Below are 72,089 nucleotides of genomic sequence, written 5' to 3'. Positions count from 1 at the left end.
CAAAATTGAAAAATGAGGATTTATATAAAAACAGATAAAATGCCTTTTTTTCCAATGGATTATCTCTGATATAAATTATTATCTTTTAAGAGGCTTGTTGAAATAAATTTTTTCACTGTAAAAATTGGTGGAGAAGTAATTTTCTGTATAATTAATTTTTCAGAAAAAAATGATCAGCCAGCTCTCTGTTCAGCCGTGTTATCAGCACTGTGATTACACTGAAGACTCTACCAGGGTTCTAGCAGGTCAGGTGTAAACCTAAGATAGAATGTGCTTTTGCACACAAGAGAGTGTGTTAAGGGGAATCAAGCCAAAACTACATTTTTGCTGTCTCATAAATGGCTAAGAAAGTGGGCCACAGGTAAGACCTTCCCTCCAGGCTGCTTAAATCTCATGTGGCCTTTCTATGAAATCTCACTTCCAGTCCCCAAACCCCATAATATTTGGTATAGAAACAAGCAGAAGTGTAATTCATCAGCTATAGGAATGTGTCAACTAGAAAACAGAGTAACAAACACATTTTGGTAATTTTCTTCTGTCATGTATTTTTTTTCTGCTTCTTTCAACTGTTTCTCCTCCCTGTCTTTCACCCAACTTTTTTCTTCAGTGCTTCTTCAAAACATTTTGCTCTCCTCCCTCCTCTTTCTTCCTCTGATGTCACTCTTTCTTCTTTTGTAACTTTCCAGCTGGGTTATCCTTGCTAAATGGATCATTCCTGAAATATTGTGGAGCCATGGTGACTCCTGCAATTGCATTCTTTAGTTTATTTTGTTATACATCTTTCACTTCAGCTGTGTTTATGTAAGCGATTACAACAGTGGAGCACGCTATGTATAGACTAATTGGAATTTACCATAATAAACACAACTGTTAATCATGACTTTCATTGTGTTTTTTTTTCTCTAATAAACATTTGATATAATCCAGGACAATGACAATAGAATGATAATTAATAACAAACACTTAGTACTTACTAATTGTTTAAAGCTGCTCATTAATTATTTGAAGGATTAAGATTAAAGGAACATGCCATGCATGTAAATTACTGTAAATGAAGAACAAAAATACCTTTCCTTGAAATGAAATCTTCATAAAACTTTGCAGAGTTTTTATAGAGTAGGAAGCTACAGCTGTTTAATGAAAAAAAAAAAAAATCACTTAATTCTCAGTCAGAGCACTCACAATCTGTATGGTGTATGTGTGAAACTACATTAGGTGGGTAAGAAAAATATTCTCTCTTGCACACTCAGACTGCAGGGAAAGAATATCTCTTGATATGCTTTTTGTGTTCTGTCAACAGCAAATGAAGATGTGACCTTATCCCCATGTCTCGTCTAGTCTCTTGGTTCTGTTGTGTTTAGTTAATGGAGAAAAAATAGAAAATATTAATTTATTGCAATAATATAAAATTTTCTAAGAAAGGGAATTAATTTTTATGTTGCTGTTGCCTCAAGCACATCTTAAATTAAGTTATACACATCTCTATGAAACTGATTTTTCCAACCTTACTACTGGAGTTACTTTACACAACTAATGTCTTCTTTTGTTTATGCCTTTGACAGTCCAGTTTTGTAATTCTCTAACTGTGCTTATATATAGTTCTGTCTTTTCACTATGTCAAATCTGAGTATGAAAATTTTCTAGTTGTTAAGTGCTAAGTTTTGGTAGCTAAACGTGATTTTGTCTCATCTCTATTAGAGTCCTCATCAAGAGCCTCATGCCTTTTACCTCCTATGCTGATGAGCAAAATCTTCCCTCAGTTTTTCTAGTTAATAATAGAACTGGAAAAGCATGAAATAAAATGAGTAATGGGGATGTGCTGAAAGCTCAAGAAAGAGGAAGGCTACTAGAAAAACTAAGTATAATAAGTCTGTAGTCTATCCTGTTTTAAACAACAATCATCTTTCATGGTGTTGAAGGGCTGCTTGTCACTGTTGGGGAGCTGAGGGGGCTGTGCAAATGCACAGTTGCTTTCCAGCAATGTCATGGAAAATATATCCAATACAGAGCAGTACTAACTCAGCCACTTTGGGTCCACTGCCTGCTATGTGAAAACCTGTGTCCGGGCTGTTGAATCATAAAAACTAAATTACCTGGCGTTTGTTGGATGTACCAATTCACTGAAGGACCTCTGTACTGTTTATTAAAGGGAATATTCTTCAGCAAATTTAGGAATAAAGTGCCAAACTATGAAAACAATTTTTGAAACCAAAATACTTGAAATATTAATCTAATGGGTGTCAACAGAAGAAATATCTAGTTTTGTTTCTCTTTCTTTTTGTTGTAAATTATTTCATACCTACTGTGTCCCATATTTCCCAATTTCCAGAGGAAACTATCTTAACTCTGTAAAATATATTCTGGAATTAATTTGTATTTGTTCTCTCTGAACTCAGCAGGATCTTTTCAGCTTGTGAAACTTGGATGCACACTTATGCAAGTAGTATAATACGTAGTAAACTTCAAAAATTGTGCTCCAAAAGCATTTTTAAAAGATTTTCCATGGTGAGACTGGGTCATTCTCCATTACCTAGATCTCTAGATCATGCTCTAGAGGAAACAGCACACTTTCAACAGCATTTGAGATTTGTTGTAGAAATTACTTATTCAATTGTATGGCTTATTACTGGCATTTTGAAGTTTTCTTATTTTTTTAAGAATGGAAGAAAGTATACAGTATTAAACCATGACAGAGTTATGTTAATTTGTTAGTTACTATGACAAGATGATCAAAATGCTTGAGGCAGGGTTTTGTTTTGGGATTTTGGTTATTTTTGTATTGTTTTGTTTGTGCAGGTTTTTTTTTTTTGTAGGAAGGGCACTATGGAAATAATATTTTTTTTCTTGTTTGGTGAATCAGTATGTGCTGTAAAAAGGAGAAAAAATATTCCTATGCCATGTCATGCTTGCCATCCTGCTCCTCCTTAGCTTTGTGTCATTAAATTAAAAAAAATAATTAAAAAAACTGGAGTTGTTCTGACCCATGTAGCACTTTCAGTCAGTGATATTTTTTTTTTTTTTTATTTTAAATAATTTTACTGAACAAGCAAAAGAAGATTTGTCTGCATGTCTATGAAAGCAGAGGGTTCCAGTGGGATTGTTCATTCTGTGAGTTTTTGTGACCTCTGGATGAACAGAACGTTGTGTATGAATATGTAGGCAAGCACCAGCAAGGCAGATGTTACACTTACTGACCTTCACTCACTGAAACTGATAATCAGTTTGGCTGTCATTCATTGTCCTTCTGAGGCTTTCTCATAGCAAATGAATGCCAAGGAGACATATTTGATCCTGCAGGTCCTGCCAGAAATTAGGTTTGGACTTGGATATTTTGGAATGAATCCGAGTCAAGTTTGACAACAAAGGGACGGCTGCTGCAGAAACATGTGCAGATGATACACTTCTCAATCTGTTTGTATCCTCCAGAGCAGTGAGACTTAGTAGTCCTTTCCTGCCTTTCATTCAGCTGTGGGTCTGAAGGCAAAACATCCAATAATGTCAAAACATATAATTCATTTATGCAGACAAGCTGGCCACTGAAGTTGCACCTATGTAACCTGGTGAATTGAGCATCAGTGTTCCATTTAATAACAGGTAAATCGTTACTGACCAGCAGCAAAAGTTTTCTGCTTTGAAATTTAGAAATTTAAATAGGATGAGAACACACATAAAATACTAAGATAAATATTTTCTCAAACAGTTAATAATATCTTATATACCTCAATCATCCACTAGCTAAAATATCATTAAAAGGATATTTCCTGTATTTCACAATCAGCTTTTTTTTCTTTAACATTTCATTAATGGTTTTCAAAAGTGCTGCAGCGGTATATGAGGATGAACAACATTCCACCTGCACGTACTGGCTAGAAGGACTGTGGTAACAGAAGCATAATAATATACAAGGGGAGGTAGAAACTGTTTAATTATTGTTTCTTTTTAGCAACTAATTAGTTTTCTGGATTTTGGGTCAGTCATTCACCTTATCAGCATGTAAAGCAGGATAAGTAATCTGAAGTCTAGTTTACTGATATCCTGGTTTCTACAGTCCTTCAGTCTCTTTCATGTGCTACCTGCTCCATCCTGTTTATTTGTTTGGTGTTTGTTGTCTTGTTCTAGATTGTAATCAAATGTGTAAGAGTACATGAAGTTGTAATGACAAACTTTATGGTGTTTTACACAGTATAAAAACATAAGGCTAATCTCATGGGAAAGCAAGAATCCACCATGAATGCTGCAACATTCACAAGCACATTCTGTCATTTGGTGTGTAATGTAAAGCCTTTTTTGTGCACAAGCTATAAAATATGCATCTCAGTGTATCCTATTAATTTTAATACAATGAATATTTCATACAACTATGTACTTACATTTCAAGTACAAATTGCATCTTAGCATTTATTTTTTAATTTTGGAATAGAATTTATTAGGGTGATACTGAGATACAGAACTGTCTCACTAGTCCTCCTTTTTTCCCCCCCTTTTTATAGAAATCTGTTGATTTCAAATTATTTCTTCTGTCTCTGTTTTGCTATACTTATCCTTAAATGTATTGATGGCCATAGCTCATTCCCTTAAATATCTCTTTTCTGAGAAGTCACTCATCAGCCTGGCTCTACTTCCAGTGCAAGGCACCTTCCTATGCCTTTTGTTGCTTTTCGTACTTTTTCCTGAAGCAGCTTGGATGTAGGTGGAGTTACAGTCAATAGTCTTCTATAAAAAAGAAATTGAAAAAAAACCCATGCTGTGATGGCAACAATCAGGATCTTTTGAAGATTAAAATTGAGCAGCCTTGAGGCTCCTGTGGGCAGATCATAGCATATTGCATTCTGGTACTGCTCCTAGATTGAGCTCTCTTGTGGCAGCTCTAAAATTCAGTGTTTCGCCTCATGCAGGCCTCTCCCTCACAGCCATTCAGAAACTCAGCAAAGGGAAGTATGCTGAGACTAGCTTGGAAGTGGAGTGGAAAATGTATGCTTGAAAAAAAGGAAAGAAACCTAATTATTGGTGTACAACAAAGATCATGCTGGTACATACTGGGATTTAGACTACAGGGCTGTAATCACAGCTTGCAGCTGGGGAGCATACAGGACAGCTCATCAGTAAAGTCAGCTTGGCCCTTCTTCAGTTTGCATGTCCTGAGCTCTTCCTCCAGCAAGCTGTACTTGGCCAGGAGGAAGGCTCTGAAGTGCGTTGCAAGCAGTTACTTGCCTGTTTGGACTGTATTGGACAGCAGGTTTGGCAAAGCAAGCCTGGGCAAGCAAACCCCCTTCCTCTGGCCCTGTATTTGCTCAATGGAGATTAACTGGAAAGAGTGATAGCAGCTCAAGACTTAGTGTGACCCCTTGATTATTTTGACCTTCAATTGCCTTTCCATTACCAGCAGATGACCAGCAAATACGGGATTGCCTGGAAGATGCACAATTCTGTTTCTAAAATACTGCAGTGTATTTCCAAGTTATTAGATGTCCTTTATCTCTGTGCTGACCAGTTGACCTCTCAGTGTTAGAAAGTCTTTGGGATGTTGCTTGCCTTGCCATGTGAGGTTTACACCTAAGCACAGAGCCACAGTTGGCAATGACCCGGGCTGTTGAAAGTGCAGCACACTATTTTCATGTTGTAGTTCGATTCTGGGAGCACTCTCCAGTTAAATGAGTTTCAGCACCGTTTGCTAATCCAGGCTATTTTTTATTCCAGAGCTTTTAGCCTCCGTTTCCATGTCACTGCTGAGTGCAGACATGATCTGTGCTGGTTAAAAAGGTATTCAGGAAGTTGAAAGGAAACATCTTTTAGGCAAGGGTGGAATAGCATCTCACTTACTTGTAACTGTGAATATGTTTTTGACTTTGGGATTTTATACAAGGATTTATTTTATTCTATTTTTAAGGAAAACTCACTGAAGATTGCCAAGATCTGTAAAAATTAATCTTAATAGCACTATTATTAATCAATGTATTTACAGTATAAATAAGCTATTTGTAATATCATATGGGTGTAACCAAGTTTTCTTTTCTTTTTAACCTAGCAATCCTATTGAAGAACTTCCATTTCGTACATTATCTTTTGTTGTTTTCCGGTTGTGTTTTCTGACTAGAAAAACCTGCTGTCTTCATGGCAACTAAAATCTTATCAGCAGCACAAAACCAGCCCAGTGATACACAGACTCTGAATCCTGCCCTGCCCGAGACCTTAATCTTGGCTTCAGAATGAATGCTTTTTTAAATACGGAAGACAATTCAATATCTGAAAAATCATCATCTTAGGGCTTTCTGCAACACAGGTTCTTGATTCTGAGGGAAAAGAAAAAAACAGGAAAACACTTCTGACTGTGTGCAACTGAAAATTAGAAACCAGGTAGGGTAATACCAAAAGGGTCTAAAATTGCAGTTTAGAGAATTCATAAAAAAGAGGCAAACATTACTTTTCCAGGTTCTTTGGGTCTATGATTTTCAGGGTGACATTTACTATTGGTCAGAAATGTGTGCTGGGGTTTGCTTTGTTTCGCTTCTTTTGTCTGGGGAAAAGCATTAGGCAGGTTGTACTTTACACAAGAAATGTTATTGTTGGGCTCATGCATGCATGAAGAAATCAGTTAAGAATTGTTTATTGCTTCCAGTTTTAAATGGCACGATATGGAGTTAATAAGCTATGAAGTAGCATAATAATGTATATCAACCAATTAAAGGTTATTTGTTGAGCAAAGTATCATCAGTGGCTGTGAATGGTCTCATTCAACTGGTGTCATTGATGTTGTGCTTAGACCTGTGAGCTTGAGAGCAGTTGATTATGGCTGAGAAAAATGCTAAATAATAGGACTTGAACAATAGGTCAGTGCTCCACAATTGCCAGACCATGAGTACTGATTATTTGTTTTTCTCAGGAGAAAGAGGTTTTTGTGTCCAAGCAGAGATGGCAGAGAAACCTCAACCTTTCTCAAAACTGAATGTTCACAACTGTTTCTGTATGAGGTAGGCTGAGTCTGGGAATTACATAGCTAATTCTGTGGTGATGTACAAGGTGTTATTTCCAAATTCGTGCTTCTGAATGTTAACTGAATTGTGTGTTTGTGTATTCAATATAATTGGGTCTCCTTTAAACTCAGTACCTGCTCTACTTGTGTTCCCCATTGCACCCACCCTACATATCTCTAGTTATGCCAAAAGTGGTATGGATATAGTTTAGCAGAGGAAGTCTCAGATCCTCTGCTGAACAATTATTATTAAATAGATGTTTTTTAAAATTTTAATTATTATTGAATAAATGGTCACAGAAATCACTCTCTGATAAACACATGGCATTAATACAGTGGTGTTGTACAGGACATTGGTGTATCAAAAACCATTGTCATGCTGGGGCCTTAACCAGTGGTGGGAAAGAGGAATTAATTCACTCAAGTCACCAGAGATGGAGTCTCAGAAGTGCAAGTCATTCTGGCCTTGGGACTGTTATTTTGGTTTTCCTATGGTCTGACTGTTCCCTGGAGGCAGACAGTGCACAGGAGGAATTCAGAGTCTGCAGTTTTCTTGTTGGATACTATGCAGATGATGTAACAACTGCATTGCAGTCGAAAGAGATCATATGGTTGGGAACTGCACCCTGGAGTGCCTCTTTCTCTCCTTAATGGGCCAAAGAATCTCTGTAGGATTTACTTTTTCCTTTGTTATCCACAGTATACAGGTTATACTTTAGTTAATCATGTGTTAAAATCAGTCATTGTGTTTTTCATTGCCATCATGGGTGGTGAAGAAGAAAAGGACTCTAAGAGGAAATCTGGCAAGGATATTAGGTTGAATGGATGGGAGGAAGGCTACAGAAGGAACTGTAAACTGAACTGGAATAATTTCAGTTACAGAATATTCACTTGGTGTTACTACCAAAAACATAAATACACTAAGAATGGTAAGTTGGTACATAGGAATAAGAAACAGCGTTTTTTGTTTTAGCAAAAAGTGAGTTCTGAACACAGAAGAAACATATGGGAAGGTGAAACAGCTCTTTTACTGGCAGCTTTGGGATCTCATAGAAAATAATGTTTACAGCAACACAGGACTGTAGTCACCACAACAGACCAATACCATAACAATGTAGATAAAAGCTAATCTTGGAACCTGTAGTGGAGTCTGCTGAAAAAGACAGCACTGCTTACAAAGATCGGAGTTATGTGAACTCAAAGGGACCAATTATTTGTTTCAGCTATGCTGGTCTCTCAGCCTAAAGGCACCTGCTGATCTATTCCTACTCTCATTTCAATCCAGGAAATTCACAGGTGGTTCATGTTAGATTATGGGGACTTTCATAATCATTATCTTGATGTTACTACACTGCTCACTGTATTTTGGTGCTTTGATCAGGGGACTGGTTTTCCTTATAGTCACAGATGGTTGCTGTTTGACAGACTGACAGGAAGACAAAGTAAATAGGCATGAAAATAAAATATTCCTTTGTTTTGGTGAGTCATGCCAATGTCATATGGGCAGATGCTGCTCTGCAATTCTTCTAGCTGTGTTAGGATGTGGAGAGGGTATTGTGTATAACAGTACACAGGAATCATACATCGTTCTTTCCTGGACTATTCTGCTGAGCCTTTGATCAATAGATATGAGCTTACAGTGAAATTTCACTGCTACTTTTTAAGGTGGTAACTGGTTCCATTACTATGAAAATTCAGGGGGTTAGTTTGAAAAAATCCCATCTGGCAAAGATGTGCCTGATCCTGCATATCAATTGAAGTTTTGAGCATAGATCAATAGCAGGATGAAATGCTACGGAATTATTACTTCCCTGTGTTGCCTGCATTCACAATGCAAAAATCTTGGGATCACTACAGATACAGATCCTGATATAGCAATAAATTAGTTACATAGGCAGTATAAACATTTTTGTGACAAATTTCTTTCCTATTAAAAGAGAAACCAATAAATCAATAGTGATTTTGAAATGGATGAAATACTCTGGATGAAAGACTATTCTATGACATTTGTGGCAACTCTTGAAGAAAAGTGACATCTGGGTGGTGAACTCTCTTGGGGTAATTTTGTTGGATTGGAAATCTGATTTTCCATAAAGAAATTGTTACTGACTTATTGATGTGGTATGACATTGCTTCCTTTATGGCAGGTTAGTCAGCAACAGAGAAAGTTAGTCCCACCAGCCCTTAAAATGATCTTTACATGAGAAAAAGAATTAAACAAAGAAGTGGCTGACTGATCCCAGAAAAGGTTGATAGCATGACAAATTTCTCTTTCTCTTTGTGTATTAATTAATGTGAGCCTAAAGCTATGCTTTTTGTCACTACCCTTATTTTAATTGAAAATAATGAAGCTACCAAGAAAGTAGATTCTCTTTTATTGATACATGACCTAGCTAAAGACCAGCTCATTATATTCAGTGCTTTAAATAAATGATTTAGTTAATGTAAATTGTTGAAAAAATGCTCCATTACCAGGGAACTTTTGTATACAGTTCTCTCTTTTCTGTTTCCTGAACATATAGTGTCAGGCTTTGTTTTTGGGTAGACCCAAAGGTTTAATTGTTTGCCACTGCATAGTTGTGATCATTCTCTTATGCTGATGACAGTTGCTCAATCTGCCTTCTGAAGAATCCTACAGGCCCTCTACACTGCAAACCTTACTTAGGGTCGTGGCATAAACTTGCTGATTTAAATATTTGCTAGCTGTGTACCATGGTATCATTTTTTAAAAAAATTGTTTTCAGCATTGGAACTACTTTACTTATATTTCTCTCCCTCACCTTCCATAAACTTTTATAATAAATAAATAAATAAATAAATAATGAATATGAAAGGATAATAAATAGATAAAATAAATAAATAAACTCAAATGGCTAAAGTACTTTCATTATTGAAATTTAGACATTATGACTAATCTGCTAACTTTGGTTACTAATGACAAGAGTAACATCATCCATCTACAGTTCCTCTGTATTGAATTAATTATGGTTTTTTAATTCATCTTAGCTGATTTTTTTTTTTTTTCCACTTTTTCTCCATGTGTCTATCCCTTCAGGTATACCTGTGTTACCCCAGTAGGACAGGCTGCACCCTCCCTGTGCAGGTAGATGGGTAAGGCTTGCTGCCTACAGCCAGGGACATGGCTGCATCTGAACTCAGATGCCAAAGCTTACACAGGTATGTGCTAGGCTCCTGGTTCCTCATGCACTGAACCAGGATCTAGTCTCTCATTCAGCTTGTGCATGTTTTATTGGCTTATGTTTTTATTTTATTTTGTAGCAATCAGAGTAGATATAGAGTGTCTGGTGGCAAAACTGGCTCTTGCCCTGGCAGGAAACTGAGGGGCAGGTCTCCAAACCTGTGAATTAAGAAGTTCTCCCAGGTAAATGGCAGGGAGACTTGATTTGAGAGGTGTCAAGGTTTAGCGCTGAGTCAGCAACTAAATTAATGACAGATACTCTCTATTAACCCTTGTTCCTTCCTAAAAAGGGAAAGGAAAAAGAATAAGGGAGAGAGAATTTTGGATTGGAAACTAAAACATGCAGCTTTAAAAAAAACACAATACAGATGCAAAATAAAATAAAAGATACACAAAACCAACATCGTGCTTCCCTCCAGTAGCACTTACATCACCACTGAGGCTGCAGGGCAGGCCCTGGGAAAGTCCTGAACTGGAATCCTGGAGTCAGCAACAGACTGAAGCTGGAGGCAGTAACACAGGGTTTCAGGAATCAAGAACAGAAGAACACAGTCCTTCCAGGACACCTTCTATAGACAAGGAGAACGTAGCCCTCATGATCGCTCAGATTTATACCGAGTATGATGCTCATGGGTTGGAATATTTTGGTCAAGTTTGGTCACATGTTTAGTCTACTCCTTAGAGTAGGAGGATTGCAGGTGTGATCCCTTTACTCCCTTTTGTTTACAGCACACAAGAATTGTAGCAGAACCAAATAATGACCTTGTTTTCTATAGGATGAAGTATAAGCAAGAGCCTTTCTGCATACCATTCTCTAGCAGTAACTATAAATATTGAGTGTTATAAGTCCTAGAAGAAGACACTGACTGAAAAACATGTTAATTTCAGCAAGTGCTGTTACTTAAAAGAGATTTAAGTGATAAGTAAAATTACTGAAAGAAAATTAGTTCCGTCCTGTCTCTAACCAAGACACAAGGACTGACTGGAAAAAATAATAGAATCATGGAATCATAAAATTGGAAGTGATCTCTAAAGGTCATCTAGCCTAATCCCCTACAATAAGCAGGAACACCTCCAACTAGAACAGATTGCACAGAGCCCCATCAAGCTTGATGGGGTTTGGCAAAGGTAAGAAAGTATTCTGCTAACTCTTCCTCACAGATATTACATTGTAATTCTAGGAAAAAATGCCATCATGGAGGATTGGAACACTGCTAAATGTGCATTTCAAGCACAAAATTAATTAATGCCTCAAGAAACCTAGGGATTTCTTAATTGAGCTACTGGTAGGCTGAAAATGAATTCAATTGCCTATTCCACTACCAAATAATACAGTTCATATTTGACCTTGCTCTGTTGCTTTGGCTGGTTGATCACTGGTCAAGACTTTAATCCCCTAATAGCAAACTGAAGTCATATGAGCACTCAACTGCTGCTCTGATCTGCTGCTGCTCTGTCAATGTGAACAATGTCTTGTTCCATGACCCTTAGGCCAGCCTGTGAAGATGTACTACATGGATGTACATGTACCACCTACCTGAAGTCTGCACAGAATATCAATCACCAGACACTGCCCTTGATTTTACTAGCTGAGCAAAGTGTCCATGTGGAAGAAGAAGGACTGGAGCTGCTGCTTCATGGGATTTAGCATTAATACTTGTGGTTTGAAGATAATCACATATCCTACATGGATTAAATGATTGGCTCAACTCAGTAATGGAGAGGAATAATAGCACAAGAAGAAAGAACAGTTTTGAAGAAAGTAAAAAGATAAACAGAAAAGAAGATCACTCACAGTTTTTTTATGCCTTGTAACAATAAATATAAACATAAGCATGAAGCATTTAGATACAACGTAAGAAAACCCAGAAAGCTGTAAGTTGGTATTTTTACTATAATTGTGACTTCCTCTAGGTCTACCAGACCTACTCTTAAGCAACATAAAGCCTCGAAAGGATTCATGAATCTAGGATTTTAAGTGCTGCTTTCTCTAAAAGCTGAAGAAAATATAAAATCAGAGTAGAAGTCAGAGGCTGAAACAGTAAATTCATCAGGAGGGAGACAGGAAAAAAAAAACAAACCTGAAAACCTGCTCTGGACAAGTACTTAATTTAAAAAAAAGTAAAAAAAATCATATCAGAAAACACAATATCAGTTTCCAAAAACGCAGAAATGCAGTAGAAACATCATTGGCAATACCTTTCTCAAAGAAGGGAAGGTCAGATTTGAAATACTTTCCATCCATTAGTTTAATGCCAAAGGTTGTTTTTCTGAATCTCAGACTTTCCATACCTGTACAGAACATGATATGAAGGCTCAACAGATTGCCTTCAGAAATAGTATTTCCAGGAAAAATTGCATAGTACTATCTAATTAGCCTTTTTGTAGCTGCAAATCTCTTCACAAAAATAGCTCACTGAGTTTGTGTGCATTGAGCAGTTCAAGTGAAAAGCCATCAGTGGAACGGAATTAAAACTGTACAGCCAGGGTCTCTCCTGGTATAAATCATGTGCATTGCTATAATAAACCAACATGTAACAGAAACAATTCTTCACATGGCTGACTTTTTGGCATGGGAGCCTGTCCTACAATCCAAACCTTTCTGCTTCAGATTCCATATTTCTTAGTGTTTAGGAAAACCTAAACTAAGATATGCTGTAATAATTTTGTGATATTTGAGAATAGAATTTTTGTGACCTAGGATCTAAAAAAAAACCCCTAACATAAGTTGGGATTGATCTTATTTTTCTTTCCTAATGGTCTTGGTCATACTAGTAAACGGCATTTTCTTATCTGTAGAATACAGTGGAGGTATTGTAGCATGTCCTGATTTTACCAGTTGAAGCCTCTTTCTTTTTTTATAGTCATAAAATGTATGTCAAGCACTACGAGCAACTCCTTTATGCCTTGCTTGCAGTGCTGCAATTAGGATCATACTGTGTCATATTTGAAGTTCAGTTACTGTTAAATGTGCTACACCTGCATCACACTAACTACTGTATCAGTCTTTTTAGATGACTCCCTTGAAAATTCCTGCCAAACATTTGTATGTCAAAAATCACTTTCAAAATGCTTATGAAGTGAAGAGTTTCCACAACTCTTTACCTACTCAAATACTAAAAAACTGTCAGTCAATGAAATCAGGCTCGACAGTTTATATTCCAAGACTCACTATTCAAAGATTTGCTTGAAAAATTATTCTTATCTGTCAGCATTTGGATGTTGTGTTTAGTCAGTTGCTCACTTTTATGTTGTAAATAAGCACTGGAAATTTCTACAGAAGATCTGCTAGAACCCTTAGTATTATTTTTAAATGGAATGAATCAGGGACATGTACATCAGCACTGCACTTGAATGTTGGCTATCATGTGTGTTGGGAATTCTGTCCTCTTGCCCAGATGAGAAGTTGTTTTCATTCAGAGCTCTGTATGGTTTCTTCTGCATCTTCAGTCCCTAGTGATAGCAAAAATATGACCCAAGTACTGAATACAGGAAATTTATTTACAAAAAGTCAACAATTGATACTATATTTTAGAGAAGGGACTTTCAGAGCTTTTTAGGTTGTTAGAATTTTAACTGTAAGCTTATTCTATAGGTCTCTTACCAAGGATGAGATTTGGTTTATGACTGAAACTCAGTTTTATCTTTTAATTTTCTGGAAAAATACACTGATTTGCTCTGCTATGGATGGGACTTCCATAATATTCATTAATATATAAGTTATTATTATATAAGAATATAAGTTCAATAATATTGAACTCCACCACGAGATGGTGGAGTTCAGGATCCTGTGTGGGAGGAACAGAATATCCAGCAGGACCAGAACCCTGGACTTCCACAGAGCAAACTTCAGCCTCCTCAATCAATTGTTAAGGGAAGTCCCATGGGACAGAGTGCTAGAAGGTAAAGGGGCTCAAGATAGCTGGACAACATTCAAGGACCACTTCTTGCAAGCACAGGATCAGTGTGTCCCAATGGGTAGAAAATCTAGTAAGGGAGCTGGGAGACCAGCATGGTTAAAAAAGGAACTGCTGGGCAAACTCAAGTGGAAAAGGAAAATCTATAGATCATGGAAGGAGGGGCTGGTCACTTGGGAGGAATATAGGACTGTTGTCAGAGAATGTAGGGAGGCAACTAGAAAAGCTAAGGCCTCCTTGGAACTTAACCTTGCAAGTCAGGTTAAGGACAATAGAAAGGGCTTTTTCAAATACATAGCCAACAAAACTAATACCAGAGGCAATATAGGCCCACTGCTGAATGAGGTGGGTGCCCTGGTGACAGAGGATTTAAAGAAGGCAGAGGTGCTGAATGCCTTCTTTGCCTCTGTCTTTACTCCTGCAGGCTTTCCCCATGAGCCTCAGTTTCATATAGCCCCAGTAGAAGTCAAGATAAAGGAGGAGTTTGCCCAGGTAGATGAGGATTGGGTTAGGGATCAGTTGCATAATCTGGACATCCATAAATCGATGGGTCCGGATGAAATGCATACAAGGGTGCTGAGGGAGCTGGCGGAGGTCATTGCTAGGCCACTCTCCATCATCTTCAGTAAGTCTTGGGTAACAGGAGAGGTGTCTGAGAACTGGAGGATAGCAAATGTCACACCAGTCTACAAGAAGGGCAAGAAGGAGGACCCGGGTAACTATAGACCGGTCAGCCTCACCTCCATCCCTGGAAAGGTGATGGAACAACTTGTTCTTGTCACTATCTCTAGACATATCAAGGAGATGGGGGTCATCAAGAGCAGTCAACATGGTTTTACCAAGGGTAAGTCATGTTTGACTAACCTCATAGCCTTCTATGAGGAAATTACTAGGTGGATAGATGATGGTAGAGCGGTAGATGTGGTCTATCTTGATTTCAGTAAAGCATTTGACACCGTCTCCCACAGCATCCTTGTAGATAAGTTGATCAAGTATGGGATTGATGATCAGGCAGTGAGGTGGATCAAGAACTGGTTGAAAGGAAGAAGTCAGGGAGTTGTAGTCAATATGGCAGAATCTGGTTGGAGGCCTGTGACTAGTGGAGTCCCTCAGGGGTCGGTACTGGGACCGGTGTTGTTCAACATCTTCATCAACGACCTGGATGAGGGTACAGAATGTACCCTCAGCAAGTTTGCTGATGACACCAAGCTGGGAGGAGTGGCTGACACACCAGAAGGCTGTGCTGCCATTCAGAGAGACTTAGACAGGCTGGAGAGTTGGGCGGGGAAAAACCTGATGAAGTTTAACAAGGGCAAGTGTAGAGTTTTGCATTTGGGGAAGAAAAATGTCATGCATCAGTACAGGTTGGGGGCTGACCTGCTGGAGAGCAGTGTAGGTGAAAGGGATCTGGGGGTCCTGGTAGACAGGAGGATGACCATGAGCCAGCAATGTGCCCTTGTGGCTAAGAAGGCCAATGGCATCCTGGGGTGTATTAGAAATGGTGTGGTTAGTAGGTCAAGAGAGGTTCTCCTCCCCCTCTATTCTGCATTGGTGAGGCAGCATCTGGAGTATTGTGTCCAGTTCTGGGCTCCTCAGTTCAAGAAGGACAGGGAACTGCTGGAAAGTGTCCAGCCCAGAGCCACAAAGATGATTAAGGGAGTGGAACATCTCCCTTATGAGGAAAGGCTGAGAGAGCTGGGTCTCTTTAGTTTGGAGAAAAGGAGACTGAGGGGTGACCTCATCAATGTTTACAAATACGTAAAGGGTGAGTGTCAAGAAGATGGAGTTAAGCTTTTTTCAGTGATGACCAGTGATAGGACAAGGAGTAATGGATACAAATTGGAGCATAGGAGGTTTAAGGTGAATATCAGAAAAATTTTTTTTACTGTGAGAGTGACAGAGCACTGGAACAGGCTGCCCAGAGAGGTTGTGGAGTCTTCTTCTCTGGAGACATTCAAGACACATTCCTGTGTGATGCACTCTAGGTGACCCTGCTCTGGCGGGGGGGTTGGGCTGGATGATCTTTTGAGGTCCCTTCCGGCCCCTATGATTCTATGAATATGGCTTAGGCCCAAGCTTAAGCCTACAGAACCTATAGGCTATATTTCAGTGTTTATTTATTTAATAGTAGCTGTAGAGCCATAAATATAGTGCTAAGAATCAATATCTGCAATGAACTATTAATTAAAAGTGAGTCTTTCTTTCATTCATAAGGTCAAGGCTGGATCAACACCCTGTTACAATGAACAGCAAAAGTGCAATGAGACTTCACACACCCTGTTGCCAACTTGTATCAAAGCTTTCCACTTCCTTGCTTCATAACACAAGTTCAGTTTCACTGGAGAATTTCCTCAGTGAAAGAGAACCCTTAATCATTTAAAGCTATATTTTTATTTCCTGTGAAATGGGCTCTGCAGTCTCAGGAACATTTGTCAGTCTCCAGGTGATTCAGTGCTGGTGCTGCCTTGCCTGCTGCGAGAAGGAGATGCAACTTCCAGAGATCTGTCTCTGCCAGATGCCCAATAGTTATTAAGCCTTTGTATGCAAAAGATAAGCTTTATCATAGGGCTTCCTTTTAATATAGTGGGTCTATATGGCAGTTATAAGCATGTGTATATGTTTCCAAATATATTCAGTTGTATAAATATTTATGGTAATAACAATATATGTGTAAGAAAAGGACCCTAGCTGATGTTAAATTAGTACATAAGCCATGTATAGAAGTGTCAGTGGGAACATCTTCACTGACTTTCATGAACCTTAATGCAGTCTCTCCCTAAAGAAAGAGATTTTTAGACTCTTTGCTGGGTACAGAGATTTCTGGAAATCAGATACCACTTGGATGGGAGGAGAGACCAAAGTATTTCTTATGGTTTGCTCTTGTTTTTCCGTAGTCTGGTGAGGAGCCTTTTTGCTGTCTGGCCTACTCATTTTAAACACAAAGCCTTTGGATGATATTTCTTTAACTTTGGCCTCCTGTTGCAGCATGTTAGCTATCAGAAATACTCATAAACATTCAGCAGAAAATTTTTTTCCAAGAATGTAGTCTGTATATTTTCACTTATAAGATATGAAAATGTATTGCATTTAAAGTTACATTTAAATGCTCCTCCCTTGACTTCCTAAATGTATGTGACCTTTTATTATTGGCAAGAGAAAGTATGATTTAGTCAGAAACAAATATGTTATAAGAGAGTGGCTGCTTTCAAATCTCTACCTATCTAAAATAATGTTAAAATAGATGGCTGATAAATTTAGACTCTAAAGGAGATGCAAGTAGGATTAGTGGCAATAGCACTTGGGAAATGGTAAAACACATTGATTAATTTAATACTTTAGTTTGACTGTAGTAGAAATTTTTTTTTGGTTAATGCTTTTTTTTTAGAAACTGACACATGGAGCCTGTAACCATGGAACTTACTACAAAGCTTTTGAGGTTCCTAACTACTTCTGCTGAAGTTGCCTGTCAAAAATACAAAGCAAGTCAGATTAGAAGTTAGATTATAAATAAAATTGGACTCCTTGACTACTTGTTGGCTCATCTGCCTTTTCTGACATGATAAATCTGCTTGAGAACACAGGAATAATTTCCACTTTTTAGATGCTTTTCAAAGTTCTATGTGTCAAGTGCATAATGAAAGTATGTGATACTCTTGTGTAGCCCCAAAAATATAGAAAGTATTCCTAATCTAGTAGGAAGATCATTACCAGCCCTAATCTTAAGGTTAAAGCAGGTTTACTTGAGAACATATCTCAGTAGGGTCACAAAAAGTTAGTGGTGTTGAGGAATTTTACCATGAGTAGTGCAGTAGGGAGCAGTGCTGTTCTGACAAATATTTACTGCTTTGTATTTATGGCTACAAGGTTAATTTTTTATTTATCTAGTTATTTATTTATTTTAATGTGCCTTTTTTGATGCTACTATAGTAAGGATTGGATCTGAGCTGTCCCTGATACTGGTGAACAATGCAACTCCAGTTTTAATTCCTCTGGCCATTTGGCATGTGAAATTCCTGGATCAGTTTGAACCCCACTGCTGCTTTTGTAGTTCATGGCCAGTGACAAAAATGGCAACCAGACAGACATCTCAAAACAGTGGTTAATGGTGAAACCTCAATACACTAACAAAGGGTATTTTTCAACAACCAAAACATCTACACTCATTATTACTTTGAGTCTGTCCCCACCCTGCCTTGGAATCTAGGAATCTGGATTTCTTTATAAACTTGTAGGAGTGGTCTTTATCCCAGTGCAATTTCTTTAGAGTAACTGCTTTTTTCTCCAAAGAAGGATCAACTTTTCAAACTGATTTGAAATCCTTTGCCTTCTCATTTGACCCATGTCTTTCCTCTTTGACAACCTGGTCGGGTGAGTTCAGCAAGGGGTCAGCCCTTGTGTTGCCTCTCAAGTGTTGCTAGATGGGTAGTTATCTGAAAGTGTTGCATTCCTTTCTACTCATGGGAACTAGCCCTTTGTTAGGTAAACAGCACATATTTGGGCTATCATCTAATATATATATAACGCTGTTGCACTATTACAAAGTGGCTCTTGAACCAATGTCTTTCTGGTGCTATTTACAAGTGCTGGCAAACCTTGCTATCGTAGTTTTTTACCCCAGTTTTGTATTCTGTCCCAAGAGCTTGCTGCCTCTCAGCAATGTTAACAGCATCAAACATGTATGTTGTCATAGCTCAAATAGTCTGTTCATCATAGTTTCTTCTGACTCTTGTGATAATGTTAAGCTCTGGCAAAGAAGAGTGGGAGTGTGTTAATTTCTGCAGCAGAGTTAGCTAGAATTTATCTCTTAATCCCAAAACATTAGTAGTCTTGTACAGGATGAAAGAAATATTTCTGTGGGCTGTTTCAGATCTAACAGTCAGACTGGTTTCTCTACTAAGAGTGCTGCATTATTCCAGAGCCCTGGAAACTAATTAAAAGTAAACAAACCAGCTTCCTTCTAAAGTCTGCCAGCTTGTATTTTACTTAGTATCCTCTTCTTTTGGCCAGATCCTGGAACTGAGGCAACATTCAAGAACTTTGTCCATGGGAAAACACAGCCTTTTGCAAAACAGTGAATGAAGATAGAAGATACAAACCAATTTATTTTTAATTGAAATTACTAGTGGCAGAACAACTCAAACAAGTGGCTGCTGGGAAAATGTGCACAAGAACAACATTAACCAGAGAAAAAAGAGACTGTGCTTAGGTAGAAGTACATATGGCTGTGATCCTTTAATTGTGTAAGTGTTGCAGGGTACAACTGCAATTGCTCAAACCTTTTCAATGGATATGTTTGCCAGCATTTAGCTCTGGTAACTTTAGCATCACAGTAACATAAACTGTGATGGGCACCCTCAACTTGAAAATTTGTCCCAGCTTACCAAGGTGTGCAAAACCCTACAAGCCCACTCTCCCACTATGGGAGTCCTCAGGGTGTCCCAGCTGGAATGTCAGGGTGGCCAGGAAAAGAAGGAAGAGCACCTTCCTAGAAACCAGCTCACAGTTGCTCATGTCTCCAACACAGTTATCTCTGGTTGGTCCCACCTATTAGTCACAGAGGTATCTTTTTGTCCCATCAAATCTCTGACTGGGGGTCTTTGGTACTTCCTCCTTCCTGGTCATTTGTTGCCTCTGGTGAGCATGCTCCAGAACTGCTACAGGTCCATCATTGTTAATCTATTGACTTTATGGTTAGATAAATGTTAAATCAGTGTTTTGCTAAATATGTTTAAACTAAGTTAATAATTTGGTTATTGCTAGATTACTTCTGCCAGCAATATGGTTAGTTTCTGTATTGCAACAGAAATGTTAAACATAGTTGTGTGGGGCTGGCAATTTGGTTGCTGCCTCATCTTGGCACATTTCCACCTCACCTACTGCTGGTTCATGATTGCTTGATGTCCTAAGAAGAAAAAAAAAACATGGTATTTTGAGGATTTTTTCAGTGTTTTCCCTTTTTTTCACCATTTCTTCTGGTGTTTTTGTTTTGTTTGGTTGGTTTGTGTTTGGGTTTTTTTTTCCTTTTTTTTTTTAACCATATCTTTCCCTTGCCTTTCCACCACCCCCCCACCCCCCCCCCATTATTATTATTTTTTATTGATACTGATTTTTGTGCTCCAGAATTTGAAGGATGTTAGATTTCATGAAGGAAAAGGTGGACTGCTCTAGACTAGCCTGAGAAAAATATGTTACAACGTCTGCCTCTGAAACAGGCAAAGTAATTACTGAAGTGCTTTTTTGGAGCCCCCTTAACCTCCAGCAAAATCCATACCATGCTTGGTCCTCTGTGTGCCTCCTGTAGAAAACAGCTTTTTGCTGGATCCCCTCTCTTTTGTCTTGACTAAGGGATTTCTTGAGAAGCATAGCAAAAAATGAAGCTAACATTCTCCTCTTGCACCTTCTCTCTCTTTCCAGATCACCCTCTGTTTTTTATTTGCAGGCAAAACCAAGAAAGGCACTCCTCATCTGTGACCAAAGGAAACAAGGCTAATTTGCTTGCTAAAGCAATTGTGGATTTAAACAATCAGTAGTTGAGAATGGACTGGAATCAAATCCCTGAACACAGAACCAGGTTAAGTGATTTATGTGATAGCATTACTCCAATAAGGCAATTTAGTTGTGGTACCCCCAATGGAATGTTAAAGAAAATACTGGAATTAATCATAAAACTGAGAAAATTAGAATTTTACTAAGTGCTTAGCCAGCTCAGCTATTGCTTGTGATCCTTTCTTCATGTTGTAGCTCAAATTTCATTAGAACCTGCTTTTCCTTCAACTTAAATAATCCTTTAAAACCCTTATAAAAATGAAAGACACACATGCTTGAACTGTTTTTCTTCTACTAAAGCACACATTGCACAAATGAAACTAACTTTCAGATTATTGTTTGCACAGTACTATATAATATAAATGCATCTGAAATTTATAGTACAGCACAAACTCTTTAATACCCAGCACTTAAACTGTTGTGTTTCCACAGCAAGCTGTAATAACTGAAGATTTAATACAGAACCTGATATCTGGACAGTTATTAACATTGTTTTCTCAGTATTTTACTGCCTGCTTGTAAACACTAGCTTATTGAAATGTAATAGTATGTACATGGTCATATAAACTGTGAAAAAGAACAGGTTGTTTTCTTTGCCAGAGGTACTGCAGATGTAAATGAAAAAGTCTAGACCTTGAGCTTAAACATCCAATCCCAGACAGAAAAAGTAAAACCCTTTGAACCACACTATTTTGACCTTGTGTAGTTATTCGCGGGGGGGGGGAAGCCAGAGGAAGTTGCTGCTCTGGAGATCTGGTTTGTTTCGGTTTGGTTTTTGAACTCTGCTATTCACTTTAAAGAAGTAGGATTCTCTACCTTCCCTGTTTATAATCTGTAAGAAGAAGGAAGGATACTTCAATATATAGTGTTATTTTTACCATCAGGTCTTGTGCCAGCAGAAATGTAGTCTTTAATTCTATCAGATTGCAGAGATTAAAAAATACCCAAAAAATCTCAGTAAATGTACATCACTTGATATATTAATGTTCCAGAATATCTTATTTAAGTACATCTTAAGATTTTTCCTTTTGGTCTTTGTCACCTTTGACAACAATTTTAGGGCAAGTTATTAGCAACTGTACTAAACAAAATCAAACAGAAAAGGAACCTTTTTGCAAAGAAAGGAAAACTCTTGCCTAGATGTTGCAGCCAGTGAAGTATAATATTAACTGTCACGAGAAAACACACGTTGTCCAATAGATTTTAAAATTAGGGTAGGATGTTAATGACCTACCTTCATTCACTTGCTTGAGAAAATCCTAGCTGAACTGTTGGAGATAATCCGTATCAATCTCCATTGTTATTTCCTGCTCTCTAGCTACTGACTGTTCTTTGACTGGATCCTATGTTTTAGAGCCCCTTTATGGGTGCTTTTCTTGCTTTGTCTATAAAGGTAAGTAGTAGAGAAATGGAGCCAGACTCTAACTTGACAAAGAATCCTTCCAGTGTATGGTCTGTATCAACTTTGATTTAAAAAAATAGATTGCTAATTAAATTTGGTCTGCAGCTAACTTTAAACATTGCACAGTTGCTTCATATCTATATAGTTATGTTGGAATCTTAGAAACCTGACTAATGTAATTCATTTTATGGGGCTTTAGATCTAGACGTTAGCATATCACAGATTTGGCCAAGAAGTCATAGTTCATCTCTTATACCTTCTGAAAAGTTTAGACATACAGAGACATTATCAATACTTTGGATGTACTAAACCTTGAAGAAAAAAAAAATAGAGAAAAAAAAAAGGAGGAAAAAATAGACCATTGCCATCATAACAGAGAGAAAGTGATGAGACTTATTAGGCTAGTCACTGCTTTCACAGAACTGTCAGTTCAACTGTGTGCGTGTGTTTACTGTCTTGTAGGTAGAAAAGACATTCCAAGATCTACTGAAGGGTACTAAGGAAGGTGGTACAAACCACTTTTCATCATCTAGCAGCAGTCTTGGATAGCCTGGAAGGTCCCAGTAGACTTGAGGTTGGCAAACGTGATGCCTACCTACAAGAAGAGACAGAAGGAGGATCCGGGGAACTACAGACCTATCAGTCTGACCTCAGTGCCAGGGAAGGTTATACAGCAGATAATCTTGAGTGCCGCCATGCAGCACATGCAGGACAACCAGGTCATCAGGCCCGGTTAGCATGGGTTCATGAAAGGCAGTTCCTGCTTGACTAACACAATCTCCTTCTATGAAAAGGCGACTCACTAGTGAATGAGAGAAAGACTGGTTGTCATCTGCCTAAGCTTTAGTGAAGATTTTGATGAATTTACCCCAGCATTTTCTTGGAGAAACCAGCTGCTCATGTCTTGGACAGGTATATGCTTTGCTGGGTAAAAAACTGTCTGGATAACCAAACACAAGGAGTTGTGATGAATGGAGTTAAATCCAGTTGGCAGCTAGTCACAAGTGATGTTCCCCAGGGCTCACACAAAAAATTAGGTCCTACTGTCTAGATAAAGACAATACTGGAGAGAAATCTTTTTACAATCCCTCTGTACAGGATTAAAGTTTAATAACCTCTCATAATCACCTTCAATGTGAACTTGTTTTTCTTATCAGCATCTTATTTCAAAACATACAGATGTATAAGAAATAAATTAAAATATGGTATGAAAAATATGCAGTGTTATGGCTCATTGTTGCTCAATACACATTCCGAGTATGGAAGATGCCACCATCCCACTCCTGAACTTATGGGGGAGTTTGGGCAGAAAAGTGAAAGAGATGTAATATAGAAACAGAGTAGTCTGTGAAAGTCAGTATCTCCTAGATCACTGCCACATACCATCATTTACACTTCCAACCTGAGAGCTTAAACCCTTGTCCAGGAAGAAAAGATGTGATACGTGCTGCTTTACCACAAGTGTAAAATTTGCACAAATGACAGGACAGTAGCGATCAGCTCACACAGCTTGTTATTGAGCAGTTCATACAAACATTTAAATCCTGGTATGGAAATGGTATATACCTGCTCTATGCAATATAGATGATTATTCAAGATGAAAAGCAATGGAAAGTTGGCCACAGCAGATTTCCCTTTGTTCAAAGTGCAGCCCTTATATCTCTTCCCATTTTTAATTGTCAGCTTCAGCCTTAAGCCTTATCATCAAGCACATAAGCAATCAGCGTGTTTCTTGGCTGACACACTCATCTGTATCTTTTTGAGAGTAATATGACAGTAACCAGCAAAATATGAGACTTAACTCTACAGTAACATGTATGCTGATATAATAAAGTAACTTGCTTCATACGTTTTAGGTTTCCCTTCCTAACATTGTTACTATTATTGTTTTAAAAATTGTTTTAACTATTAAAAAAAGTATTACTCCTCTAACAGTATGCTTTTTTTTATGTTTTAAGGCCAAGACTTTTCTTGACCTTGTTGTTATGTGTAAAAGGAAGTTTAAGCTTGCTAGCTGATGACTCTTCCAACGTCAAGAAAGTTTGACCTGGATGTGAACAGGTTAAACTTAACCCAAGTGTACATATATCAAGATCAGATAAAGGGGTATAAGCCTTGAGCGTAAGACTCCTCAGTCCACTAAGCTACAAATGCTGTGTTCAAACAGGTCCAGAAAAATCATAAAGTCCTCATACACTTATATTAACAGAGATTACTGAGTTATCTTGAAAGCATAAGACACAATGAGGGTCTTAAATTCCGCTTATATTTGTAGTAAGCGTCACCACGTGAGCTAATGTATTGGAGTACAAAGGATACAGAAGCCAAGCTCAACAAAGTCACAACAGTATGTCTGAGTTTTATCCATCTGTACCTCTTACTTTATCTTTCATGCTGCTATTTTCAAGATTGAACAAAGTTTTAAGCCATAAAATTAATTATTCCTCTTATATTTAGCTGCTAAAACACTCCTAAAGATGGGTATCTGAATAAAAATATAGTAAGTTACTAAGGCATCTCTGTGGGTTTGCTCTTTATCTATCTAATAAACAACAAAATCATTCTGTGAAATCAATATTATAAAATATTTTGATATCTCTAATACACTTGTTATTTTATACAATTTTTCAGACTTTTCTTATTGTCTTCCTACCTAATATTTTCTTGAAGGCTGGAAGGACAAGAGAAAACATACTGTAAATCAGTTTGCTCTTACTTGGTAGATTATAAAATGTTTTTGATCTTTTGATCTTGAAAGAATATAACCTAAAAGCTTTCTCTTTCTGGCTGGGATCTCAGACTCCAAACGTTATTCAAAGGATACTGTTTCATTATATACTGTTTGATACTCTACAGCCTTGTATAATTTTGTATTTTTTCTATTTCTTTTGTTATATGTTGGTGCTTCCCTTGAGGTTTCTCATATTCACTTTGACAATTTCATTGGAGGTGTGAAAATTTCACAGAAAGAATCGTAGAATACTATATTGGAAGGGATGTCAAAGATCATCTGGTCCAAACTTTTTAGGTAATACTACAGTTTATATGAGGCTCAGCACCCTGTCAAGCTGAGACTTAAAACTGTCCAATGTGGGGAAATCTACCACTTCCCTTGAGAGACTATTCCAATGTTGGACTGTCCTCATGGTGAAAAATTTACCTCTTGTGTCCAATCAGAATGTCCCCAGGAGCAACTTGTGCCCATTACCCCTTGTTTTTCATATGTGACTCCTTGTAAATAGGGAGTCTCCATCTTCTTGGTAGCCACCCTGTAAGTACTGGAACATGGTAATGAAGTGTCCCCTAAGTCTCCTTTTCTCAAGGCTGAGCAAACCCAGCTTCTCAGTCTGTCTTCATATGACAGGTCCTCCAGTCCTCTAATCATCCTTGTGGCCCTTCTCTGGACCCTCTGCAGCCTGTCTGCATCCCTTTTGTAGAGTGGGGACCAGAACTGAACCCAATACTCCAGGTGTGGTCTGACAAGCACCATGTAGAGCGGGATGATGACTTTTTGATCTCTGTTGGTGATGCCCTTGCTGATGCATCCCAGCCTCCTGTTGGCCTTCTTTGCTGCTGTAGCACACTGTTCACTCATGTTGAGCCTGTTACCCATGAAGTTCCCCAGGTCCCTCTGCTCTCCAGCCAGGTGGATCCCAGTCTGAACTGCACCCCTGGGTTATTCTTTCCCAGGTCCAAGACCCTACAGATATTCCTGTCGAACTTCATAAGGTTTCTTCTAGACGACTCCTCGAGCCTGTCCAGGTCATCCTAAAGGGTGGCCTTCCCTTCTGGAGTGTCAACCTCTCCACTCATCTTGGTGTCAGCAAACTTCATCAAGGTGTTCTTGATCCCAACATCCAGGTCACTTATGAAGATGTTAAGCAGCGTTGGGCCTAATATCAATCCCTGGGGGACCCCACTTGTCACTGGATACCAACTTGAGGAGGAACTATTTGCTGTCACCTTCTGGTGATAATAAATATTCCTCTGGTCTGTCAGCCAGTTCCTCACGCACTGCACAGACCACTTGTCAAGGTTGTAATGAGTCAGTTTCTGCAGGAGGAAGCTGTGAGGGTCCTTATCAAAAGTCTTGGAAAAGTCCAGGCAGACAACGTCCACTGCTTGTCCTGCATCAACTGATTACTTTGTCATAGAAGATGACCAGGTTTGTCAAGAACCATTTGCCCCTGATAAATCCATCTTGGCTTTCCCAATCATGTGCTTCAATTGACTTGTGACTGTTGAGTACTTCTACCTTTTCAGCATTGTTGGTGACTAGTTCACCTCTCCTGTTTAATAATGAGCCAATATTATTTCTTTATTTCTGCTTGTGGTTAATGTATCTGAAGAGCCATTTCTTGAGTTTTTGACATCTTTAGCCAACGTCAGCTCAAGCTGATCATGGTTAAAGGAGTCTTTGAGCATACAAACGCCAGAACTTGCAGAAACAGGAGTTTAAAGTGAACCAAAAGTAATCTTTCTCCATTGCTAGATGAAACCAAAGAATTTTACACTAAACAAAGTGGCACCATATCATCATCAAGAAGAAAGATACATGAGAGACAAAGAGCAAGAAGTTGTAGGAATTATTATTAGAAAAACCATCTTACTCAAGTTTACTTGAGAAGGTCTGCCTAAACGACATGTGGATTTTATTTTTATTTTATCTTTGTAGCTTATTATAAGCTTCTAATTATCTGCTTTTTAAAATGGCTTACAGTTGAAGGCAAATTCCTTTGGCAACAGTGAAACACATATCCTGGACAAATAGTGAATATAAATGGTGACATAAATATGTGTGTGTGTATATATATATATATATACACATATATATATATGTGTATATATATATATATACAAAATAAAATCCTTGGTGTCCAATATTTCAATAAGTGCAAGTCAAGAAAGTATTTGGCTTCAAGAAACTTTAATTTAATGGGAAGTGTAGGAAATTGATTTACTGCAAATTGTGTTGATATTACTACATAATACAGCCTTGCAAAATTGTCATGAAAATTTACTGGCACAGATGCAAATGTCTATTTGTCTTCCTTTTTTCACAGTAATCAATCATCAGGATGAATTAATAATTTTTATTCACTGCATTGCAAATATTCTTCATTTCAGCAAGTTGCACGAATAAAAATTTGCCAAACTGCTGTATCATAAACACATATTTATGTTTTTCTATTGTAAATAAATAGCATGTGTATCTCTGTAGCTTGCTTATGTGTTGGGGATATAATCAACAACAAATCTGACCTAGGGTGTATAAGAATCACAAAAACCTGACAACAGTAAACCATAGCATTTTTTTTCAATTTTGTTTATTTTTTTAATTTTATGAAAGTTACAAACATGAATAATATAAAAGTTTGCTACATCATGAGCCAGACTGCTAGGTTTTGGATCATGAAGAAATATCATTAGAGCTTTGATAACAGATTTGTAGTATTTTTCTCATAAATCAAAATTACTATTTAAGGGTATCTCATATCAGTGGGTTCAATGCTAATGATACATAACAGAATTGTAGAATCATAGAATTTACCACTTCTCTCCATATGTATACTTGAGTAGAAGGTATGGGACTAATAGATCAATTTCATAGAATCACAGAATATTAGAAGCTGGAAAGGACCTCGAAAGATCATCTAGTCCAAGCTCCCTGCTAGAGCAGGATCACCCAGAGCACATCACACAGGAACGTGTCCAGGAGGGTTTTGAATGTCTCCAGCGAAGGAGACGCCACAACTTCTCTGGGCAGCCTGTCCCAGTGCTCTGTCACTCTCACAGTAAAGAAGCTTTTTCTGATGTTTTGTGGAACCTCCTATGTTCCAGTTTGCACCCATTGCCTCTTGTCCTAAGTTTGGATGGACTGCACAGAAAACAGGACTGCTGATGATTTTAATGGTCTAACAACATACTTGGAGTACACAGTGTGGAGCAATACAATAAATACATTCAAAAGTCATGGTGAGTTGGCTCTGAAAAGGCTGAAACACCTTCATGTTTACTTTGGGATCCAGGAACAGGCTAGGTATCTGGATAAATTTGCTTTCTGATCCATCTTTGGATTCTCCTATGTTTCTGTTGCAGACTTGCATTGTAAATTCCACACTGTACATATATGTGTGTGTGTGTATCTACATATTTATACATAAAATTATGAAAAAATTCCTGGAATTTTTGGAAGGAGAATATATTCTGAGAGTTTTCTTAGGATACTGTAAAAACCTAACATTAATTTTGATTGAGAACATTATCTTGTTTTTTATTAGTTTGGATATCAGCCTAATGATTCCAGCTGGGTGTAGAAGCAGTGAAGTTTTGTAGAAGATTTTGTTCTCAGTACTGAGTTTAGCACAATTAGAAGTGGAGCAAGTCCTGTCCTCTGTCATGCCCTTCTGTGCCCTTGGATGGCTCAACTGTGTGGTTTCCTGGACCTGGGGTGGTATGTCGCAGGTAAGACTGAGAAATTAGAAGTTGTCCAAAAAGATTAAGATTCTATTACATTGTAAGGAATCACAGGCCTAGAAAATTAGATCTCTATCTATATATTATTTGTCTTTCTCCTGTAATAACAGTATTAGCTTTGACAAAACCAAACAGGTTTCAGTGTGAGCTAGTGTTCCTCTTGAATCTTCCTTGGATCTGGAATAACTTTTCCAAAGTTAAGCTGTGGTCATTTAATATGGTAGCTTTATAGAAAAAAGACAATTTAAAAAAAAACCCTCCCAATTTTTTTTTTTTTTTTTAAATTTTTTTTTTGCTAGATGTAATAGCTATCCACATGCCAGCAAATGGCTACTTTGGCATTGGTTGAATGAAAATAATCAGTTTCAATAACATTAAGAGTGTTCTGCATATCACTAAAATTGACACAAAACCTCTGGTTTGTTGTAAAACAAAATTTTTGTTCAATTTGTCATTTGATGGTGGAGAACTGGTTGAGATGCTAGAGAGGGATTCTGGTACAAAAAGATCCCTGTCAGTGATAGACCATGAAGGCTGATGAGAAACCTCAGTTTTCAGATGAGAGAGAAAACTGACAGTAAGAAAACTGAGCTGACAAGAAGGGCAAGTTTCAACAGATACCTAGTGGTTCCAGAGTTCATGAGAAGGTTCAGCATTTTTTGAAATACTAATGAAAATCAAATAACCATAAATAATATACTATGTAAGGCAACAAACTAGTTTTACCAATAAAGAGAAAGGGGAAGCAACAATACCAACCACTTATTTGCACAAACAGAAGCATTTTGTTTCAGCATAAACATCAATGACTGAAGAAATAGCAAAGGCATCTGCCAAAGGGTGGAATATTTTCCACATTCAGGTGGGCGATGCCAGAACTGAAGATCACCTTTAGATCTGGGACATATTGTAAAATTTTCTTTTTGGCATCACTGTTTTAAATATAGGGATTGAGCTATGCAAGGGCAGGAAGCAGATAAACTATCATTAGCATCATTCTAGTAACACCCGCTGCAGTGAATACCAAACACGTTTATACTTAGCAGGGGAAAGTATATGTAACTTTACTGAGATTTGAATGTCTATTAACAGCTTGTGCAGTGACTGAGATTAAACTAGTCTCATGTCAGTTGATATGTTTCACTCACAGAATGTTCTGCTTAACATTAAGCTAATCACTGCTTTATGACAAAAAGCAAATTATAAATATCTGCAATAAATCAGTCTGACCTATAGTATACTAGATCCATGCCTGATCATTGGTAGAATTTATTATTTCCTTCCTTTAGTATCAACACACAAGATGAAATTTCAACAGTCCTGGCATTTAAACCTAAAATTTAGAGTTTGCTTTTCTTCTAGGCTTCTCAATATGGGGTTTTTAAACATAGATCTGTAATTTGTCTGCATATTTTGCAGGAAAACAGCTGCCATATAGTCTTTCTGCTGTACAAAGCTCTTAGTCCATGCTATAAAAGATTGGACCTCTTCTGAATTTCCCACAAAAAAATAAAAGTTACACTTTTGAGATTTTTCTGAGTCAGAGTAGACCAACCATGTATTTTTCATATGATTCAATGTGTGGTAACACAGGAGTTGCTGAAGTATTTTTAGCCACATTTGTACCATCTTGTGTTGCATTGTGAAGCTGGATTAGTTTCTTTTAAGATTTTAATTGCCTTTAAAAATCAATAGTAACAAACAAATCCTATTTGAAGTCAGGGTGCAGCAGAAATGCTGTTTTGGGCTCCAGCAGCTAGGATTCAGGATAGCCTATCTGTTTTTTACTGCTAATACTTTATGTGTCTCTGCAGGACAGTGTCAATGTCCATGCAATTATGATCAATTTTGTTAACTCAGAGTGGAGCATGATCTGTTTTTTTTTTTAATCCCATTTTTATGAGCATGAGTCATGTTTGACTAGAATATAGGTGAGTGCCACCAATTAAGAGCCATGTTGAGTAGTGTAAAACTGTCTATGAAATTCTTCCGGGTCCTGACCCAACTAAATTCTTTGGCCACAACATGTAGAAATCAAGCCTTTAGAAAAATATTCAAAGCATATATGTAAATACAACTAATTTCTTTGTGATTTAAGTGTACACTTAAAGTGCTTACCTTGATACCAGCTTTCAGTTGCACTGAGACAGAAAGAAGCTGAGGATGTTAATTGCCTTGTATGATTTTGCCAGTGGTTCAGTAATTATAGTGTTGGAGAATTTCTGGAGATTTTCTCACAGAAAAGCAAAAAAAGCCCTTCCTGGATGTTTATTCTGCTGAAATAGTAATAGGTTGAACACTGGTAAAACTGGTATTAACTTCTCTGATTCAGTGATTAGTATTTATATATCTGGAAAAAAAAAAAAAAAATATGGCTACAGCTGGATGACTGGCTGGATAGTGGAATCAGATGTGAGATACAGTCATAGTGATAAAGAGATGCAAGTGATTGTATCGGGTTTGCATGGCCAGGTTTTAGTAGTGGGATTGCTACAGGAGTGGCTTCTGTGAGAAGCTGGTAGAAGTTTCCTTCCGCGTCTGATAGAGCAAATGCTGGACAGCTCCAAGATAGATCTGCTACTGGCAGGGTTGAGCAACGGCAGTGATAGCACTTCTGTGGTAACATATTTAAGGGGGAAAAGTTGCTGTGCAACAACAGTTGCAGCTGGAGAGAGGAATTAGACATGTGAGAGGTATTCAACAGACACCAGTGCCCGTGAAGAATGGCAGGAGGTGTTCCAGGTGCCAGAGCAGATATTCCCCTGCAGCCCATGGTGAAGACCATGGCAAGGCAGGCTATCCCCCTGCAGCCCATGGAGGTCCACAGTGTAGCAGATATTCACCTGTAGTGGAACAGCCTGTTCCTGAAGGACTGTGCCCAATGGAAAGGACTGAGACTAGAGCGGTTACTGAAATACTGCAGTCCATGGGAAGAACTCACATCAGAGAAGTTCATGGAGGACTGTCTTCCATGGGAGGAACCCCACATGGGAGCAGGGAAAGAGTGTGAAGAGTCCTTCCCCTGGGGAGGAAGGAGTTGCAATGTGTGATGAACAGACCTCAACTCCCATTCCCTGCCACCTTGCACTGCTGGAGGGGAGGAGGTAGAAATATTGGGAGTAAAGCTGAGCCTGGGAAGAAAGAAGGGGTGGGGGGAAGATGTTTTAAGATATTTATTTCTCATTACCCTACTCTGATTTGATTGGTAATAAATTAAGTTAGTAACCACCACAGTATCTCTCAAAGTTTGCTCAGGTATCAGTCAATGCATGGTAATTAACTAGAAATTTGCTCTGAGAAATGTGTCTTAAACCTTTATTTCACATGGACCAGATGCAACCGTGCTGCTGAATGCTGTGTTAGCAAAACCAATTTTAAGAACTCTAACCATCAAACAAAGTACATTTTAGACATGTAAGAGATTGTCTTAAAGCAAATTTTAATCGCAGCTACTTTTATCAAACTAGGATAATACATATTGATTTAAACATACTTGTTTCCATAAAGAAAATGGTTGTATGCTTTTTTTATCATAACCTGAGTAACTTGCTAAACCACTGCCCTTTTCTCAGTTGACTGTCTGCTATTAGAACTTCACACTAAATACACTAGGTAGTATTTTTCTGTTTTGCTCTTCAAGGAGGTTATGCAAATTAAAACTTCAATATATCTAGGAAAAAAATCTATTATTTCTGAAAATAATAATAGTAATAATGATAACAACTTATTTAAGTTATTCTTCTCTTTACATGTGTTCTGGATATACTCTGAAAAAAAAGTGTGTATTATGAAGAAGGAGGTAGGTAAGTTATATGTTGAGATGGTGATATAGTTCAGATTAATCTTTATTGGCTTCCTGTCTTCCACCTATTATACAGATAAAACAGGAAAGGAGACAACTTCATTCCATTCCTTTTTCTATTTCAGGATATAAATAAAATTGCTTGTCCCTGGCTTTTCTGAATCTGAGTGTCTGTAGACCAATAGCTTTATTCCTAAGCAATATGGAAACTCTGTCACCTGCTCTAGCAGATATATACCATCAACACACATCTGGGCTTGCAGAATGTTTTTCCTAAGAAATTATGTTTAAATGGAGATGGTATGGGACTGTTGAATCTTTGAATCACTAAAAGCTATTTAGTATAAAACAGAGGTAGCAGAAAATTCTCATAGGAAGAAAAGATGTTTTATTTACAATAGCCATAGGTGTAGTCATTCTTCTTATATCTCTGACAATGCACAAAAATTGCCTTTATGAAACCACAAACTTTTAATTAGTAAGTCTGGTATTAGTAAGAAATATCTATCATAATACATAAATTTGGTTTTTCATGCCAAGTCATATATTTCCCACTTTCCCAGGAAAAGCTGATACATAGAAATAACAAGAAATAAAAAAGACGTATCTGATGGATATAGGAACATCTCCTCATATTGTTATAAAAATGAGTGGAGCTACTTGTCCTCCAGTGTCAAATTTAATACTGGAATCACTGCTAGAGCTAATGGATTGTGCTTTGAAAAATGGCTCGACCTTACATTGCTTCAAGTAATTTTCTATCTACTTCATTCACCAGTTCACTTGTGTTTCGACATATGATTAAAGCAGGCATATCGAAGTAAAAGTGTTGCTCTGATTATTCTTCAGCTATTTTTTCTTCATTATGTCTCATTTTGGGCACAATGATGGAGCTCTGTCTAGAGACAGGTAAATAATAACACTGAGACTTGTAGCTCATAAGTAACCTGTAGAGAGCTGGAGAAGTCAGGTGATGAAACAGGATTTTGTGATTTGCCTTGTGCATGGTTTTACTGGTAACTGAGCCCTGGGGGTCGTCCAGACACAATAGATGGGAAGCTCCCAGCCATGGCAAGTGGTGAGACTGAGTACATATTGCTATTCATATGTTTGGTATAAAACAGAGCTGAACATCTGGATTGGAGGCATTGCAGAGGTACCATAACAGTGAGTACCTACATAAGTTCAAGAGCTATTGACCTCTTCTTTGCAAAATTAATTTTGGGAAATTAATGTGGGTGTGAAGTATTTGTAGGGCCTGCAGTGAAAGGACAAGGGGTAATGGTTTGAAACTAAATTACACTAGATTCAGACTAGGTATAAGAAATTATTTATAGTGAAGGTGGTGAACCACTGGCGCAGATTGCCCAGAGGGGTGGTGGATGCCCCCTTCCTGAATACATTGGATGGGGCTATGAGCTACCTGAACTATTTGAAGATATCCCTGCTCATTGCAGGCAGGTTGGACTAGGTGACCTTTAAAGACCCCTTCCAACCCAAACTATTCTATGATTATTACATAGATTATTTGAGTCACAGCTACAGGACCCAATCCTTTTCTGCTGTGCTGCTGAATCTGAAGGACAGCAAGCAAAAGTCAGTGTGAGGAGAGCTGACATTTACTAGGCTGCTAAGTTATGGGCTTCACACACGTCAGACCTCAGAACAGTCCTTTGTTGTCATGATAATCTGTAGATGGGAAGAAATGGACACTCAGGAGGATAAATGTAGTGAGAGTGACTTCAATGTGATTGTCTCTATTGTTAATTTTTGTGTGTGTCTCAGCATCTGAGGACTGTCTGGTGTGTACATTATCAGACTGTACAGGCTTATGCTGTAGAAATAGAGTAGAAAGACCCTATTAGCATTGTCAGTTGCGAAATAAAATTCCTTTAAAAATACCTATTGAAAATAGATAAACTAAATGATTTAAATCCAAAATAAATTTTTCATTAGAAAAGTTTAAACAGCTGCTCAGAAAGGTCTAACAGGTAAGATGAGAGCATAGCAATATAGGTTTTCTTAATGAAAAATAAACAACAGCAAAAGCAAAAAACCAAAACACTCAGCATAAACTATTTCTGGAACCTATTTTCTCTCCTGGCAGATGACAGTGATTATACTAATTATAGTTACATTTTTTCAAGAAGTTTAATGGATAATGTATGAAATTAAAATATTACTTCAGATTTTGTTTGTAAGATGTTACAATTACAGAGAGAAAACTTTATGTGAACTTTTTGAGAGCAGTAATCTCAGGAAATGGGCAATCCAAGTTTAGCATTGTTTTGGCATTACATTCTCTTTGCAGTAAAATGCTGAACAGATGTATCTGATATTAATTGTAACCTATTCAGAAGGAAGACTGCCAGTGCTAACCTACCACTGGTAGAAAGTAATAAAATGTCTCTGGAACCTGTTCACTACATATGATTTCCCTGACTTTACTGTCTTGCCTTTTTAACACCGTTAGTCAATAAATCACAGAAAATATGGATTCATTTTGAACTTAAATGAAATAAGACAAAAATGAAAAAAATAAAGAGCAGATTGTAAAGACTGCTGAATATTTTAATTTCAGACATGAAACAAGCCATTTATAAGGCCAAACTCTTTTAAAAAAACTCTTAAATAATGCCCCTAGAATGTCTTTATTGTTGCTTAATATACTTATTTTCTTTTTAGAAAGAAATGCTATTGCAGCCAAGACTTACATAGCATCTGCTGTGTTAATTATAAATATATTACTAAGCTTACAATTTCCTTACTCAAACATAATGCTTTAAAATGTTATGAGAAACAATGGATTTAGGAGTATATCACTTGGGATCTGATGTACTGTTTAACTTAGATTCTTTCATTCTGGCCAGATGGAGTTCATAAGAAGTTGTGGGGGAGGAAGCCTCTAAACTATTGCCAAAAAATCTTTAAGGCACATGCAAGATTTGCAAAAATGATGAAAGAACAATTTACCCAGCAGTGGCCTACAGGAAGAAAAAGCATAGATTTTACATATAAATCAGTTATGTCATTAATGTAAATCCAGGAGTATTGCTGCTTCAGACTGGAGAAAGCGTGTTTCACATACACTGCAGTTTCTATTTGAAATGAACCATTTGCTTAATTCATTCCCATATCAGTGTCTACAATGGTAGTATTTAAAATGCCATGGAGCAACAGGTAAGGAGTCAGGGTCTTCCTATGGTTTGTATGACAAACTAGGACATTGGAAGATAAAACAAAGGAATGAGATAAACAGTCCAAAAATGTCTGCATATTTGATTTTAAAGTACTGACATTTGAACAAAAAAATTGCAGTTTTGATTACCTAAGGTAGGATTTGTGTCATCTGCATCTGAGCTTGGCACCTTGACCTGCCTTTAAGTCATGAGAGATGAGCTGTCATTTTTCATAAGCCAACTAACTTGGTTGTGGTTACTGTGCATGAGGAGAACTGCTAATGTTTAGATTTTCCACTGTTGCTACAGGCAGCCTAGAGAGGCAAGCTCAGATTTCGGTGTTTACATTGGCCAGGTAAATCTTTCCCCCACGGCCACTGGTATGTCACGCTGCTGAGTTTGTGCTATGAACACAAATGAGCTGAGGGACAATGTAGTTTAATTGTTTACTTAATTTATTTCTTCATTTACATACACATGATCCTCTTCAGAGAGTGTAAATGGTGTGGAATTCAGCAGCCAGGAGCAAAGTCCAAGCCAAATGGCAAGTATGTTCATCTGGGTAATAGGATGAGATACAGAGAGATTCATCTTTGGGTCTAGGTGTGCTCTGGGTAGATGAACCTTGTGCTGTTGTGTTAGATTTGCCTGCTTATTAGACACACTTTCTGTGGATGGGTCCTTTGGGCTATGCAGAGATCTTGTGTGAATGAATTTGCTTTAAGGTGAAAAAGAGCTTTTCCTCAGGAAATAAAATGATTTCTTGTATTATATTTCATCTAGTAGGTTAAATTTTAAAATATGTAGAACATTCTTTAGGCCTTCATAAAATGTTTATTTAAAAAGGACTGTTTGTATAAATAAATTTAGAGAAAATATGTATTTATCAACTGTTACAAGTAAGATTCCTTTACTTTTCATCCTGGCAGTTCTTTCCGGGGAACAAAAAATTTGGCTCTTTCAGCACAATGGGCCTCATTCTTGGAGGTCATAAATCAAGTAAAAGTAACGTGGGGGATTTACACCAGAGAAGGATCTATACAGTCAGGTAAAATTAATCCCAAAGAAAGATTCTTGGTGTAGTTCCATTTAATTCACTGAATAAATGTGTCCCTTTAATCACTTAGGAAATAATAAAGCTTCCTCATATGATGTATTACTAGATGCAGAAAGAGATGCCTAATACATTTTTTTCTATCTACTCACTGGCTGAATTAGAACTAAAAAGATGCCTTCAGCTGCATCTCTTTTCTTAAGCAGCCAATGTTATTACCTTGTTACTTTACACTACTTTTAAGATGATGAAATATTTTGCCAGTAAATAAAGATTAGGTTGTCTCAGTAGACTTAAAATCTTTATGAGTTTTTATTAGAAAATATAGATATATAAACCTGTACCACACAACTTTTAATACAGTCTATAGTGTAGCTCAGCAAAGATAAATTCATATCTTTTAAATTGTCATCTCTGTGTGTTAATCAGATACCTACAAGGGGACAGGCAAACAGTAAGCTTTTGGGATAAAATAATAAGTTACAGGCAGCAAGATATATGTTAGGAATTAATTTGGTCTTGCTTTTTCTGTTCTCTGAACGTAACAGAATATATTATAAATAAACTTGGGATTTTGTAGCTCGTTGAAACTGCTGATGTTGTTTATAAACACATTTTCTCTACTTTTACAACTCTGAAATGATGAAAAATCAATAATTTTACTTAAAAGTTGGTTTCTTAATTATACAAGAAATCTGAGGCCTATGCAGAACATTTGCAATCATATGTTGAACTCCAAAGATACAGTAATTATCATCTTTTGCCATAGACTGCAACATAAAATTGTTAACATCATGGATCTATAGATGCAATAGTCATAGAATCATAGAACGGTTTTGGTTGGAAAAGACCTGAAAGATCATCTAGTACCAACCCCTTTGACATGGGCACTGACCCCTCCCACTAGAACACATTGCTCAAAGCCACATCCAACCTTGTCTTCAACACTTCCTTGGAGGGGACAGTCAGAACTTCCCTGCACAACCTGTTCCAGTCTCTCACCACCCACGCAGTCAAGAATTTATTCCTAATGTAAATCTAACCTCTTCTAATTTATTGTCATTCCCCCTTGTCCTACCACTACAAGCCCTTGTAAAAAGTCCCTCTCCACCTTTCCATTGCCACTTTTGGTGTCGGAAGACCCTCTCCTGTTCTCTAGGCTCAACAACCCCAACTCTCTAAGCCTGTCTTCATAGGAAAGGTGCTCCAGCCCTTGGATCATCTTCATGGCCCACCTCTGGATGTGCTCCAGCAGCTCCATGTCCTTCTTATGTTGGGGGCTCCAGAACTGGACACAGTTTCCCAGGTGGGGTCTCACCAGAGTGGAGTAGAGGGCAGAATCACTTCCCTCGTCCTGCTGGCCACACTTCTTTTGATGCAGCCCAGGATAAGGTTGGCTTTCTGGGCTGCAAGCACACATTTTCAGCTCGTGTTGAGCTTCTCATCAACCATCACTCCCAAGTCCTCCTTAGGGCTGTTCTCAATTCTTTGCCCAAACTGTGATTTTGCTTGGGATTGACCCAACCCATGTGCAGGACCTTGCACTTGGCCTTATTGATCTGCACGTGGTTGGCATTGGCCCACTTCTCAATCCTTTCAGGGTCCCTCAGGATGGCCTTCTTCCCTCCAGCGTGTCAACCACACCACACAGATTGGTGTCGTCAGCAAGCTTGCTGAGGGTGCACTCGATCCCACTGTCCATGTTACTGACAAAGATGTTAAACAGCACCAGTCCGAGTATCAACCCTTGAGGAACATCACTCGTCACTGGACTTCGTTTGGACTTAAATAACAATTATGGTAAAGAAAAATGGTTTCTGAAAATAGATTTTGCTATTTTTTACTAGGGATTTGTTTGGATCATACACAATTTATAAATGAAATAGTTGGACACCAGAAAATGTTCGGGTTTCCAATTAAATAGAAATTTAAAATTTTCTGCTAACTTTCATTTGAAGAAAATATGTAGTGAAGGTCAAATGCCAGACTTGAACAGCTCCAAACTCATACAGGGCTGTTGTTTATTTTTCCAAAACTTTTTAAAATGTTCTGAATTATTGAAATGTGAATCAGCAGTAAAATAGGTAATATACAATTAAATGCACAAAAATACTTCGAAAAAACATGAGGGTTGTGACACAAACTGACAGAAGACAGGAAATTTAAAGTTAAGGCTGTAACTCTAGCTTTAAGTCATGTCATGAAAAAACAGAGAGCATTACAGATAGAGTGTCAGCCTTAGTTTTCAATTTCCTGGCTTTTGTCAGTTTATGTCACAACATTAATTATATTTAACATAACTTTTAGATTTAATTTCCTTGTCTATTTTTCTGTAGTTTTTGTTACTGCTGTTGTGATTATAAGGTACATGTTATTTAATAGAAAGATTTATTATTATTTTTTAAAAAAAATGTTTTAAATTGTAGTGGTTCTGGCCAACATAGAGTTGAATTTCTTCATAGTTTCTTGTATGGGTCTATGTTTTGGATTTGTGATTAAAGCAGTGCTGGTAACAAAGGGGTGTTTTAGCTGTTGCTGAGTAGTGCTTATGGAGCATCAAGGCCTATTTTGCTTCTCACCCCACCAGGGAGGAAGCTGCAGTGCACAAAAGGTTGGGAGGGGACACAGCTGGTTCAGCTGACCCCAGCTAACCAAAGGGATATCCCAGACTCTTGTGTCATGCTCAGCAATAAAAACTGGGGTACAAGAAAGAAGGAGGGACACTGAGTCATGGCGTTTCTCTTCCCAAGTAACCATTACAGGTGATGGAGCCCTGCTGTCCTGGAGATGCCTGAACACCTGCCTGCCAATGGGAAACTGTGAATGAATGCATTATTTTGCCATGCTTGTGCCTGCAGCTTTTGCTTTACCTGTTAAACTGTTGCTCTCCCATCTCTGAATTTTCTCTTTTTTATCTGCCCAATTTCGCATCCCACTCTGGGGGAACGAGTGAGTTGCTGTGTGATTCTGCACTGTCTACTAAGGGTTAAACCATGAAAAAAATGTATCAAGTGTCCCTCAAAGCCATAATACATAACTTGGAAAGTCTATCTGTAAATATCCCAGTTTATTAATTAAGAATTTTTGTCACTGTATGTTTTTTACTTACTTAGTGAAGATTAGGTTCTATGTATTTTTACAATAGTCTTTTGCATTTAAGAAGACACTAAGACTATCTATAGCAATTCTCAGCCTATCACAGTTTTAAGGCCAGAACAAATATCCTAGATAAAGCAAAACCATGATTTCTTAGGTACTATGGCACTTTATAATCAGTAAGTCATGTTCTACAACATAAAGTTTAGTTATTCCATCCAACACAGCCTCATTGCACAAGGTAGAAAGTCTTACCAGCAGGGGATTCTGACCTTGCTGTCCTTGCTTCAGACCCTGTAGATGTTGGTAGGGATATTGATTGTCCAGAAGCTCTGCTTTGAGTAAAAGCTTCAGATGCAAGGTTGCAGTTTCATTATTTTAATCTCTGTTAAAATTAATGTACTGTGATCTCTTCAACAATATTTCTCCGGTGATCAGTGTAAAATATTACCTGAACTGGTAATCACTTCTAAAAAACTGAAGTGTGCATAGGATTTATTCAGGCCTCCTTAAAATACAAAGTTCATCATATCAAAGGCACTTGGGCCACTGCCTTCTTACCAGAAATGTCATGGGATGGTGGATTGAGAATAGACTTTACAGATATTAATGAAGGGAGTAGGGAAGGGCAGAGACCTATATCAATTGCCTGGTGAATTTGTCAATATGACATTTTGCACTGATTAGTCATTCTTTTAAATATTAGAAATTTGTAGGCTGCCCAGAGAAACAGAAGTTAAAATAATTTCATACCATTTCAGCTTCCTCCCTGGGCAGTCCTTGGTTTCCATAAGCACAGATCACCAAATTATTGCCTTGTGGAGACAATAATACTAGGAGGAAATATTTTCACACTATGCTGATGTAATTCTGTCCTCTACTCTTGTGTTTAATTCCCTGTTGGTTCCCACTGTTCAGTGGAAAACCGAACCTCTAATTTTAGAGTACTTTTCATTACTGAAAAATAGATGTACTTATTTATGTATTTATTTAATTTATGCAGGACATAAGGACACTTGTGTTAAGGACAATTGATTTTTACCTAAATCAGGAGCCCATAGGTATTGGTAATAAATCTATTCTTGCTGCACTCTTTGAAGTATTGTGTCTCTACCTTAGAGCTGAAGTCTTTTATTACACAACCCTTAGAAACCTGGTTGCAACACAGTGGCTTTCAAAGAACTTATTCCCCAACTCAGTGCCTCTTCAAGAATTTAAGTTTGGTGTGGCTGGTAGCTGACGAGCAGCCTTTAGATCCAAATTTGACCTGTCAATTTAGAATAGGAAACTTTTAAGTATGTAAATAAATCTACTTCCAAACAGCAAAAATTGACAGCAGACTTGTATTTTTCTAGTTTGATATTTTGTTACAACTTAAATAGGACAAGTTTCGTACTTCAGTTACTACAATTGGACAGACAAAATTAGTGTTTCTTGAGGATTACCATATCTTGGATCCTTGGTCTTAGTTGAAGGTTCTGCCTCCTAATGATTGCTCGTGCCTGTTTTTGCTCCACCTGTTCAGCAGGAAAATTCATCAAGTGTCAGTGACCTGCAAATAAGTCCAACATAAATGACAGGCTTTTGGTCTAATACAGATTTTTTTAAAATAACAAGTAAGTTTCAGACTTAACCTGTGCACACTTTAAAGCTATATTCTTGTACCTTACAATTCCTGAAGCTGGCAAAACCCCCTCCAACTGTGGACATAGATTTCACTGTAATTCATGAACAAATACACAGAAACAGTAAATGACTTAAATCACTTGACTAGGTCCAAGTTGGATTGTTTCCTCTCTTTCATTACTGGCAAAAATCCATGGAACAGACCGTGCTTGCAGATCTTGGAAGCAATCTGTTTCGTATAAAAGGTCAGACAACTTAATTGGTCTCTTTACTATTAAATACCTCTCAGCATGTATTTCTAATAGCTGAAGTATTTGTGAGTTTAAGAAAAGTTTTGTCTATCTTAAACACAATAGAGTTTTCTTTTGCATAATGCCTTGTGATTTTGCTCGATTTCAATTTGGTTAAATAGTTTTGAATGGTACTTTCTCGCCATAATATTCACACTATTAGGTATTCAAGTAAATGACCACTGAAATCAAAAGAAGTCTTTAGCCTGCATAATAAATATTTTTTTCTTTTTGTCTGCTGTTTGGTGTTTGTTTCTCTACTTTTGCACACAGTAATTTAATTTGATGACAGTTTTGGGTTGAGGGTTTTTGTTGTTTTTTGTTTTGTTTTGTTAGTTTGTTTGTTTTTTTGCATACACTGCCACTTTGATTGATTTATTTGCATCTCTAGCATTTATTTTTGCAATTTCTATTGAAGTGATTCCAGGAATCTATCACAGTCATAAGAAATGGCATGAATTTATAGGGAATAAAAACTGGACTGGTAAATTTATGTGGATGTACCATTGCATTTAAAATATAGGTTTTTAAAAAACAAACAACCCTTTATAATAAAGCTCTCTGATGAGCTACAAAGTGTTGGTATAGAAAGCTACTTCTTAGTCACCACTATACACTACTATCTAGAGAGACATTCACTGACAAAGTTATTTTGATGCTAATTTTGTATGTTGCCATATTTTTTCAGTAATCTAAGACTTGCATATTTAAATTTAAACATTTATCTATAAATGCTTTAGACTGTAATCTCACATGTTCTAGACTACAAATCTTATTTTACAATTTTGTATCATCAAGGTAAAGCTAAGGCTCAAAAGACAAATCTTTGCCAATAAGCTGTTCTTTTTTATGGCACCAGCCTTTTGGCTTATTAGCCTTTTGGCTTATTAGCCTTTCTTTTTAAAGTCCTGATTTACCATATTCAACAGAACTGTGAATTGCTGCAATAAAAGCTACAGCTGTTTCTCTTTTTCTCCTCTTGCTGTCTGCTAAATATGTCCCAGCTATGGTCAACAATGGTCTGTCTACCTAGGAAACAAGCATCAAAAGTCTCTGTTGTTTTGTTACATTCCTCCTTAGCTGTCCAGAGAGGAGTGGGTTTTACAGCACTTACACCATGTCTGCAACAGTAGTCATGAGGTCATAATCTCCGGTTAGGGCTTTTAATGAGAATCTGCCTGGGGTGGATCCAGACTCCAGCACTATCAGCACCATGCTGGCCCAGCATCCATGTGGGCTGGTGTTGGCACTTTTTTCAGTTTTATTAGGGAGTCTCTGTTGGGCCAAGAGGTCCTGAGGTACCCCCAAGCTGCCCTAGTGCATTTCCTCCAGAATGAAAAAGAAAAGGGGTAATTGCTCTTGCTGGGCATCTGATGGTACAGACTCTACCAGCAGTTCATGGCTGCACATGTGACCTCCAATCTGGAGTGTGACACAGGGAACATACTAGCCTTTTAGCTCTAATTGCAAATGTGCTTTTGTTCGTCTGGTTCTGGCTTGGTCTACCCCAGGTATATTTCTCATGTAAACAAAGAAAAGGGACTCAGGAAAGCCCACCCAACAGCTGCTGTTCTTCCTTTGTAATGTTACCTGTTTTGTGCTGACAGCTGTACAGGAAAAGGAACTTTTAAAGCATGGTTTTCCTTTGAACAACCAAGAATGAATTATTAAAATAACACTTTGTGAACTATATATTCTGTCCCATCCAGATATAATCTCAAGATAATCAGCCTTTTTGTTCTGTGACATGAGAGGAAAAATTTGCTTTGATTCTGAAGAAAATGCAAATTACCCGGGAAAAGAAAACAAAAGGAGCAAGCTAGCTCTCTCTTCCTTCTGTAGACAGGAGTTCAAAGAGAGAAATGAATCAGTTTTCTACTCATGCAACCTTGATGTGACCAGTAGGATGTTTTGCCATCACTCCCTCCACCACAGAGCCTGAGAGAGATCTGTTTGTTCCCTGACACTGCAGTCCCGTCCTTAATTTTTAGCAGCCAGAGTGTGGTATAATTGAACATGGCTGCATCTTTCTGTTGTTTTTCTTTATGCATAATGAACTGGGGCAAAAAAGTAGTGACTTATTTGAAAAAAAGGGAAGTTTTCATCCAGGCCAATTTCCTGTTTAAGTGCCAAGACTTTATTGAAGAAGGTAGGTGCATAGCTGAGGTTAAAAGGAGAATACACAGCAAAACTGAAGCAGTTTGGGTTTGGGTTTTTTTTTTTCATTTAATGTAATTTTGGGATTGTATTTTCAGTTCCAGTTGACCCAAGTACAATGTGAGATGAGCCATGATTTATCATACCAAGTCTTCTAAGGAGCTCTCATGCTGGAACCTTTTCAGTTTAAGTCACTACCTCTGAAGCAGACATACTGGTAACTTCTTACATAAATTATGAGTTATTAGATGTAGAATTTCATTTAAATCTTTAATAACGTGCACATAAAATCAATATAGGGAAGTATCAAGCACGATCCTTTTACTATGTGAAGGGCCACAAAAACCGAGGAAGGCAATAAAAAATGTGCATGAGGGTCCAGTTTAAAGAAAGCAAGTTGAATCCCTGAAGTACCCATCAACTTTATATGGATTTTCATGTGATTAGTAACTGGAGATGTCCAGACTACCATATCCTTATAAAGAGACAATACTGACTAGTGAAAGTATTCTCTGTGAATAGAGTTGGGATGAGTGGGCAGGTAATACAGTAACCATGATTACCATGCTTCCATGGGTAAATAATTCTGCTTCCTGTCATAAAAGTTTACTGACAACAGAACTTGACCTGCAACATGGGTATGCTTTTTCAAGATGCATATGTTTTTGTACAAAAAACTTTTATGTGTTACAAAATAATTAATATTTTTCAAGATGAGCCTACTTAGTGATAGAGTAAGATATATTTAACCTACTGAAATATGTAGTTCTTGATGGTAACTGAAACTGATGAAATATTTCAATCATGGTTTCAGGCGAAATCAAATTAAAACAAACTTCTGTTGATTTCCAAAAGATTACTTACTTTTCCCTCCTGTGACTATTCACCATTTAAAGATGGTATCTTTTTACTCCTAAGTACAGTAACTTACTCCAGACTAAGCATTTAAATATATATTTTAAGAAACAGCTATTAAAAACCCCAAATATATGATAAATTTTGTGAGTTAAAATAAAGAAAACTTTTTGCATACTCTTCATCTGTTTTCTTACTGTAATTGTTAGTAAAAGTATCGCTTATTTCATTTCCAGTACTCTTCCAATGGAAATCACCAAATGTTTGCCTTAAGTATGAAGTTCTGTGCTGTATTATTTTTTTTCTTAACAGTCTTAAATTTATGAAATGTAACAAAGATGATACATTATTTTGTTTAGTCCAAGCTCCAGAATTTACTAGTGCCTGTGAGATATTTTTTATCTCATTGTAACATATTTCTTATCAGTGTTACTGATTAATTATATCATTGTCCAGTGTTATCAGCTGTATAACCTTGATTAATCTAAAACTATTGTTTGTGAAATTTCCCATATCTCTGTTGGAGTGAGATACACACCCTAAAACAGAGAGATTTTTAAGTGTTTTGTTTATTATACTGCAGTCTTCATCAGAAGATTTGTACTGAGAACCAATCTTATAATCTAATGTTGGTTATTAAACTGATAAACAACTACTTAAATTTATAAAAAAAGATGATATAAAATATCTATGTAGAGCATATGTAATAAACTTACACTTAAATATAGGTGTGAATCAATGCATAAAGAAATACTTGTAAGAATTTAGGTACCAGTTTCCATTTGTGGAGTTCTTTATTACAAGAACAGTTTCTTCAGAGGTATTCATAGATTTGTATGTAATTTTAATATGGATTAATTTAGTGTATATTAAAAAACCACAATAATATGGGTAATTTTTAGTTATAAAGATATATTTTAATTTTTAGGTTGTAATTTAATTTTACAATCGGGGAAAAAAGTCTAAAATACTTGCCGAAGAAAAATTCCTTTGATTTCACCAAATGCCCTCCATTTCAGGGTAATCAGACTCACTATGGAGGGGGTTTGAGCTACCTGTAGGAACAAAGTGTCACAAAATCTCATTTGCCACCTAGGTTTCCATTGTGATGAATTCATAAATGGCTTATTGTCCTGCCTGCTAATTTTTGCCACTCATGAGATGTAATGAGTCAAATTCTTGATACATTTTAGAACTGGGTTGCTTATCTCTGATTTCTGGCATTGTGTTGGGACTTTTTGTTAGTGAACATCTTAAGCATTGCAAATAATTTGAGGAACAGCTCTTTCCTGCAAGCTTTAGTTTTCAGAGTTAGCACATCTGATATTCTTTACTTTGTTTAGAAAATAGAAGTCATTATAGTGAATCTTTCTGTAAATTCCTCTTTAATCTGGATGCCTTTCCCTACAACATGGGATTCACAGTATGGATCCAGTTTTTCTTTTAAAACATGTAAAGTTAAAATAAAATAATCTGGAAAAAGTCACACTATTTTAAAAGCATGGAATCATGCTTCCTTTTATAATTTTTTTAAAGTTACCTCCAGCCACTCCTTTCATAAGCACTAATTGGACAATTATCTTGTACGACCTGTTAGAGGAGAATTGTTTTCTAGTCTTCTGAACAGGAGTGACAATTGACATATGCAAAAGGAAAGAGGGAGAGAGCAGTACAAGAATAAATGATGGTAAATAACCCTATCATGTAAATCTGAAAGGTAAGAAAGTTAAATTGACAGCCTTACTATGGCAAAAGAGAAGACTCTTTATATATGCAGATAAGAATTTATGATGTCTAATTAAAATCTTAACAGCTTGATTAAAAAAAATCCAAAGAACTACTTTCATTTCAGTTGCAATAGTACTAAAGCCTACAGACTAATTATCTCACTAATGCAGAAAAACCTCCTTGAGAATACAGTTTAAATCTTTATGCAAAAACTTGCTAATAATTCCCACCCCCCTTTTCCTTTGGTGCTATGATCACCCTTGAATTCTTCTCCTGGCCCCAATGGACAAAGGTTTAGCAGGACAGAGTCAAGGGGTTTCAGCAAGTTATCAGCATCCTGAGGTTTTTTTTCTCCCATGAACCAGCCAAGATCATAGAATCATAGAATCATTAAGGCTGGAAGGGACCATAAAATCACCAAGTTCCAACTCCCCTGCCATGAGCAGGGACCCCTACCACTAGATCAGGTTGCACAAAACCTCATCCAACCTGGCCTTAAAAACCTCCAGGGATGGGGCATCAACAACCTCCCTGGGCAACCCATTCCAGCTTCTCACCACCCTGTAGTGAAAAATTTCTTCCTAATCTCTAACTTAAATTTCCCCTCTCTCAGTTTAAAACCATTATCCCTTGTCCTATCACCATCTTCTCTGATAAAAAACCCCTCCCCAGCTTTCCTGTAGGCCCCTTTTTAGTACTGGAAGGCAGCTATAAGGTCTCCCCGGAGCCTTCTCTTCTCTAGGTTGAACAGCCCCAACTCTCTCAGCCTGTCTTCATAGCAGAGGTGCTCCAGGTCTTTGATCATCTTGGTGGCCCTTCTCTGGACCCTCTCCAACAGGTCTATATCCTTCTTGTGATGAGGGCACCAGAACTGTACACAGTACTCCAGGTGGGGTCTGACCAGAGCAGAGTAGAGGGGCAGAATCACCTTCCTGGCCCTGCTAGCCACACTTCTTTTGATGCAGCCCAGGATGCAGATGGCTCTCTGGGCTGCAAGCACACACTGGTGGATCATGTTGAGCTTCTCATTTACTAAGACCCCTAAGTCCTTTTCCTCAGGACTGCTGTCTAGCCATTCTTCCCCCAGCCTGTATTTGTGCCTGGGGTTGCGCCAACCCAGGTGCAGGACCTTGCACTTGGCCTTGTTGAACTTCATGAGGTTGGCACTGGCCCACCTCTCCAGCCTGTCAAGGTCCCTCGGGATGGTGTCCCTTCCCTCTAGGGTGTCAACCACACCACACAGCTTGGTATCAGCAGCAAATTTGCTGAGGATACACTCAGTCTCACTGTCTGTGTCTCCAACAAAGATGTTAAAGAGTACTGGTCCCAGTACTGACCCCTGAGGGACACCACTTGTCACCTGCCTCCATTTGGACATTGAGCCATTGACCACAACTCTCTGGGTGTGGCCATCCAGCCAATTTCTTGTCCACTGAATGGTCTATCTGTCAAATCCTTGCCTTGTCATTTTGGAGACCAGGTAAGTCCATACAAGTCCTCTGGCCCTGTGCTTTTAGGTCAATATAAAGTCTGGGGTCTTTTATTAGCATATGTAAAAAATTGCATCTACTGGGCTACAAGAAACCTGCAAAATCTTCAGGGTTTGGCTGAATATCTAAATGTTCTAGTATTGGCAGATAGGGAGGAGGTCAAATGTCAGGGGTCTTTGGTCTGCTGTTTGTAGAAGAGTTTCAATTTACAAGAAAAGGGAATAGTAATGATTTTTTTGCTGATTTCTAGCTGATATTCTTTCCCTCTTTTGAAAGCTTCCATTTCATTCATAGATGTGGCAAAAAATCAATCTAGTATGAGATGTAGCAAGGCTTCATAATCAGCTGTTAAAAACCAGGAATATTGAATCTGGTATTGGGGAAAAAGAAGAATTTGACTGTTGTCTTCAATATAACTGGACACTCCAAGATGCTCCTCAAAGCATTACTTGTCCAGCTATGGCGCCCCTCTACTCTCACCCTTCTTATCTTGCAATCTAGCCATCAATATGAAGTCACATAATGGAAGTAAAATATGAAAATATTACTTGACTGTCTTGGTTCTTCCTTTTTTTTTTTTTTTTTTTTTTTTTGCACATTGAAAAGCCTTTACTCTGATAAAGCCACTAGTCTGATAGAAAATAATAATAATAAAAAAAAAACAAAACAAGAAGGAAAATATTAGAGAAAAGTGAAATTATTTGGTTTAGTTTGATAATTAAACAAAATAGAAAAAAAATCATGAAGTCTCTGTCCTTTCCTTTGTTCATAATGAATTTCATTGTAGGCATATGTGCCTTGTCCATACCTCAGTGAAGTCAACATCCTTTTGAATAAAACTTATGTGAAACTGAAACTTAACCCAAAAAGACTTTTTTTTTATACTTCCAGATTTTGGTTAAACCAATGCATAATTTAACAAAGACACAGGTTTTACCCATGCTTACTTTTTACCTCCCTCACATCAATGGCAATATGTGTACACTTCAACTATCAGTGAGAAGGATTGACTTGTAACCTGATAACAAATTTTAGATACTGCAAAGATATATGTTTAAGATCTGTGTTTTGTGTGGAATGGTGGCTGTGTTAGTGCCGTTGTTTGTAGCACTGACAGCTTGGTTATTGTGCCTGGAATTCATAATAAATAAAAATATTCCAGGCATTGATGATCTCCAGCAATATTTCTAGACTGAAATGGTTTCTATTTATTATTTCTTTATGTAAAGTTATAAAATGAGAACTGATGACCATATCATAACAATGTGTGGTGAAACAATGTTTTTTTTAATAGCTGAAACAAGTTTTTAAACAAGGCAGTAATTCCCAAATATTCTCATGTTTAACTTTGTAGTTGGGTAAACACACTGACTCATCTAATTAACCAGTTGATCATCATAACTATAAATATCTGCGGTAGTTTTCTGTTAGAGGGCAGATTCACAGATAATAGGTAGTAGTGTTTACTGGAAATCCTGATGATGTTGAAAGGCTGAAATCTTTTTAGGACCTAAATACAATTTGGGAGCAATGACATGCATCCAGTACTTTAAGGGTGTCAACCAAGAAGATAGAGACTCACTTTTTATGAGAAGTCACGTGGCAAGGACAAAAGGTAATGGGTACCAGGAACTCCTGTGGAGATCACAGTTGGACACAAGATAACATTTTTGCACAATGAGAACAACCAGCCATTGGAATAAATTTCCAGGGAAGGGGTGGATTCCTCAACACTGGACACTTTTAAGACTCAATTTGACAAGTTGCTGGGTCATCTCATCTAAACGTGTTACTACCTAGAAAAGTTGGACCAGATGACCCTTGAGCTCCCTTCCGACCTGGCTTTCTATGATCTTATTTGAATATATTACTCAGATAAACAGGCCTGTGGACTAAATTGTGACAGTGTCAAGAGGTTACATATGGCCTCAAGGGGTAGTACTTATTGTATACTTACTAGAGAGGAGTTAGCAAGGCTGGAAGGCTGGTATTTGGAAAAAAAAAAAAAAAAAAAAGTGATATAAACCCATTATCTAATACAATGTTATACAATATTTAACAAAAATCCAATAAAACTAATGAAAAAAAGGTATCTTCTGAAGATACTTCAAAGGTTTTTCCTGGCAGTCAAGGCTCCAGAAAATTCAATAAACATTTCATCCCTCTTTTTTTTTTTTTTTGTTAAAAAAGAAAAATTTTCCAACATTAGGAAACTTAGACTTGTAACATTTCTGTCATACACAAACATTTTCAAAACTGTCTTCCCCTTGTAAATATTTTTTTAATTTTCTTTTTAAAAAATAATATATATATATGTATTTTTTTATGGCAGTCATCATTAATTCCTGAAGCATTTTATTCAACACAGTCTTTTAGCTGGGGAGACCAGTGTCACTTGCAAAACTCTGCTCCTTTCTGTCATCAAGAGTCAGCCTATATTTGAGTGACCAAAGGTCTTCATCATAGCAAATTTTCTGTAACAGCAGATAATAGTGAAAGGCTTTCAGAACTCACATAGGAAAAAAAAAAAAAAAGCAGTAAATTAATCTTTGCAATGAATCTAGTACTGTTTTGAGCTTCCTCTCTCAATTTCTTGCTCTCTTAAAAAAAAAAAAAAAAAAAGAAAAAAGAAAGAAAAAAAGCTAAATGACATTTTTCAGTGACTGTTTTGGCATTATTACATCTTGTCTTCACCCCTTAGGAGAGCTTTTACCTTTAATTTTGGTGCATCCTGCTGTGGCTGTGCTATTACTTAGCTATGACAAGGGTTTTAAAATTGCAAACATGGAAGGCTAGGCTTGCTGCATTTTGCTTTAGCTTTTCAAAGGAGCTTGTTGATGCTAATATACAGCATCCCTGCTGTGCTTTTTTTTTTTTTTTTTTTCTTATTCTGGCTTCCTTTTTTGTTACATTTTGCATGTGGAGCCTGAGTGATTAATATTTCATCAGTTCTTCAATCCAGCGCAGTACAAGTATGTGTTACATTTGGCTTTTCTTAAGGTTTGTTGCCACTGAATTGTGACTAATAGCTGGATTTGGACTTGTAATGGTTTAATGGGACTACCACCAAATAGAAGCAAACTACTGTTTGCCACATCATTAATCTATAAGAAGTTACTTCAACATTTTCCTATGCATTTAAATATGTTACCTCCTCTGTATTATGTCAGAAACTGGTGAGTGATACTCTGATCATGTATAACACTGACTTGTCTTACTTCAGTGTTGAATGTAAAATTCAATGCACAATAAAATAGTTTCAATAATAAAATTATTTATTGCAAAAAGTGAAGTGTTACAAAATTTTTTGAAGAACAGCTTTCATCTGTATAACTACTGATGACAGAATGAGATGTTTTTAAAACACCTAAAATTTTAGCTTTCAAACTCCCAAATATAAAAGTGTATATTAGTATATGTGTACACACACATATATGTACATACTAGCTGTCAGTAGTACAACCATTTCATCTACAATATATTTTTGTTTTCATAAACTAAATCAAGTTCAGTTTTTCATATTTAACTGTAAATCATCTTCTGCCTGTAAAAAGAAACATCAGGAAAAATATGTTATAGAAAATTCAGCATATGAGCAAAGAATCTTTAATTTATTTATTTATTTCCTAAAATTCATGTGTGCTTTGTGGATGCATGTATTGATGTGTGATTCTTAAAATCAATTTTTCACATGCATATCATGTTTCATGCTTGGATCAGCCTTGTGAGCTAGTGACAATGGGGATGGTGAGTGGCAATCCAGAGAGACCAAAATTCTAAGACTACATCAGAGAAAATAGGAGGAAAAAGTGGAGGAAAAAAAAATCACTTTAATTAATCTGCAATAAAGTCAAGCTGCGGGGCCCTTTGATTATATTTCTATTAGATAACCTGTTTGAGCTACAGTATAAATGGATAATCTACGTAAGTCCTCTTAACAGAAGCCTTTGGCTGTTTGTAGTGATCTCAGTATGCTACAGTTCTACCAAAAACTCAGTGATGGTATTAGCAATAAAAAAAAAGCAACCCACAACTGTTAACATTGGCTTACTAGTTTAAATGTACAAATACTTAATTTTCTGAAGTTAGTTTGCCACCATTGTCATTACCTTTGTGAATAATTTTCCAGATTTTTCTACTTGTTATTTTAAAAGCCTAAAGGAGTGTTTAATATCAGACTTGTACCCAGGCTTAGCTGGGGAAGGCAGGCTTGAAGACACAAAGAAAACTGATCTCATATAAAGTATTGAGCATTAATATTTGATTTGAGACCTTATAGCAGCCTTCCAAGTACCTGAAGGGGGCCTACAGGAAAGCCGGGGAGGGACTTCTCACCAGAGAGTGCAGTGAGAGGACAAGAGGTAATAGATCAAAACTGGAAGAGGTGAGATTTAAATTAGACATTAGGAGGAAATTCTTCAGTGTGAGGGTGGTGAGACACTGAGACAGGTTGTCCAGGGAGGTTTTGCATGCCCCCTCCCTGGAGGTGTTCCAGGCCAGGTTGGACGGGGCTTTGTGCAACCTAGTTTAGTGAGAGGTGTCCCTGCCCATGCAGGGGGGTTGGAACTAGGTGATCTTTAAGACCCCTTCCAACCCCTACTATTCTATGATTCTATGATTTTTTTTTCAATTTATTTTTTTTTATATGGTCTGTCAAAATAGAATGAAAAGCATTATTTTGACTATTATTCCAGTGAAGTAATTTGTAACATTATAAAGTTTTCCTCCCAAATTAACAAAGGAAAATATATTGTAACAAATGAATGAGAAAATAGTATTGTCAGCTTATTGGAGTTCAGTGCAACCAGAGTCATATTCATGCTGATTCTATGTTCTCCTGTTGTTAAGAACAATTCTCCTTCCTCCTTCCTCCCACCTTTGACTATGTAGTGTGCTAGTAGAGGAGAAACTCTGCATCGGTGTTGCCAAATCACATTTTTGTCCTTATTGCTTTTCAGTCTCTACAGCATTTGGGTGAAAACCAGGAGAGACAGTAAGAGAACTGCTATGATGCTTAGGGAGAAGGAAATATCTTGTTATTTTTGAATGTTTGGAATCTGTATTATTATGCACTTGGTGTCTTCTTTTCCGTATTATTAGTGGTACATCAGCTGCCAAAATACACATGCCAAAGGAGAAGAGTAACTTAAACCAGTCTTCTGTAGCCCAGGGGAATCCTCCAGCTGTAAGGCTGTTCAGCAATGTAGATGTCTCAGCCTGTCCCACAGGAATCATCCCATCCTGCAGCCACAATGACTTCAGCCTTAGTTTCTTATGCATCGCCATGTTACGGGACTACAGAGTCATGATGATGGAAAATGTTTTATTATTATTAAAAAAAGAAAAAAAAGAAAAAAAAGAAGAGTTTTGAAGAGGAAACTTCCAAAGGCTTTGTCCTGGAATATATAAATCCTGTTCATATACAGAGGATTAATTGTTTTGGAAAGTGGGTAGCATTTTATCTTCCTTTTCAATAGTCTTTGTTAAGTGGAACAAAAGAATATATGAATTCTTAAAACATTTTGTGGGATGTGGGGAAAAAATATAAGCTAGGTGTGGGTGGCAAAACAATCTCTTTCTTGAAACTGAAAAGGTAAATCTTTATGGAACTGAGGAAGCATAGCCAGCAGATATTCCCTTTGGTTGGTGAGGCTTGCTGTGAATAGGCGGATAATGCATTTCCCTGTGGAGCTCTTTACCTGATAACTCTGCACACTAGTGTGGATTTGAGCATGCCTGAGGCCTGCCTCTAGCTCTTGGCAGTATCATTTTGTGTAAAGGAATGCAGTGCTGATGAAACAGGCACCGAGGCTATTACTGAAAGACAGCAATAGCCGTTGCAAGCTTCCTTTTACTGTTTCAGCTGTGTGTCTTACCTTTTTTCTGGCACAGTCACAGTAATAAAAGTCTTATGCAGGCTTCTTTTCTATTAAATATTTGGCCTGCTGAGAACATCAATTAAAGCCAATTGCAGCAGATTTTTTAGTTCAGGGAGCTATATGAAAGAAATGTATTGAAACAACTAATGCATTTTATTAGACTATGAAAAATTTGATCTTATATAAATTACTCTGCCATAACTTCCCTGTGCTATGACTGCAGGATAAAGTTTCAGATCTGTCTTGCTCCTGACTTGGGCTTAATCTGAACATTCAGTATAAATGTATGTAAAACTCTGTATCTCATTATTAGTCTCCTGGGTTTGCCCTAAACAAATACAGTGGATTAAAATGCAAGTTCATTAGGTTAAAGTGCTTAATTATCTTAAAACTCTTAGTGTTAGAGTCAGATGTCAGGATTTGATTAACACTGCAGGGAGGCTCTGTCAGGAGTAAAATGGAAAAAAACATTGTCCTAGTATATTTGAAATTCTATAAATATGTAAATAAGGGCACAAATATGGGTCTAGACACATATGCAATTTTTCTTAACTCTCAGATGAAATAATTAGCATAAGTTATTTTTATATTTCCCTATCTCTGATCCTTAATTATATAAATGCTACATTATTTAATATTCTATGACAGGTTGTCATAATTACATTCATTTATTTCAGTGTTGCTTATTGCCTTCTTTACTTATTGAAATGCCTTTTATTTGTGTGAAGTGCAGAGGAAAAAATAAAATAATTTATTATTGAACTTTAATAGACCAAGTTGTAGAGTTCTGGAACTGTCCCATAAGGTGGGATATAACAATGAATTTTAACATTAAAAGATTATTCCAAAATTATACATGAACTGTTGGTGCTGGACTCTTTTCACAGGTAATTAGTGACAGAACAAGAGGGAATGGCTTCAAGCTGCAACAGGGTAGGTTTAGACTGGACATTAGGAAAAAAAATTCACAGAAAGAGTGGTCAGACACTGGAATAGGCTGCCCAGGGAGGTGGTTGAGTCACCATCCCTGGATGTGTTCAAGGGTCGTTTGGATGTGGTGTTGGTGGATATGGTTTAGGGGAGAACTTTGTAGAGTAGGAATGATGATTGGACTCAGTGATCCCAAGGATCTTTTCCAACCTGAATAGTTCTATAATGATTCTATCAAAGGAAAGAAATGGAAAGTGCTTCACCATAAGACAGCATAACTGTGTCAAAACAGTCAAAGGATCTATGTTTTCACTTTCCTGGTTTCATTGGCGTTGTTTATTACTTGAGAACAATTGATGTATAGGAAAGAGAGCAGTAGCTGGATTTCAGGTGAGAAAGACCTATGACCAGTGTACTGTAAAGATTTCTTTACCAGATTCATATGGGAAGAAATGGAACTTGATGGGTACACTGCAATTCATTCTCTCCAGTAAGAGGAAAGGGTCATGAAGACTACCAAAATCCATATTCAGGTTCATTATTCTCTTCACATTCTTGAAAAATAACAAAAATCCAGCTTCTTATTAGCAGCAGACAGGAAATGAAATTGAAAATTATCATTAGATTAGTATTGAGCTTGCAGGTCCATGAAGTTATTTTACCTGGCAATTCTTAGCTTCAAGAGACATTCAAGTTAGCCAGTAGCTATATTTCTTCTTCATTAAGGCTATTTTTTTCCTGCTCTTTTATTTTATTTTGTTTTCCACAAGAGGATTTTTTTCTTAAGATATGGTAAATATTTAAGAACTTGAAATATTATTTATTCTAACTCCAGATGAAAACTGCCACATAGTACTGAGAGGCTCCTAACAGATGCAGTTCCAGGTGTGTAAGTGGTAGTGGTTTACAAAGGCTAAGGCAACAGGAACTAAGAATGTCTTTGTTTGATGAGGCAGTGCCTGTTGCAGAGTTTAGTTTGTACCAGACAGAGCTGCAAAATAATTCAACATAGTTTTGCAATGGATCATCTCATCTCATCTCATCTCATCTCATCTCATCTCATCTCATCTCATCTCATCTCATCTCATCTCATCTCATCTCATCTCATCTCAACTCATCTCTCCCCTTGGATGCCCACTGTGTTACACAATATTCATGATGGGTCTGCTCCACTGAAGCTGAGGTATTTAATCTGCAGCTTGCTACAGGGTTTTGAGACCAGTTAACAGGGTGAGGCTCAAAGAACAGCTATCCAGCCTGTTTCAGTTCCAAGTGTGACATCTTTGCTGTAGGAATATTTTACTTGCATGACTTTCTCTCTCCTAAATGACTCAGTAATCATACTTTTACATGGCACAAAAATGGTTCTGTAAGTAGACAGGGCAAAATTCCCTGTCCCAGGGAAGGAAGTTAGCAGTACTATTGGAGAGAATGACAGCTGAATGTAAGAATTTGGCTTGGTGGTCTCCAGGAGTAATTCAGAAGGTAGAGCTGAACCTGGTCATGCTCCTTTATACACATCCACTCACTTGTTCCAGAAAAACAGAAGAGTCCTCAGCTGAAAGATGGTTGTAGCAGTGTAGCAGTACTTTGGATACTTTGGATAATAATGACTCTGTATACAAATATATTGAAATTCAAAATTATTCCTGGTAGGAACACTGGTTTTCTTTTGGCTTGGTTTGTGGTTTTCTGGTGTTTGTTTGTTGGTTTGTTTGGAGATATTTTATTTTGGGTTTTTTGTGCAGTTTCTTCCCCCCTACAATATGAATGTCTATGTCTTGGAAAACAGAAAACCAAAATATTTTTTCTCTAAATACGTTTTTGAAAGAAAATATAAATCAAGACAAGCATTGCAAATTAAATTCTATCATCAACATCTTGTAGCTAGTGCTTCCTAAAAGCATATTTGGAATATTTAAAAAGGTAACTTTGAAGAATGTGAAATGATAACCCATGTTGCTCTTTTATCATTTATCCTCAACATTTGTTATTGCTTCTCACTTTGTTCAGGCTTCATTTTCTGCTGAGACCCTGTAGCCTCAACTTTTACCTTAAACTCATGATCTCATGAGATTACCATAATCTCATGGTTCATGTCTGAATTTTCAATCATTGACCCTGAACATGTTCATACAGAAATATTGCTCTAAATGTTTTAACCTTTGGGCTTTTGTGGATGTTTATGATTTTACTCTCTTCCTCTTACAAGAGGAAAGGAAAAAGCAGAAAAGTACAAGCAGTGAGATGGTTAACTGGCTCCAAGACAGATGTTCATGTTCCTCTAATTCTGACAAAAGTACATTGGCTTCCTGTGAAGCAAAGAATTGATTTTTAAACATAGTATTTGCAGACCAAGCACTGTGTGGCTCAAGTCCAGCTCCCTTGAAAGACTTATTAACAACCCCTCACATTCTCTTTGTTCTTTTGAAAATCATCAACTGCTTCAGACACCTACTGTAGCTTCCTGTGGTTCATATAGTAGTATTTTTTAATGCTTGCATCTCTTATCTATTAAACATTTCTGCTTCAGATTTAGACACTTTTAGAATATTTTTTCACTGGTTAATTGCAAGAAGTCACAATTTTTTTTCCTGTTAACAAGAATTTCCTTACCTTTTCTTAGATGATGCTTTTTTATTATACGATCATTAGGTTTTTGTCCTCTAGCCCCAAAACATACTTATAAGAAATTTTTTGCACATCAGGTTGTTTTAAGCTTTATGAACACTGTAATTGGTTTTCTTTATTATTTCATTACATTTCTTAAGTTAATATTTAATTTTTAATTTCTATTTTATTTCTTATTAATACTTCATTTGTGAATGGGTTTATATAATTATCAGGCACATTAGTACGAATATTTAGCATCCTGCTCTGCTACATGCCAGAGATTTATGACTAATACTAAAGGAAAAACATCAGAAACAGAATTTTATGGGCTATAACAGGCTGCTGCAAAGTGAGACTTGGGCTAGTCTTCCAGTCCAGAGTGGCTGACCCTTTCTGTGGTCACAGAGCAAGTCAGGCTGTGTAGGTGAGACAGTGGGATGAGGCATGTTAAGAAGCTATTCTAGAGATAAAACTTAACCCAGCCTTGTTCTTAACAGGATGTTGAATGCTGTATGTGTATGTGTCTCTATTTACATGTACATTTGTATACATTTGTGTATATACGAATGAATGTATACATGAAAAAGGACCTAGAGGTCTGTTTTCACTATGAGTGCTACTGTATGTTTGCCCTCAAACACTAAATATTTTGTGAGCGAACTTTATGATAATGATATAACAGACCTGCAATAATGAGTCTAAACCTTACAATAAGAAACTTTTTACATATTTGCATATTTGGTTATATAAGCTATCATTTATTTATTTATACAAACAATTAATTATCCTCTTCCCTTAGTCTTGATGTGTGCTAAATGTGTGCAATGGTAATCAACTGCAACAGTGTATGCACAGAATAAGTACGTTTTGGTACGTCCATTTCCAAAATACACCTATTATTCTGGTAAATGTCTCATTTATTTTATACTAAAGTTAAATGTGTAATTGAGTATATATATATCCAAAGGGGCTTTTGATCTCAGATTGCAATATTCTAAAACTAACCTATTGTTCCAATTGCATTTGCTTTTTACTCACTCCCATTTACAAGGTTGCTTATGTTATCACTTTTAACATGTTTTAAGCAAATTGACTGCAGTTTACAAATACTGAGGATGGGTCTTGGAGAAGGGGTCATCCACAGGAAAATGTAAGGAATGTTGTGTTGCTATTCCCTTTCAAATGCAGTGCTACTAGCTAGTGTCTTATTATAATGTCCTCCAAAATGCAATTGTTATCTTGAAGAAAGAAGTTATGTTAACATTTAAGAATAATTTTCCATGTTTTTCTAAATAGTTTTCCTAGGATATGTGCAGCTGTGCAGTATTTTTATCTAATTCTTTTTCTTTTCTTCTTTGATTTCCATACATAGCTTTGTAGAACATAAAGAAAAACTGAAAACCATCACGGGCTATCCTTTGGATAGAGCTGCCAGCTTTTATCCAAGATTTCAACTATGGTTTCAGAAAGAAACTAATTCTCAGGGTGATTTCTTCTCTCCCTCTTTTTTTTTTTTCTTCTTTCCTTCTTTCCTTCATTTTTGTTGGAAAATACCTTTTCTTCTTTAGAACCATTGAAATTGAGCCCATTTTATCACAATTTAGATTTTTTTAATTCCCTGCAGCAAACTCAATGTCCAGTGTGTTATGTTGGACATACTTAAGTCAGAGCTTAAATTCAAACTTTCGTTCCTGTTTAACAAGGCAGAAAATTCTGCCGGCATAAATTGACTGAACCTTACTGCCTGGAAAAAATGTCAGTCCTTTAAAACCCAATGACATTAATGTGCAAAATATCACTGTGATAGACTGTAATAGAATAAAATGTTCCTAGAGTTCCTAGCTTTCTTATCGGTTTTATTGCTTTTCATCTCTTACTAAATTGTAAAATGTTGCATGTGATTCAGATTGTTTACTCAGAATACTGTGAGAATGGTGTTTGAAAACAAGGTTTACTATATTTAATTTATTATTTTACAGTAAATGTATAAGGGCTTGAAAATTAACATTAGGAGAGGCATGGACAAACACCACAGGTGTTTTACAAATCAAAACAATTATACTTGCTTACACTTATGTTGAAATGGAAAAGAGAAGGGAAATGCTAGCTACCATTCAGCCTATAAACAATTTTTTTGGTGACTAATCATTATGAAAAATAGATAGTTGTAATTTTCATACCAGTGTTGTTAGCCAATAACAGGGGAAATTACTAAGGAAATTTGAGTCGCCTTCAAAGCATGATGGGATGACTGTATGGCACTCATTTTTCTACCTTCTAATGAGGTTCTCCAAAGATCATAATATTGGTGAATATTAGAGTAATGGGTAAAGCACATTGAAGCATATATTTACAGTAAAGGATAAAGGAGGCAAAATGGAAATATATTCACATGCTAAAAAGCCTGAACTTTGGCTAGGGAGATATTTCTGCAGCCTATGCAGTGGCTACAGCTCTGCCAAAAATTATCACCTGCAGAAAATCATGGTTTTTAAGTCCTAAAAGAAGAACATTTTTTGCCCTGCAGCTTTTTTTCTTTCATGAGGGAGAGACTGCTTCATGAAGCATAGATTATTTCTGTATGTGAATACTTGTTAAAGGTAAAATAACCCCCAACACTTATATCCTGAGGCTAGGCAAGTAAAGACTCAGGTAAATACTGTCTGAGTTCTGCAACATTTACATTTTAGGTACTTGGCCTTAGTGGTAACTGAAGTTGAGGATTATGTGACTAAGCAGTGTAGTGAAAACAGATTAATGATGAGAGTCCTCCACCTTGGAAGAAACAATAAAATGCACCAGTACAGGCTAGGAGGTGATCTGCTAGAGAGCAGCTCTGTGGAGGAGGACCTTGGAGTCCTGGTAGACAACGAGTTACCTATGGGACAACAATGTGCCCTTGTGGCCAAGAAGGCCAATGGTATCTTGGGGTGCGTTAAGAGGAGTGCCTCCAGCTTATCAAGGGAGGTTCTCCTCCCCCTCTACTCTGCCTTGGTGAGACCTCACTTGGACTATTGCATCCAGTTCTGGACTCCCCAGTTCAAGAGGGACAGGGATTTACTTAAGAGACTCCAATGGAGGGCTAAGAGGATGATTAAGGGACTGGAACTCCTGCCTTACGAGGGAAGGCTAAGAGACCTGGGGATTTTCAATCTAGAGAGGAGAAGACTGAGGGGGGATCTAATTCATGTCTATAAATACATGAGGGCTGGGCATCAAGAAGGCAGGGACATGGTCTTTTCACTTGTGCCCTGTGATAGGACAAGGGGCAATGGGTTCAAATTCGAGCACAGGAAGTTCCACCTTAACTTCTTTACTATGAGGGTTACAGAGCACTGGAACAGACTCGCCAGAGAGACTGTGGAGTCTCCTTCTTTAGACAAGGTCAAGACTTGTCTGGATGCCTTTCTGAATGATCTGCCCTAGTTTTTGGTCCTGCTCTGGCAGGGGGGATGGATTTGATGATCTTTTCAGGTCCCTTGCAACCCTAACATTCTGTGATTCTGTGATTCTGTGATGAATGGGTCTATCTGCATGTCTTGGGCACCAGATGCACCTGGAACCTGCAATAACATCTACTGCTCACTGCTGGACAAAGGATCCTAGAGAAAGTAGACAGAGCTATTACTTTGCTCATATGACAATGGCCATATGCTAAAGATGGTGCAGGCTGATCCCAGCCCTCTCCATGTGATATATACAGCTATAACCGTGTATCACATTTCCTTCCAAAATGAGACCGTTGTTTAGAAAATGTTGTGGTTGTGATCATAAACATGTTTATTTTACACATGTAAAGTAGTCTTTATCTGATTTCATAGTGGTTTGAGTATTTGCTCAAGAAGTGGAAAGTTTTACTTAGCCTAGAATTCCCCTGCCCAGTTCCTAATTTCAAAGTTGTTTCAGCAAGCAGGGGACAAGTGAGGCTGGAGGAATGGGGGCATTTCCCATTCCCATTGGTGCCAGGAAGAGATCTGTCGACTCAGACATAGTCAGTGGCTAAAAACTAATAAGATTTCCCTTCTGCCACCTCTGCTCCAACAAGCATCTTATTGTCTTGCAGAAGCTCAATCAGAAATCCGAGTGTTGCATGTTGATTTCTTGGGAGAAAATATAATTCCTCTGAATAAGTATTTTCTAGTGGATGATTAAAGTGGATTCTGAAGAGCTATGTAAGCTTTAGGTTTTACTTTTAATTTGAATTTCAGTAACTAGCATGGTACAAATATAAATCTCAAAGGCATTTAAAATATATCCCTTTTTTATCTCTCAAGATAAACCTTATAAAATAATTTCAGCTTGCTAAACAGAAGTTTTCCTTAGCTGATACTACTGTGAAGAAACAGAAAATCTAAAAGCTTGGGAATGAAAATTGAAAGGTCAAGTATTCCAAGTATTCATATGTATATGTATACATGTGTACAAAGATACAGATAAATGGAGGGAAAAATGGATTATTTTGAATATGATATTTTATATTACCTGTTATGAATTTCATGGTGTAATGTGTTCAGCTCAGAATTCTAAAGAGTCTAGAACTACAAGACTGGGAAAGCATTTGGAGAAAAACATTTATAAGTGTAATTCTTTTAGAGCAGAGTTCTTGTGGGTGACATAATCTCCTCTCATGTAAAAACCAAAAGCTTGCAAGATGAACAGATGTTTCAAAAATTGCTCCAGAATAGAAGATAATAAAATACACACTGATGTCCCAGCAAACCTGTTGGTTTTCCACTAAAGTAGGAAGACTTTGAGTGGCATCAGTGTACAGAAATAAATGTGAAATAAGGCAAACACCATATTATACAATAATAAATGACTTTCAGAAAGTTAGTCTCTTGAGAGCAGAATAGCTAGGAAGTCATATATAATTATAGGAATTAACATGATAGGAAACCTATAGAAGGAATAAAACATATAATTAGTGTACAGACAATTTCCAAGCTCAGGGAAGCTGCACCAGCAGCAAAGAACAGGATGAGAAGAAAAAAAAACCTGCAAGTAAGAGAAAGAGATAAATGCTTCTTATGCCAGTTTTAGAACACAGAAAGCAATCAAGGAGGAATAAAACAGCATGGGATTCAAGATTTTTGTCCCAAAAATCTTCTGAGGTCATTGGTAAAGTTTTGCCCAACGTTTTGAGACCTTCAGCAGAGATCCCTATCTCTAAATTGAAGCCACTGGCAGCAAAGGGAGGTTGTTTCCCCTGATAGGATTGACATGGAAGTTGTACTGAGTGAGCTATTTCCAGCCTAAATGGAACATTCTTTCTCTTTCATATAGAAGACAGAAGAGAGATCACTTGCAGCACAGTGTGCTATTCGTGTTGTCTGTGTTCAGGAAGATTAAACGAAAGTGTAACAGAATGATTGAAGAACTGGGAGCCTAGCTTACAGGGGCATTGAAAGGACTTAGCAAAATAAAAGCCATGTTTAAGTGTATAAAAGACAAGCATGGAGCAGGGGGAAATTCTTCGCAACGAAAAAGATAACACTCGTCAAATGGCAAATAAAGATAACCTCAGCATATATGATTTTATGCTGAAAATTAAAAGCAGCTTTCAAACCCTCAGAGCAATGAAACAGGAAAAAATAGGTGCTGGGAATGTAACTGGCTGCAATATTAATCTTACAGGACTACAGAAGGGACTGTTTGATGTACTTGCCTAAAGCATAAGAAGGTCTCTTTCTTTTACCACTTTCATGTAAATAGATCAATGAACTAAATGTAGTTTCACGTAGTTTCACGTGTGGCACTAACAAGAAAGTAGACTTCTGAAACATTTGATGGGTGTTTAAAAGTTTAAAGGCTATTTTCAGGAGAATTTGCATTCTCTAAAGTACCCTGCTGATTCAAATGTAAAATTTTAGTAAACCCCATTCTTACTGGTTGCTAGTAGAAAACTTCAGGTCACTGAGGGCTTTTAAAATATTGTCTGAATTTCTTTCCACTGACATGCTAATTGAATAACAAGGCTGCTATCAGAACTGATATGACCTCCAAAGTTGTTCCTTCGTGAGTTCATTGGGATGTTGTTACAAATTAATTTATGCATTGCAATGAATTTTATTCACAGGGAATTGCAATAGAAACTGTATTATTGATGCACTATCTTTCTATAAGGCTTTTCAGTCAATCTTTAATAATGTAACCTCATTCTTTAAAAAGAAAAAATGTATTTTCTGTTTTAAATATTAAAGTGATAGGTATGGGAGAAAAGGAATGTTGCTGTTGCATATTTGGTTATAAAAAAAGAAGGGCAAACCTTCATTATTGCTATGTTCTCTTTGGGAATTCAAGACAGGCTATGTTACTAGTAAGGTAATTAACATTACAAAAAAGATGTATGCATTTTTAAGCTGATTTTTTTTGTGACAACTTTTCTGTACCTGACACTATGGAAAATTATTTGTCACTTTTGTGTAATGTTTTAACATTTTTTTATTCTATATAGTGTTTTTTTTTTATAATGAGACTATAACAAGATAAAAATTGAACAATAGTCAATTCATGCTTTTGAATATTAAGACTGGACTGCAAATGAATTAAATTTTCTGAAAATTGTAAAAAAAATTAAAAAGTCATTGCTGAAACTCTGTTTATGAAAGTCTTAGGACTTAATTTCTCCCTACAGCAACCTTAATTCTCCAGATTTACAGACTTCTCCAGGCATCGTTTTTCTGGCAGAGCTTTACACCTTCATTTACTCAGCATTTTCAGCTTGTATTTACATGACCCTTGTTGTTCATGTACCTAAATTAACAAACACCTCACCCCCTTCAGTTCCCAGGAGGATATAATGCACTGCACATCCATCAGTCTGGCACCTGAAGAACCCTGGGAAGGATTCTGTGTCTTAATGAAACTTTGACAACAGTGGAAGTGCCTTCAGAGTTTTGTCCCCGATTGTAATACAGAAAAAGTTAACCAATTTGTTCCCTTTCTAATTTACAATTTGTCAGGCCTTCAGGTATATATATACTTTAACCCTGATTTTTTTTATTGTGTGATACTCTGGACTGAATTTCCACATTGTGTTTTGTTAAAAAAAAAGAATAAATCATTATAAGGATCAAAAATACCTTTTTGTAAAATCACTTATATTGATTGCTATTTTTTTTTTTTGCTACTGTTTTTTAAAATGCTTGTAATTTTATGCAACCTACAACTTCAGATTATTTTAATTCCTTAGAAAAGTCTTATTATGACATTATATTTCATCATGACACACATTTAGAAGTTACAGATCTTCTGAAAATGACTGAAAAATCCCGAGTATGGGAAAAAACTAAGATCCTCAACAAAGTAAAAAATAAAATAATAGCAACTTTTTCTTTTCCCTGAAAAACTACAGGCAACTGCTAAAAGAAAAGCTAAAAAAATCTCATTTTCACATACTTTTCCAAAGTGTAAGAGTAGATGGCAATGTTTATTATCATATAAAAATTATAAAGAGGTTACAGTTTAATAACAAAAAAGCTGAGCTAGGGTATTCATTTAGTAATATAAAAATTGTTCACGTTTTTTTATCCCCACTAAGAACTGTTAATGTAAGTTTTGGATGAGAAAAAAATAAAAGTTTTAAGGAAAAAGGAAACAAAAAACCAAAGAAAGCATAAATCCTCTATTTAGACATGTAAATAAACTAACGTAATTTTAAAAATGCTGTTCTTGCTGTGCATTCCTATTAAGGTCCTTCAAATGTCTAAAAACCTGGCCAGGTACTCAGTATATGAACATGTGTTTAGAGCTGTAATGTCAGGCCTCTGTTTTGTTTGCTGTTGTTTTTTGTTGGTTTTGTTTGTTTATTTCGTGTTTTGTTTTTTTTTAAGGATGGAACATCCAAGAGCAAATATAATAGAATTGAGGAACACGGGTAATTATTATATAAAACAGATGATAATTTTAAAGAAAAAAAAAAGTGTGGTTAAAATTTGCAGAATTGGCTTACCATGTTTTTAGCATTAATGGAATCTGGAAAAAAAAAAAAAAAAGATATTGTAAGATATAATATTGCTTAATTATGATATTTTTTAAAAGCAAATATATCTGTGCTTTATGCCCTCAAAGTACAGGATATGTAGCATCTTCAATAAATCAGCTGATGCTACAGTGCCTCTTAAATCTTGGCTTTTCCTCTGCTTTTTTTTTCTTTCTCACTACCTCATTTTCCATAATTTTCTTCTATGGATTTTCTCCTTGTTATTCTCATCTCTGCTTTTCCTCATTCTGTTCACTTCCCTGCACTGTGTCTCATTTTTCTATTTCTCATTGGAGTCTGTTTTCTCTACATTTTCTGTTACTGTTAAGTTTCTTGTCCTCCCCTCTCCCTTCAGTTCTTGCTTGTATTCCTTTTACTTCACTCTCATAATTTCTTCTGTTTCTCATTCTTTAAATCAGTCTCTTTTTTCTTCTACTACTCTTGTCATTTGATACATTGACATCTACTTTATTCTACCTTACCCATATTTGTCCTCTGTATGGAGTCTCAGTTAAGGTTTTCTTTTGTTTCCCCTTTGTACCCTGCTTTGGAGTCAGTCACTGTAAACACTGGAGATAACAGGAACTGCAATTTTAGAGGCAATCTCATCATCATTTTAGGAAGTAATCCCAGCATGCTGGTTTCCCATGCATAGTTATGTGTGTCTTCATTGAAGCTATACACATGATTATATGTCTCTTTCTGTGGTACTGTCCCATTTCTATGGCTACACTGTGTATATACCATTTGTGTGTGATGGCAAGTGAAACCCTGTAGCAGATCAAAGTACCTATAATATAGAGAATGTTTCAAAGAACCTTGACACCAGTAACTCCCCCATGCAGTCCGTAAATTAAATGGAATCAAACCAGAGGGGTTTTTTGGTGTGGTTTGTTTTGTTTTGTTTTGTGTTGTTGCTTTTTTTTTTAACGTTCTGCTTGAGTATAGTCAAAGAGCAGAATAAAAATTGCTTACATTATTTCTATTTTAAATAACAGGTTTTTCCTCAAGAAAGTTTTTGGATGACAGAACTTCCTTTCTGTGCTTACCAGTAAAATCTTAGTTCTAATGCCTGACTAACTGGTAACACTACACTTCCCCATGGAAGGGAGGTTGTGATGTTAGAAGTAATGCCAGAATTACAATAAAGTCTGTACTCCAGACTCTAAGACAGATTTTAAATGCTTTAAAAGTTAATTCATAAATACTGATAAATACATCAGAACTGAGGAAAGGGAGAAAGATCCTGGAGTTCTCAAGTTGGAGCAAACTCCTCCAGGGTTGCACAGCATAAAAAGGTTAGCTATTCTGAGCTGTTAAGGCTGAATGCAAATTGCTGTAAAAACCATCATAAGTCAGTCATGAATGGCCTGGTTGGCTAGTGAGTGAAAGCTCATCTATGCTTGGAAGACCCTGGGCCAGTAACAATGCTATAATTTTGTCTGAGATATACAGTAAAAATGAGGGCTCTTAGAAAACTAGTCTATTTTAAAAAAAGGAAAAAAAAAAGGAACAGAATACAAGCAGCTTTGTGTGACAAGCTCTTCCTGGTACAGACATGATTATTAGTATAATTTTGCTATGAAAATGCTTGAGTATGTACCACACAGCTTTATGTGTGCTACTTTACTCTGCAGAAGCAAAATCCGTTAGGCTAACAATGTTTATTTTGGCTTTTTAAGTTTTACAAGTGCTTTTTCCATAACATATATCAGCAAAAATATTCACAATATAGAGGAATCTCAAGTTAGATGTAAGATTTAGATATCACATTTGGGATATAGAAAGAATGTAGATTTATGACTCTCAAGGTACTGCTGGAGAGACTTAAGTGAGGGGAGAAGTCCTGATTTCTGCGCTCCCCCTTGTTCTCTTTTAATGATAGGCTACATAGCATCAAAAGACACTCCTATGCTAAATGCATAGGGCAGCCCAGGGAACCACTGTCTCCTAGGTCACACAAAAGCATAATGCCTCTCTTTGGCCCAATTAGCCTTCTTTGCTTCAAGGTAAAAAAGAGCTTTAATGGGAAAGGAGGAAACTCCTTCTCAACTACCCTTTCAATTTGTGCTGAGGTGCTTATCTGTAAGAGCTAGTGGGTTGATGCAATATAAGAAGTCTGGCCTTTTCATTTCCTATGGTAAAAAAACCCACACAAAAACAAAAAAACAAAACACCCCCCCCCAAAAAACAAAAAAAACCAAAAAAACCCCACACTACCAAAACACCCCAAAAAACCCACGCACAAATGAAAACCAAAAAATCCCCCCACCTAACCCAAGAACTTCTGCTTCTAGTGGCTGGATTGGAAGGGTTGGTTATAATGATGCATTATTAATATCTTTGATACTAAAGATACAATCCGTAACATTTTTGGTTTGTATATGTGTGAAGTGCTCTGATTCACTCGCACGTTGCTTCCTGAGCAGACAGCTTCTGAGGCGCTGCCTCCTTTCTGGATCTGGGTCTGCAGCAGCAGATACTGGACTGTTCAAGTTGAGGTGGTGCAGGGAATGCCACCCTGCACTGACAGAGCCCACTCAGTTTCAAGCAGATTCCATGCTTTTACTCTTCAATTTATTAGTTAGTATTACTACCATACTTACTCCTATAATTCTGGAAAATATAAAAGCTTTTAAAATTAAAATATTTCTAGAAAAAAATATTCCTTCTACCTTGCAAAGGAGTATGGATATTAAATATTTTGAGACAGTAGAATGACCATACAGAATAGTAGGATGAGCAAAATCTCCCCCTGTTGGCTTTCTTCCTACCCTTCCTCCCTTTCCTCTTTTATTTATTTATTTTTATTCTGTTGGAAAATTCAATGTTATTTGAGCCGTACTACTTTTATAGATGCTGATAACTTTCTCGTATTTTTTTTTCTCCCCTGTCCTAAATTCCTTTTAAAAATATTATTTTTAAGCCACTCTTCTTATCTTTGGAGATGTTTCTCTCTTTTAAGGTTTCTTTACAATATTATCTGTACCTACCATAATCTTCCCATCTATTAGTTTAAGCCAATCTTCCTGATGAGACAATAAAAGCATTTTCAGTGAGTGGAATATTTTTGCATGATATTGGATAAAATATTGGGTGAACCTGACCCTAATGTAATGTACCATTTGCATGGCCAGTATTTGAACATGCGTGTTATATCCTTCCAGATGTCCTGTTCACAGTGCAGTTCTTCTGAAATTAACAGACTTCTATGAGTCAAAGCTAAATGACAGAATGTCTTTCTCAGGTACTCAAACTAACCTACAGGTAATAGATACTGAATTGTGTCAGACTGTAGTCTCGTAAGAAACATGGGTGAAAAGTCAAACAATTCCATAGCGTGTACCAGAACACTCATGAGACTTTATTCAATTTCCAAAGATATCAAACAAAGAAACAGTAATGACAATGGAGCTATATATGGAACCTTTGATGACAGAATTAATGAATAATTGAGATTTACTGGCCTCTATTACATTGCATTTAAGTTAGCATAGAGGAACTACTGATACAGTATTGATTTTTTAAAAAGGCCTACCACTGCAATTAATGAATATGTGGCTATATCCAAATTCCCTGTGTACTAGTCTTATGGCATTATACAGGTAGCAGAATAATTGTGTAGTGCACTGTAGCACATTTTTGCTCAAAGAGCAGTGTGCTCAGGTCACTGGAGTACAACTGCGTTTCCACATCAGATGAAGAAATAGTTAGCTTCATCCAGTTCTTGTGGAGTGCCTACACCAGTCCTGTGCTGTCTGGTCTGACAGATCATTCAGCCTGTCACAAGGAATGTGTCTATTCAAACTGGCTGATTTGGGTTATAATGGCCATGAGGACAAGATGAGCTTGGCTTAAACTCTGTGGTAAGTGTGGTAAGTGGATTTCTTTTGTCATGAAAGCACTGTTTGAAACACAAAGTTTTGATTCTATGCATACTTACTAGTCAGAGGTAAGGAATTAATCTTCACCTATGTCATGACCTTAATCAAAGCAAGTGCCTTTGAGACATATGCCACACAACCAAAATTTGAACAATTATAGATGCCTTTTCTCATCTATCATACCTGCTGGGAAGGCTCCATAAATCTTCTGCTGCTTGTCCGTTGATGTGATAAATTGGCATTTTTCTAAGTACCATTTCCTTGCATATGTGTTTTGATATGCCCAAAAAATCAGGCCTCACATCTTGCTGTGGAAAACTCAGTGAACTCACTGACATTTCATCAAGGTAAGTGTTCATCTAGTGTTTTCTCTGCTAGGTTTTATGGTGTAGCAACAAATAGAACATTCAAGAACTCTGAAGCTAGATAGTAGCAGCTGTATTCTTAACAAGTTTTTTACTTAAGCTTAATGGCCATTTTAAACAAAGTTTTCAGCATACCAAATGATGGTTTAATATTAATAAAGTTTTGATCCTCTATAAGTCAAGAGGGACTACCATGAAATCTGAGAGGAACAGAATTTCATAAAACATGACGGAAAGTATGATAGCAGTGTCTAAGAGTTAACCTTTGACATGCGCCTCAGAAAAGAAGGATACTTTGTTCTCTTGTTTTCTGTTGCATCCTGAATTATATTGTTTTACCTCCAAGTACCAATTATAACTTCCTTCAACAGATCAAACACTAAGACAATCACTTGTGCAAGTAAAATTTGCAGAACAAGTTTGTTCTGTTATTATTTTCTGCCTAGTTTTCACACAGTTGTCCTGATACAAAACCAGTAGATACAAAACCACACTGGAGAGGTGTTCCTGGGTGGCATTAGGAAATATTTCTGTATGGTATTCTATGTCACTGAATGCAAATAAATGTTTAATCAATGAATCATACAGTAAAAACAAGTAGATGGCAATATTCTGGCTTTTGCACCATGGGCATTGTTCCACACATAGAGTAGGATCCTTCTTCCTGAAGGAATATGGAATTACACCGACTCATCTCAGTTCAGCCGCAGGCACCCACACTCCCCGCTGGCAGGTAGGTATTTAATTTCTTGGAGCATTTTCTATTATTAACTTGTCTAACAGAAACAATCTTCATAAAATTATTAGATTGGCTCTCACAATCAACACTGCAATATTAAAATCTATAAAATCAATTAGTTCAACCCTGATTTGTGCTAAGTGAGGATTTTACCCTGTGAGTAGAAAGAATAATGGAAATATGATCCTTTCTAGGCATGCGTATGATGACTGTCTCTTGTCGGAGGCACACATTTGAATAGAAAAGGTTATATTTGTGCAACAAACCTTGTAGTGAGCTTTGTGTGAACATGCTGCAGAAATGGCATATTCTTTTACATGAGGCTAAAAAAGAACTTGTTGCTGCAATCAGCTATAAAATGAGAGGAGATTTTTTTAATGATAAGAAAACATGGATTAAAATCTCAGGGGGTATAGAGCAGAATCTACAATAGCAGCATACCCCCCCAAGCCAGATAAGAAAGCCTATTAGGCAGATGGTATCACACAGGAAAAATGTGATCAAGCTGTGAGCAAGAGAGCCAGATCTACTCAGTGTGATAATTAGAAAAGTAAGAGCCCCAAAGGAAGTGCAAAACAGTGAAATATAAAATCACATCTGGAAAAAGTGGCAGAGGTTGTATTTTGAACCCAGAAATAGTTTAGATCAACACAAAAAGAAGGAAGGCCTTTGAAATTAGGGGAAGAATTTGGTGAGAATGTGCCTGCCACATAATGAGATTGCAATTCTCTACCTTTTTGAAAATAAGGTTGAACTGATTCCTGAGTGGTGCCAGTAGCAGTTCAGGAATTTCAAATGTAACAGCCTTATTATTCTTTTTTTGCTTAATTCTGAGTTCTGTCCAGTAAGTCAAATTTGGTCTTTGCTTGTTCTATAACTATGCGTAAACAAGGCGAAGACAGCCGTTTACTGCAATGATTTTTAACTCTGTTCATAATCACAGCATGAAGTGGTTCTGTAGATACAAATTTACATTTGGATACTGAAAAGTTAGCCACTAAATTAGAGCACTGTTATTAACTCATAGAATAATAGTATGTTACAGTATTAAATATTGAAAAAAAAAAAATCTCATCTTTATAAATTGCTTCATAAAAATAGTAAATCATATGAAATTCAGGATTTTTTTTTTCACCTCTTCTCAGTGCCTCAGTTTCTCTTTTCATTGTTATAAAGAAGGAATTTTCTCCTTGCTGTGATAAAAAATTATATTTTTTTTCCTCCCTGTGGCAGAGGATTTTAAAATTACCTGAGCATTCAAAAAAACACTTCAGTATTTAACAGGTATCAAATGCAAGTGCTGGACTGCAGTACACAAGGCAACTTCAACTAAGAGTAAACAAGGATCATCTCCCCCAGAACCTAATGCATATGATCCCATACAGGCATTTTATTCCTTTGAACTCTTCTGTAGAATATTTAAATAACAAGCCATACATTCATTAAAATTGATGGTACAATTAATTTTTTTTGAAGTTGTATTTCCAGTCAATCCCAGCTTCAGACTTTAAAACAATTAAATAACCCTACTGAGTCAACTTCACAACAATCTCCTTATGACATTTATGTAGCTCAAGTGAGCGTTCATGGTTATTAAGGAAATCCATATTTAAACTCGTATTTAGCTGTGAACAAACTCAATGGTATTATTTCCATCAGTTTTGGGAAGGAAGAACAAGAAGATTTTAGATTTTTTTAATGATGCTACATTTAGGTTGGAGAAATTTTATGGTAAACTAACACCAGTTTAGGTCTATATTTTCATGGGAAGAGAGCAGAATCATGGGGTTCCAAGATTGACTATAAGAAAAACTTATAGTGAACAATGATGATTCTTCCCCATGGGAAGAATAATAATTTCTCTAATAGAGGAAATTTATGCTCATTCCTGAAAGACATAGTAATGCCTC

This window comes from Apus apus, chromosome 1 (assembly GCF_020740795.1).
Source record: "Apus apus isolate bApuApu2 chromosome 1, bApuApu2.pri.cur, whole genome shotgun sequence".
NCBI lineage: Eukaryota > Metazoa > Chordata > Aves > Apodiformes > Apodidae > Apus > Apus apus.
This window is presented reverse-complemented; position numbering follows the sequence as displayed.